The following is a 69,886-nucleotide window of genomic DNA, read 5'->3' as shown; positions in this document are numbered from 1 at the left end:
ACTTCTCGCGACAGGCTTCATAAAAGAAGTCTATCATCCAAAGTGCCTTGCCAGTCCTATCCTGGTGCGAAAGAAAACCAACAAGAAGTGGAGGATGTGTGTCAACTACACAGACCTCAACAAGCACTGTCCAAAGGATCCCTTTGAGCTCCCTAGGATCGATCAAGTCATTGACTCCACAGCTGGATGCACCCTCCTCTGTTTTCTTGATTGCTACTCGGGGTATCACCAGATAGCTCTCAAGGAGGAAGACCAGATCAAGACCATGTTCATCACCCCATACAGAGATTTCTGCTACACAACAATGTCTTTCGAGTTGAAGAACTTGGGCGCTACTTGTCAACGGACAATCCAGGAGTGCTTCAAGAAGCAGCTACACCGCAACGTGGAGGCGTACATGATCGACGTGGTTGTAAAGATCAGAAATCCCGACGACCTGATTGAGGATCTAGAAGAAACTTTCGCAAGTTTGCAAGAGTTTCAGTGGAAGCTTAACCCGACAAAGTGCGTCTTTGGCGTGCCCTCCGAGAAACTACTCGGGTTCATCATTAGTCATCGAGGTATTGAAGCTAACCCCGAGAAGATCTCCGCCATCACCGACATGCATGCCCCATCTAGCATCAAGGACGTCCAGAAGCTGATTGATGCATGGTGACCCTCAACAGATTCATCTCAAGGCTTGGAGAACGGGGCGTACCCTTCTTCAAACTACTCAAGCAGCAAGATAAGTTTCAGTGGAATGGTAGATCAAGCCCTACAACAATTAAAGGATTTCTTATCAAAGCCACTGGTCCTCACGGTGCCACACCCCAATGAAGACTTGCTACTCTACATCTCCACAACTACTCACGTTGTCAGCATGACGATTGTGATTGAAAGATCGGAACCAGACCATTTATTCAAAGTACAGAGGCCCGTCCACTTTGTAAGCGAGGTGCTGTCAGATTCCAAGACCAGATATCTACCGATCTAGAAGCTGTTGTATGCGATACTACTCACCTCACACAAGTTACGGCATTACTTTCAAGAGCGCAAGATCTCTGTTGTCACCGAATTCCCCCTAAGAGAAATTCTCCACAATCGAGATGCAACAAGAAGAATATCTAAGTGGGCAGTAAAACTCGAAGCATTGTCCCTAGAATTCAAATCAAGGACTGCAATCAAGTCTCAGGCCCTAGTCGATTTCATGGCAGAGTGGCGAGAGAATCAACTACCAACGCCTGTAGAGCGTCCAGAGCAATGGGTCATGTATTTTGATGGATCACTCAAGCTCGAGGGTGCCGATGCAGGCGTACTCTTGATATCTCCTAAGGGCGAACAACTCAAGTACGTCCTGCAAATCTTCTGGAAAGTGTCCAACAACAAAGCTGAATACAAGGCGCTTCTGCACGGGCTCCGCCTAGTAGTCTCGCTAGGAATAAAGTGATTGCTGGTCTACGCGACTCACTGGTGGTGATCAATCAAGTCAACGACGAGTGAAACCGCTATAAGAAAAACATGGATGCGTATTGCCTAGAAGTACGCAAGCTAGAGAACAAATTCTCTACTTTGGAGTTCCACTGTGTAGTTCGCGACAACAACGTTGCCGCGGACATCCTATCCAAGCTTGGCTCTACTTGTGCTCAAGTTCCAGCAGGGGTTTTCATCCATGAGCTACACAAGCCATCCATAACGGAGCTGCCACCATCAACAACCACTCATCGAGGTCCTACCACACCAGATCGGGAGGTCATGATGATCGACATAGGCTGGAGAATCCTATTCATCGACTACATCAAAGAGTACAAGTTACCCTCAGACAAGACAGAAGCAGAGCAAGTCTTACAACATAGCAATAACTATGTTCTCGTCGGAGACAAGCTTTACAGAAGAGGCTCATTGTCAGGCGTGCTCATGAAGTGTGTCTCACGGCAAGACGGCAAGGACATATTGGAAGAGATCCACAAAAGCATTTGCGGCAACCACGTGTCTTTCGGATTTAGTAGTCTGATAGTCTACCAGGGGGTTACCCAAGTGATTGATTTGTAGGTGGAGGGGATTGCAAGACCAAGACCTTGTAGGTGATCATGAGAACACAAAGGAGACGAGGGTTTTAGATAGTTTCGGATTTCCGGAGAGTAATACCCTACATCCTGTATTCTGGTGGCTTGTATTGCTTGAGAATTCATATGCCCTCGGGAGGCGCCCTTGGCCGCCTTATATAGGCTGATGACCTAGGGTTACAAGTCAGTTTGAATCTAATCTACTTGGTTGTTACATGGAAGGTGAACTGAGTCAGATTACAGTACGTATCATGCAATATCCGGGCTGATTTGAACCGCCCGGCCTCCTTGATGTGTACTCCAAGTATCTTCATATCCTTAGCCCGCTCGCCCTGGTCGGACGGGCCCTCTTGTCAAGACCGTCCAGTATCCTAGTCGGTGGGGACCCATGGGGTACCCATATGTCCCGAGCGATATGTAGGCGAACAGTAACTTGAGGTCATCACAGCGAAGCTTGGAATGTGGTCAGCTGAAGCTGCAATGGCATCATGGTGACGTAGAGGCTGCATAGTGCTCAAAAAAGAAGAAAATCCGAGCGAACGCAGAGATATACGCGCAGAGCAAAGTCGAGTACCGAGTTGATGGATGTTGGGCATCCAGCAGGTTGAAGAGAAGGACATGGAGGGTATCGCAAGACGCACTCCATAGGAGTAGCCCCAAGCATTGAAGCATTGGTCCAATGGTCAAAAAAGAAGAAAAAGTTTATCCGAATAGTAGGACTAAGTGCCTGAACACAAGGATGGGCGAAGCCACGGAGGCGTGCCGACCAAAAGTGGGCGCCCAGCCCCCAAGGACTGGTGGAGCCGCGGAGGCACGCCGACCTGAAATAAGCACCCAGCCCCCAAGGATGAGGACTGATGGAACCGCGGAGGCACGCTGACCTGAAATAGATGCCCAGCCCCTGAGGATGAGGATTGATGGAACCGCGGAGGCACGCCGACCTAAAATAGGCACCCAGTCCCCGAGGACGAGGACTGGCGGAGTCATGGAGGCACACCGACATGAAATAGGCACCCAGGCCCCAAGGACAAGGACTGGCAGAGCCACGGAGGCACGCTGATGAAAGCATAATGGAAAACTCGCAGACTCCGTCCGGCACATGCGCCGGAATAACGGAAAACCCGCAGATTCCGTCGCTAGGTTTACACCATCACGCCCTTCAAAAGCCCAAGGGGCACATATTTGTTTTCATTAACATCCGTTACACTCGCGTCGCCGCTGCCACAGTCCACAGAAAACATCACCGCCACGCCCGCGAACCCTAGGCCACGCCACCGCGATTTCCAATCTGCTCACACGCACTTCGCTGCCGCTGCCCAAGCCGCCACGTACTGGATACGGGCTAGTGACCATGCCTGAGTGGTTGAACCAGTCGACCTCACAGGAGCAGGTGTAGGTGAAGCAATTGCTGGAGAAGATCACCGACTTGGAGGTGTGTGGTCTCACAGGAGGAGCGGTCAGCATCAATTTCTATCGGAGACTGACGCAGCCGATCAAGAACAGAGTTCATCTGACTTATGAGTATACAGGGCCACTGGACCCGACCAGAGAGATCCTGCGAAAGGTGCCCAAGGAGAAAATCGTCAACCGGGTGTCCGAGTTTTCTGGGGGCCTTATCAAGAACAAGAGCTGCTCCAAAGATTATTCCTTGAAGAGGCCGGTCAACCCAGTATGATCTTAAATGTAGTGATTTATCATTTCCATTCTGCTGCTGTGTTGTCCTTGACTAATCTTGTTATCTGACCAGAGCGATGAATTTGAATTCTTTTGCTCGGTGCCGCTTCCTGGAGGGGCCGACCAATAGCGACACAAAGTCCGCCCGACCGATGAGTCCAACGAGCCGCTTGCCGGCCTTGAATGGGAGTCTGACGCCTCGATTGGGTCAGACGAGAGTGTGGCAGAAGAGGTCGGCCAGGCCGCAGATGCAGCACCGGTAAGACATCGGACACGTCATGCCGTGCAAAGGCAGCCCGCCTCCAAGTCGCATAAGCCAAGCTTCAAGAGGAAGAAGATGGCTGGCAAGAAGGGGAAGCAGAAGGAGAAGGCTACCCTGAGCGCAACCTCCACGGCCAGGTCAGCCAGCGAGGCAGACGAGGAATCATACACGCCGAGCCCGATCGCGAAGAAGAAGAAGTTTGAGCTCCTTGAGACCACCGTGGCCGACGCGGAGCGTGTCAAGGAGGCATTGAGGGCGAAGACCTGTGGGAGGTCTGGTGGGGATGCGTCGATGCCTCCACCGCCATTACGTCCTAAGTTTCCAGTGAATAATAAGAGCGCCATGTAAGTGCAATCTGGTGATACTACTTGTCTTGTTGTTATCATTGCCACCTGTCTTGCATAAATTAATGCTTGCATCGACAATGCAAGTCTGCTGTGCTGGATGGTGAGTCTGGTGCGCAGCTGACTGGTTGCTCAACCTAGACCGAGGGGGTGAGCAGCCACAGCGTTGAACAGCCACCACCTCCGGAGGCCGGGGCGGATCAAGATGGTCGCACTGGAGAAACTATGCCCAACCCAGTGCCGCAAGAAGGCGTAGTCGGCTCAAGGGCTGAAGATGCTACTGTGGTCATTCCGAGGTCGATCAGGTTCCTAGTGAGGGAGCCAGAATCAAGCCTCACCTAGAAGAGTTGCCCAGGGATGATCCGCCGCTAGAGAGGTCCGCTAGGGATGGAGGGGATGATGCTGACACCTCAGACTTTTTCGGGTCCAACCTTGCCAGGGATGGAGCGCAGGATAAGAAGGATCTTGGCAGGCTGCAGTAGTCGTCCTCAGTGGTTTTTGAGTTGCTATTTGTAGGTGTGCCGACCAACCTGGAGAACTTATACCTAAAATCCAGTTGCTTTCATAGTTCTGACTATTGTGATGTAAGCAAAATCTGGCCAAGCGCGCGCATAAGAGGGCAGACGCGATCCAGCAAGCCGAGCACTATCGCCTAAAGGCGGAGCGACTTGAGGCCAACCTCAAGAAGGCTAGAGAAGATGTCGTGCAGAAAGACCTAGATCATGCCTTGAAGGAAGAGGTTCTTAATGCACACTTGAAAGGTACGTTGTGCTGACCTATTGAATCGATTTTGACCTTGAAGTCTTGGTGCTGATGTATACTTGTGGAGTGAGTAGATGCTGAGGCGAGGGAGCAACGGTTAAAGCGACACCTCAAAGAGTGTGAGGATGCGAATGCTCTTCTCCAGCAAGGACACGACATGGCGATCCACCGTGAGTACGCTGTGTCGCGGAAGCTAGCTTACGAGGCTAGCGCGCGCAAAGATACTGAGTGCTGCTTAGAAGCTGCACTGCAAAGTGTTCAGTGTGACCACTCGGTGATTACAGGGTTGGATGTGGAGCTTTAGGATCTTCGTAAGGCAGCTGGCTATGTGATGGACATAGTCCCACCAGAGATCAACCCGACCGCGCCAACGCCGCTGCTCGATCATCTTGAGGCCGCACCTGGTCGGCTGATGGAGCTGCTGAAGGACACCGTGGTGAAGTGCGTCAAGAACATCTTGGCGGTGTTGGCGACACACTTCCCACGGATCCCCTTGGAGCATGCCGGAACAAGAGTCGCGGCCGACTTCAATGCGGATGCGCTTCCAGAACTGGCCGACCAGTATCATGATGTAGCAGAAAACATTGTCAACGATCTAGAACTGTAAGATAAAACTTTGTGGTGTATCAAACTATATGATAATACATGTGATGTAATTGACTTGACGTATGCAAGAAGAAAGGAGCTCCATCCCTCCCTTGGTGTGTATGACAGGACAACATGTAGCTGACGCCTGTAGCCGCTAAGCGCCTAGCCTTGCCTGACCAGCGTCCTGCTGAGAGCGGATCTTGAACTTGTAGGAGGGGTGAACACAAGGTTGTCTAGGTTTCGTGAGCTAGAGCGCCGACCACACGAGTTAGTCATATTACCTTGAGAGGGGGAGGAGAAGGATGCGAGACCCGGAGGCAGGCGCTTGGGGGAGCCCCCGAGCTCTGAAGCGAGTGGACTGTTGAACAAGTCGGACAGCCCCCCGGGCATCAGGAATAGCTCGGGCAAAGGAACAGGAAGGCAGTAGGTACGCAAAGAACCTTGGAGGTTTTATTCATTCAGTAAAAAGAGGAAAGTAGAATACATAGCTTTTAGTCCTTAAGGGTAGAAGCGCCGCAGGTGCTCGATGTTCCATGGATTGGGGACGTCTGAGCTGTCCGCCCATTGGAGTCGACAGGTGCCTGGCTGGATGACTTCTTTGACGATGAAGGGGTCCTCCCGGGGGGGCAGCTTGTGCATGTCCTTTGTGGATTAGATCCGGCGAAGCACCAAATCGCCGACATTGAAAGAGCGTTCTCTAATATTCTGATCGTGGTAGCGCCGTATCTGTTGCTCGTGGTGTGCATGCTGGATGAGAGCCACCACTCGGTGCTCTTCAAGGCTATCGATGTCAACCCACCGACTTGTTTCTACCTCGCCTTCCTCCTAGTACTGGATGCGTGGAGTGCCAAAGGCCACGTCGGATGGTAGGACGACCTCTGAGCTGTACACCATGAAGAAAGGGGTGTAGCCAGTAGCCCGGCTTTTCTAGGTCCGTAGGCCTCAGATGACATGGGGTAGCTCGCGTAGCCACTTGGTGGTGTACTTGGATGCGTCGTCGAAGATGCGAGACTTGAGGGACTGGAGGACCATCCCATTCTCACGTTCAACCTGTCCGTTGTAGCGCGGGTGCGATACTGAGGAGTAGTATACGTCGATGAGGTTATCTTGGCAAAATTCCCAAAACTCGGAGCCTATGAACTGTGCGCCAAGGTAGGTGATAATCCTGCTTAGGATTCCGAAGTGGTGTGTGATTTCCTCCATGAACTGAGTGGCTCTAGCCGACTTGATGCTGGTGACAGCCTTGACCTCAATCCACTTGGTGAATTTGTCAACTACCATCAAGATATGAGTGTAGCCGCCCGGAGCGATCTTGAAGGGTTCGATCATATCTAGCGTCTTGCATGTGAAGGGTCAGGGTGGTGGGATGGTGCGCAGGGCTTGGGTTGGTAGATGTTGCTGCTTGGAGAAGAAATGATACCCTTTGCACCTTTGGATGAGCTCCTTTACATCGGCTACCGCTGTTGGCCAGTAGAAACCAGAGCGAAACGCCTTGCCCACCAAAGTGCCCGAGGCGACGTGGTTCCTCCATGTGCCTGAGTGGATCTTGTGAAGGAGGTCAATGCCCTCGCTGCACAGAATGCACTTCATCAAGATGCCTGTAGACGAGACCTTTCGTAGAGTTCCTTTCTGATGACGGCGTAGTTTGCACTACGTCAAGCTAGGTTTTCATGTTCTATCTTATCTTCTGGCACCATCTGGTCAGTGATCAAGGCTAGGAACAGAGTATGCCAGTCTGCTTCTACCTCAATCATCATGACGTCAGAGGGAGCTGGGTTGGCCAAAGCCTGAGTGCTAGCGTCGTTCTGGTCAGAGTCCAGAATCTTGATGGAAGATTTCCGCAAATCTTGTACAAAGACGCCGACCGAGACTTGTGCATGCTTGGAGCTGAGCTTGGAGACGATGTCGACGGCGATGTTGTGTTCCCTGAGGACATGGTGGAACTCAAGACCATCAAAGTGGGCCTCAAGTTTGCGGATATCCGCGCAGTAAGCATCCATGGTCTCCTTGGTGCAGTACATATATCTATGAGCCTACCAGAAGGTTTGGATAGTCCTAAATATGGGGCTGGACACCGAGACGCGTCTGATATGGAGACCATGGTGTAGGACGGTGTAGTCTACATGGAAAGACAGGAACTAGTCGAGGATTAGGAAAGTACTTGTTGTAATAAGAGTAGAATTCATCTAGTCGTACTCGACTAATATTCTTGTAACCAACCAACCTGTAACCCTTCCCCCAGCAATATAATGTGAGGCAGGGACCCTCTCCAAAGTAAGTCAATCCAACCAACACATAGGACGTAGGGTATTACGCAATCTAACGGCCTGAACCTATTTAAATCGTGTGTCTTTATTTACCTTCGAGTTCCTAATCTTCGACAAACCCCACTAACCAAAACACTACCTCGGGCACCCCCCTCGGTAGGTTGCTAGGTTTAAACACCGATAGCTGCTGCACGCGACCATGGGGTGCGCGGTCGCCAGCAGTAGCTGCTGTGCGCGGCCATGGGGCGTGCGGTCACCGCTGCTTACTGTGCAAGATAAAGAAAGGTAGAGGGTGGTAATTCTACCTTTGCCCATGTGCAAAGTATCCATACCAACTAATCCAAGCTAACAATCACCCTCTTAGCCCATCCAGCACCATGGGCTACAGGTTTGCCAATCAACGTCTCTGCATCCCATAGGTCTGGCTGGGCTGGCTCGAGCTTGGCTCATGGACCTGGCTGAGGCACTGCAGGCTACCAAACGCACCCTTTTTAGCCATCAGTTTGTTTTGTCCACCTGAAGAGTAGGGGATGGTGCAGTCATTATCAACTTTGTTGTTGCATATTCAAGGGGGATGTAGTCAGAAAATTTGCATGAAAGGGCCATATAGTAACAGATGAATTATTAGGCACACCTACTAAATTTCAATAGTCTGAAATATAGGAAGGATGTCGGGCGATAGGGTTAGGAGAGGTGTTGTTTAGGTTCAGCAATGGGGGATGCGAGTGAAGTTGGAGGAAATGGGGGATGCGAGTGAAGTTGGAGGAAATGGGGGCAGCAAGCCGCCCTGGTGAAGGAGGTAGGCACTTGTGAGGTGAGGCAGCGAGACTGTCGCAGTCGGCAAGAGGGTGGGGGTCATTAGTGAAGACGATTTAGCATGACAAGAATGGTGCTTCTGGGCTCGATCGGCAACACCCCTGGGGGAGTCAAGTTTAAGGGTGTCCGATGGAAATGCTCCCACCGATCAATCTCTAACAGTTTTTGATTCCACGCCAGCTCAGCGTTAACTGCAGCACCCGAACCCATGTGTGGTACACCGCTGCTAAAAAAATTGGAGTATTTACTAAGTACAATTTTTTTTGATAATATTTCGATAATAGAAAATTTTGAAAACAAACTTTTCTATCAAAAATATCCGAAAAAAATTTGCGACAAAATTTTAAACAAAAATTCTGAAAAAAAATATTAGAAACATACGAAGGCAAAAATTTCAGAAACAAAAATTAGAAGAAAAGTTTGGAACAAAATTTTTAAAAAGTTTATAGGTAAAAAAGTTTTGAAAAAAATCGAAGAGCAAAATTTTTTGGAAAAAAATTGAAAGTGGGAAAAAGTCGTAAACAAACTTTTGGAAGAAAAATTACAAACAAACCAAAAAACAAAAAGGGTGGAGCAAAAAGTTCCAGAAGAAAAAAATTTGGAGAATAAAAAAAGTAAAATGTTTCATAGAGAGAAGAGAAAGGGGGGAGGCGAGCTCGCCGGGGCAAGCCGCTGCCCCCTGGGGCGTCACTCGACTGGGCGTGGCTCCCCCAGGGCAGCGCTCACTAGGATTCTCCACCTCTCCCCTCAGGGGCGGCGCTCACCGAGGCCCGTCTTGCGGTGCTCGACGGAGCCGCCGCCGCTTCTCCCGCGGGCGGTGCTTGCCGAGGCCGGCCGCCACTCCCTACGCTTGCGCTGCTGCAAGCTGTGAATCTCGTGAGGAAATGGGAAGGGGAAAAGGGAAGGAGAAAGGGGAGGAGGAAACGGAAATGGGGATCGGGAGGAGGAAACGGAAATGGGGATCGGGAGGAGGAAACGGCAGATAGAGAATGGCTGTGTGGACAGCTCTTGTGGGGTCAACCACAAGCGCTCGACGCGTCGACCGCTTCGACCGCTGCGTGCAAAATCAACTTTGTGGCCCCTGGGGATGGATGCATAAGGGCGGGAGGCGGGGACAAGTATGCCTTATATCGATTTATATCGATTTGTGGAAGAAGACGAAGAATGGAGGTAAAAGAACATAGGGAGTCTCTGGATTGAAGAACTAAGTCTGACGTGCATCGTATGTGAATATGAGATCTTATTATTTTCAGGCATCTGATTTTTAGCACCTCCCATTATTACGAGGATCGGACTTGAATTTTTGTGTTGATTTATATGGCCAAAATATATGTGCATTAATGGAGTACACCTAGCATAGGGGCCTGGGCCCCTCAACCCCTCCCTCGCAGGGCCGCCCGGCGGAACAAATTGGCTATGATGACGGAAGAAGAGCATTGCACAAAGATACTATTTCCTGATCAATTGCACAAAGATTGGTTGCTCGACCCGAAAGAAACTAGTGCGATCTAAATGATGATGGAGTACTTTCCATCATCAAATAGCTGCCGAAACGGGGCCTTGAGTTTTATGCTGTAGAAAAGGCGTACCTTATACTGTGTTGATTCGGTCCTGGGTCGTTGACATCGCGGTTGACTCCTGGTAGTTTTAGGATTTGAGGTGAAAATGAAACGTTGGACAGCAGAACATTCCTAGATTAATTTTGGTCATGAATCGGTTCTTTTGCGATGTAATATTATGAACTGATTAACTTTTTTAGACCAGTTTCCTTGTCTGTCGACCGAAAACAAGGCTCAATACAGAGCAGCGTAACCTGCACACAAGGAGAAGGCCAGAAGGGAGATCTTTACTTCTTAGGGAGAAGCCAGAGGAAGAATGTGAATGGAAGCCGTCCCTTTTCTGGATCAGACGGCTGTGATTCGTCAACCGGAACCATCTGTAGTTTCAGTTTACTGACCAATAGCTTGTCCCTTTCTTAACCTGAACATTTGGCGCCCAGCTTAATTCCTTACACTGAGTAGTGAATACACACACAAGCCAAGTTTCACTCGCATCGCATGCCATATATATAATTCAGCACAAAAGAGGAGTAACATCCACACACTAGCTACCACAGTAATAATCTCTTTTTTTTTCCTGCGGAGTACGACGGTGATAATCTAATCTACCTAGCACAGGCATCCACCGGCGCAGCAGGGGTTATTACCGCACGGCGGGCACCGGCACCCTCCTCTGCACCGGGGACAGGAGCACACGCAGCCGCATGAGCACTCCGGGCACGGCGCCGCCGCCGGGCCGCCGAGGCACGAGCCGCGGCAGCACGCCCCCTTGCCGCCACAGGACGTCCCCCCCTCGCAGCACGACGACTGGCACCTGCAGCAGGAAGGCCGCCGCAGGCCGCTGCAGCACGACGACAGGAACCGGCCGAGGGCGCCGAGGCAGCCGGCGCAGCCGCAGCACCCCGCGCAGGAGCAGCAGCCGCCGCTGCACCGCGGCCGGCAGTGGCCGCCGCAGCACGGCTTGCAGCTGCAGCTGGGAAGGGTGCAGGTGCAGCAGCTTGGGCTGCAGCAGCCGCTGCACGAAGGGGCCTTTGGGCAGCTGCAGCTCGGTGCACAGCACGGCGTGTCGCGGCAGGCGCAGCAAGAACAGCCGAAGCAGCAGCTTGCCGCCTTGGGCTTCGGCAGGCAGTGGCAACAGCAGCACAGGCACGAAAAGCACGTGCACAACTTTGATCTGCACAGTGTTAAGTTTTCTCTGAATGTTTTGACAGTTTGACTATATATCAATATATGCAAGAAATGCAGTAAGAAAAATGTTATATTATGAGCTTTGAGAGGACAACATAGGCTTCGGCAAGGCTGCAAAAAATGATTTAAAGCCACCACCGTAACAGACGTCAGACAGCTTTATTTTTCGGACATATCTGAGTCGTCGCTTTGCTGGTCACTGGTATGATGTACGTGCTTGATTGTCATACTGGATGTTCGAATGCTAATTAGGAGGACTAAATATGAGCTAATTACAAAATTAATTGCATAGATGGAGTCTAATTCGCGAGACGAATCTATTAAGGCTAATTAATCCATCATTAGCAAATAGTTATTGTAGCACCACATTGTCAAATCATGGACTAATTAGGCTTAATAGATTCGTCTCGCGAATTAGACTCCATCTGTGCAATTAGTTTTGTAATTAGACTATATTTAATACTCCTGATTAGTATCAAACATCCGATGTGACATGTGCTAAAGTTTAGCGGGTATCAAACACGCCAGCGCTACTCCAGTGCTATCAAATTCTAACAGAACAGATTTCGAGAATAATAATCCAGCCTTTTCAAACATAATAAAAAGAGGTGAAAATTCAGTTCTACGGCAACAGTGCTGCTGTAGATTAAGCCAGAACCTTGTAAAGGAAGATTCTTTCATGATAAAATACTATTGTATTGAAAGTAATGATGATTTACATGTGTTGAGTAGAACACATAGCCGGCAATCTAGACCTCTACCGTGTAATGGTTTTTCGTTGCTACCTCAATTGATGGACTGCTTACCTGATCAATGGTTTATCATATCTTCAAATCAGTGTCATTTATAGTAGTGTTACATGATTTGAAATTTGCAGTTGAAAGCTTGAATATTTCCTATCCATCAGTCCAAAATAGTTTTCAATGGAAGAACGAGGTACCTGATCCATCGAAAGAAGCTGCAAGATCCATGTTTCCTTTTGCTTCTGCAAGTAGCAGAGCCAGCAAAAAAGACACTGATAAGCAGCACCAACGCAAGACCCAGCTGACATGCGAGAATCAAGTTAAGAATTCATACACTGGTATCATGGGATCGGCCTTCGCGCTGACATACTCGTTGACACTGTCAGGAATCACTCGAAAACATTAGCAACTTGGCGAGTGGAACATTGGTAATTCAGGATGCACAGAGAGATAACACTGTTAATTCTTGATACAGTATGCTACTAGCAGCATTTGTCCTCCAGCCTCAGATAGGAATATAAATGGAATCCGAGCTATGTTTGAACAGTCCAAATGTGGAGAGCACTGGACCACCGGGACAAAATACAATTATTACGGAGCAAGCAAACGTTCAAGAATACCACAGTGTACATGTCGCGGTTCATGTGAGGCTGTTTCCTTTCGAGGGGGAATGTGTGGGGTCAAGGAATATCTAGCCACAAGGTGAAGATTTTTTTCCTTTTCTTTAATCAATTTTCTTCTCTTAACAAACACCTAAAGAGGTAGATAATGGGACTTCACCAGTCACCACTACTCCTATAACTCTGTAACTACTTATTTCTTAAACAAAATCAAGAAGTACATATCAAGAGCAACAATTCTAAAATAAAATGGAACTAACTGTTGTCTTTTTGTTAAAAAAAACAATGGCATGGAGCATGGAAATAGTATGAACAAGTTGGAGACTACTCTGGCAACTCGCCGATCGGAGGCAAACAACGAACAACCATAGCAAGAGCAGGTAGTGAATAGTGATAAAGATTCCAGTTCGAGACGAGGAAAGCGGAAAGGAAGAGTATACAAAGGGAGAGGGAGAGAGCGGTATTCTTACTCTTTGCAGCACCGCGAGACCGGCTGAATCCGCTCGAGCCCCTGTATCTCTTGCTGCAAAAGGCGAGTAGTCCCCGTCAGTCAGTCAGGCCGCACGACGCAGGCCGAGAGAGAGAGGAGAGGGAGGAGACATGGTTCGTGCAGCTCTGCTCCGTCCATGTGCCATGAACGGAAGCGGGCAGTAAAAGAGCGCAAGCAATGCGCTGCAGTACTGCAGGCAGCAGCAGAGCGTGTGGCCATTGATTGCCATGCCCGTGCCGATGCAAACGCCATGGCTGATGGCTCGTGGAGCAAGGCGCTGCAAAGATCTGAGAGCCTTTTTTTAGCGTTAGCAGCGGCAGGTACCCCGAGCTAGCTTCTTGCGAGATGCAGAGTGACAGCCCTACAAACAGAACAGGCACTGGAAACTAGGGAGAATGCGACTGACCGTGCTAGCCAAATGCATGACGAGCAAGCATCATGCCTAGTTATGCTCTGGAACAAAAGGAACGAGGCAACAAATAGGATTTAGCATTTGGCTCATGGTGTTCTTCACTTGTTCCCCTTCTCTTGGGAAACACTCCTTCCATCACAAAAGAGAGAATCTTGCAAAGAACACCTAGGCGAACATGCGCCATGCCCTTGCGCCACGGGTGACATGACATCGACAAAGCGCAGCCCGTGCGGCATGGACGTCCGAGCAGCCAGGGGATTCTGTCGCGCGCGCCTCGGGCCTCGCGAGTCGCGACGAACTCCCACTGCCCCGAGACCCGAAAACGATGAACTCGCAGGCAGGCAGGCAGCATGAACGTACCTCGAGGAAGCCGACCTCCCGGTTGAGGATCTGCACCTCGAGCTGCAGGCGGCGGCGGCCGCACAGGTCCGGGTACCTCGGCGGCGACCTGGGCCGCGGCGCCTCCTCCCCCATCGCGGCCGCCTGGCGCCAACTTATCGTCCAACGGCCAAACCAAACTAATCCTACGAGGCTACTAGCTAGCTACTATGGCTTGGCCGTGTAGCGCGGGTCCGCCCAGCCCAGCCAGGGGACTCGGTGTGGGCGTGCGCGACAGCGATAGGAAGAGGAAGATAGGCTGGGACGAAGTGTGGCGAGTCAGCGAGTGGCGGCCGGCGGCTGCTTATAAACCGGCTCGGGTTGCTGGGCGCGCGACGCGAAAATGCCTTGGGCGCGAGCAGGCAGGTGGGGGCGCGACCGGGAGCGTCTGCGCTAGCCGCAGCAGGCCACTGCCCCCTGCGGCCTGCGCTGCGGCCGGCCGCGCTAAGGTTAGCGGCGTCTGACCTCGGGGTCGGCGGGGACCCCCCGACCCCGTGCGCGCCGCGGCTCGGCACGGGCGGGCAATCATAGCTTGGAGTTGGCCGGGGCACGGGAGCGAGACAGCGAGCGGGGTTCGGCAGGGGCGCAGGGCGCCTTGGTTGGTTCGGTTCGCCTGGCCGCTTTGGGGTTGGGTTGGGTTGGCCAGTGGAGCCGAAGTAGTGTGTGGGGATCGGGATTGGGTGTGCGCACGTTGCGGAAGCAGAGCGGGTACGAGACAGTGTGTGTTCAGACGTGTCATCATCGCTCATCAGAAAGCCGCAGGCGCGCGGACCCCCGCGCGAGGGATGCACGGGAGGCGGGGATGGGGATGGATCACTGGACGAGGGTAAATGTGCTAGAGGGCACTCTTCAATGTGACTATTTGCTCTGCCGGAGGACATTACTCAAACTCACCTCTGCTGGTGGACATCACTCAATTGTGACTATTTGCTCTTGGACACCATGATTATTAGAATAATGATTTCCTATTCGAAAGGACAGAGAAAACGAGTGAACGGACAAAAAGCCCCTACAGCCGGCCACTTTAGAGGCCAATATATATTTGTTATGTTCCCTCCGGGCTCTGGCGTTCATCGATCTAAATACCGGAAAAAGAATAGACTTCCACCAAATAGTTTAGAGTAAGCATTTGCATGTAATGAGCCGACAAAGCATGGGTCAAAGAGGCCTTCCAGACTTCCACCAAATAGTTTCCTCTCCCATGAATTATCTCTCCCGAATGAACTCTCTTCACTATGTTTCTAATCATAATTCAATTTGGTTGGAGATTTAAATATATTTGAAATTTAAGTAAAATATGTTTACATACTTATCTACCTTGCTTTTTGTATAAAATAGACACAGCGATAAGTAAAGAGAAGAAAATCAAATATATAAAAGGTAATCAATCATCTCAAGAAAAAACAATTCTTTAAAAGAGTCAATAAACATTGTACTTCACAAAATTCGACATGTTGCATATAACTAAAATTCATATTACCAAGGGAGTGCACCTAATCTTCTAAGATAATATGATTTTGATATATGGTACAACATAACATGTCATAGCCAGAGTTTTAATTTTTTTCGGCAATTTTTCAGTCCACATCGGAATGACTAAACTCGTGAAATTTCAGACAAAATTTGAGTTGAAAAGGTAGATCTTTCTGTGAGTTGAGCGATATTTCGGAGAATAAAATCAAACATATAAAAGGTAATCAGTCATCTCAAGAAAAACAATTCTTTAAAAGAGTCAATAAACATTGTACTTCACAAAATTTGACATGTTGCATATAACTAAAATTCATATTACCAAGGGAGTGTACTTAATCTTCTAAGATAATATGATTTTGATATATGGTACAACATAACATGTCATAGACAGGGTTTTAAAAAAAATTCGGCAATTTTTCAGTCCACATCGAAATGACCGAAACTCGTGAAATTTTGGACGAAATTTGAGTTGAAAAGGTAGATCTTTCTGTGAGTTGAGCGATATTTCGGATGAACAGTGATTTCAGTCATTTGTGAAACTTTGATCCTTGGTTATAGCGTAGGCCCGCAACTTGAAGTTGGCAAGCACTCAATAAGGTACGCACTCATCTTACTCTTTCAATGCCATCCCACAATGGTGGCATAGGCTCTTTCGTCACGTGAGGTTTGTTTGAAGTGTGAAGAACGTGGGAACTCATGTGCATACGCAAGGTGAAATATGATCTTTATGATACATGGTGAGCATGCTTCACCCAAAAAAAAGTATTCATCATGTCTTATGTCCTTTTCTAGAAATTGATTTCAATATATGGTTCCTATTATTCTCTCAAACCTACCTTAGACGTTGGCGATCCGGTTGGAAGGCCATTGTGTTGCTCGGGCCGCCAATCACATTATTGGTGACATACCATGAGGTCGATCTCGTGGATTAGGCTATTGCCTACTGTGTCGCTAATTGAGACCTCCATTAGATGCCCTAGCCTCGCGAGCTAAGCTACTGGTTCCTTGTGGTGGAACCTGTCCACTATGGTCCGAGTCTTCGACTCGGCGCTGGCGGTCACATTTTCCTAACACTCTGCACGCTGTGCTAAACTACCAATGTTCACCTTCCATCTTCATCTCTACATGGGAGGAAAAAAGTGTGTCCTATACTCGAAGTGTTCCATTTGTTCTATTATTGACCTTCATTGAGGTGTACCGCTGCAAGAGCCCTCTTCTTAGGGTGTACCGCTGCAAGAGCCCTCTTCTTACAACTAATGGTGCTCCTTTTGACTATGTCGATTGTAGCAAAATAGTTGTAGATGCTATGAGTTCTTCTTCTTTTTCTAACTTAGTTTTGCACCAACATGACGTGACAATGTAACATTGTGTTTTTCCTTCTTCTTTGATATTGATGTTTATCTTTTTCTTGATTCTTATTCTTTATGGACTATATCACATATGCACCATTATTATACAAACATATAAAAACTAATTTTTTATCATGTATTTTAGCTAATTTTATTTCATATGGATTCCTTGTTTTGGAATTTTGGTTTACAACTCATATGGGAATCAAACTATTTTTTTTTAATTTTTAGTTCTTAATTTAGTTATTTTATGTGTTGTATCTAATATATATGGACTCCAATTTTCCATAATTCCGAAATTTGTTATTTATTCAACTTTTTCTAATTTTTTAAACTGCGCTGGGAGGGTATAGCTCTTGTTTTGTTTTTTCTTTGATTTGATGGTCGATGTTTGTTGGTGCCATATACTATATGGTTTTTATTTCCTAGCTGGTACTTGTAGTGCCCGGTTAGGTTTAGCTTAATTGTTCCCTCTTTCTATTTTTTGTTAGCTGTAGCGGTATTATACATGAATGATTATCTTTATTCTTCCATATATTTCGATAGATCTAGATTTGGGTTTAAACAATTATAGATCCAATTATTCCCTCTAAAGGTTTCTTCTTTAATCATATTTGACATGAAATTTTTAGTTAATTTAAACTGTTAGATTATCATAAAATCTAATAGTATATATTCTTTTTTTCTAATTAATGTGGGAATTTCTAAACCCTCTAGAACAGAAGTAAGATAATAGATAGATAGACTAGCTCTCTCTCAGGTGCTCCCCCCTCCCCCGCGGTGGCAGGCACGCCCCTCCCCTGTTCGCGCGCTGGATCTGCAGCGCAAATTGCGAAGATCTGCGGCCTCCGCGCGCAGGCGGCATCAACCGCCTCGGTCTGGCCCCCGAGCGGCCGAGCACTCCGTCATGGTCCTTCTCCGTTGTGCCGGCATCGAAGGAAGAGAAGGCGGAAGCGGAGAAAGAATCCTCCTCTGCCACCGTCGCGGCGACGGGGCACCTCCTGGCCGCTCCCAGCCGCGGTGACCGTCGGTGTGAGCTGCTTGAGGTGGAGATCACCGCCGGAGAAGATGCTCCGTGCCCAATTATGACGGGATCCGGAACCACCAGCGCGGCGACGCGCGCTGCGCCGCAGCTGATGCTCTGACTCCATCGACAGATGCCGACTTCCTGCTGCCAACGAATGTGCTGATGCTCCGCCGCTGGCTTCTCCAGACTCCAGAGACCATGGCCGCGCAAGACGGAGGAAGAAATCTCCCTGTAATCTGAGTATCTGACACATGGTTCCCAACTCAAGTAAGGGGCATTTTAGTCCATTCACCGTGTTTCACTCACCCCTGACATAAAAAATAATATTTTATTAGCACCCGCGTCCGTTAGCAAATTTTCACGGTGGAAGAGTGTCCACCAGCGAATACGTGTTTGAGTGTCCTCCAGCTAAAACCAACGTTAAAGAATGTCCAGGAGTAATTTTTTTTTGAGAAGCACAGGAGGAACCTCTACTGGTTATATATATTTAAAAAATTAAAGATTACAAAGGCGCCGCAAGAGGGACTTAGGAAACAAAGGAGACAAAATAAATAAAACTCAATAAGCTATCTAAACAAGATCTATTTATGATTTAATACTGGGGAAGAATTTCTTCTTGGTTCGGTGCAAAAGTAGTCTGAATTCCTTCTTGAATGTTTATTTGCATCGAGGCTGCTCTCCCGTGAAGATTCGATCATTTCGGGATGTCCAAATGCTGATTATAATTTCCATATAAAAGAGCACCCAAGCAGCTGGTTGAAGGTTGTAATGATGCCGAAGCAATCACCCTGCAGGTTAGAAGTGACGTTGATTATATCTCAGTAGTCTTGATCAAAGGTACAATGCAAGAAGAGGTGCTTTGTTATTTCTTCATGTGCTATTTGGCAGAGCACGCAGTCGTAACTTGGTAATAACATTCCTTTTCTTTTTAAAATGTTTCGCGTACTCGGTGTAACAATCAGAAAAAAAAAACTTTATGCTTACACAGGTAGGAAGACTTCCCATCACTGGACACTTATGGACGCATCCAGCTCTTCCAATTCCTGTACCAGCCGGGGCTTGGTGTCGTCGTCCACGGTACGCACGGCGAGTGTATTCCACTGCTGTGCGCACGACCACATGACCACTGGACTCACTCTTGCTTGGTCGTGTTATGCGCAGCCGTAAAACTGGGCCGTGTCCAACAGTCCACAGGTCCTGCCTGATGGGATCGAGTTGCCGACCGACCCCCAGAGATCGTTCGAGCATTCGATCTGAACTTTCGCCTAGGAAGATCCGAGTGCGTTTTCGCAGGGCAGGCGGCCACCGCAAGTAGCCTGTAGTACTAGTAGGCATCCAGCTCGCACGCCTCTCCCTCGAGCTAGCAGTAACAGTACCAGTACAGTGCATAGCAGGACCGAGGGGCATGGGCCTGGTCTCTATTTTTTTGTCTTCCAAAGTGACGTGCTTTCAAGATTCACCCCCCGAAAAAGAAGTGCTTTCGCTTCGGTAGCACAGTACTACGTGCCATCACTACACCTATGTCCTAGAGCCTCATCCTTCGATTGTTGGGAGCAACGCATCCACGGCCGCCGTACAAAGGTCGAAGCTGATTGCTTGCTGCAAACATCAAACAAAGATCAGACCATGGTCTGCTTATCCGGCAGCCGCCGGCTGAAAGCTTCCTGAGCTCCCAACCCGAAACGGCCTGGGATCCTTGGCTAGGAATAGCATAATCAGGCGTTTGAGGGACTGTTTGGCTCCTCGCCTAAAGTTCAGTACTCATCACATCGGATGTTTAAATACTAATTAGAAATATTAAATATAGACTATTTACAAAACTCATTGCACATATAGAGTCTAATTCGCGAGATGAATCTATTAAACCTAATTAGTCCATGATTTGATAATGTGCTAATTATGGATTAATTAGGCTCAATAAATTCGTCTCGCGAATTAGTATAGGAGTTCTGCAACTAGTTTTATAATTAGCTCATATTTAATCCTTCTAATATGTACCTTAACTTCTAATGTATCCGAACATTCGATGTGACACTTCTAAATTTGAACTTCGTGTCCAAACGGCAACGCCGGCTGCAGGCACCCGGCAGCAGCTTCACTTTTTTTCACCTTCACCTCACCTTTTTGGGCACGAGCACGAGCAGTCGGGCACGAGCAGCACCGGCTTTGGGGCTGCGGCCGCAAGGATTGGCCGGGTGGCCTCTGACGCCTGGCCCGGAGCGGAAAAGCAGCAGAGGGCCAGAGGCATGACCACGTGAGGGCTCTGCGCGCCTGCCCGCTGCCGCGAGGGCGTGGGGGCTCACCCCGTCATACGGGGTCTTCTTGTCTGATGACGGGTGACGCGTCGGGGATCCTCGTGGGTACGGGGGCGGGGCTCCGGGGCTCCGGCCTCCGGCGCTGGAGCTCCTCGGATGCCGCCCGTGCTCGTAAGGCGGCCGCGAGACGTGCGCAGCAGGCCGGCGGCGGAGGTGGCTGTGCGCCTGTGCCTGTGCGCGGACGGCGGACGTGCGACTTGCAGATCGGGCAGATCACAAACCTTATCTGACGGTGATGAGACTGACGGACACTGTTCGTGGGACCTTTGCCTGCGTCTGGCCGCATTGTTTTTCGGGTAGGGCTGGTTCGTTGGAAACGTTGGGTTTAGCTTTGAGAGAGAGATCTCATCTCAGTGGCGACGGCCCAACGTATCTTGAACCTGCCTCCTGGCATGTTGGGCCACGGACGGGAATAGCCCATGCAGTAAACTGAGAACATTTTTTTTGAGGGAGTAAACTGAGAACATTATCCATCAACAAAACGTTAAAGAGGCTTGAGCTAGCTAAACCTTTAATAATCATCGTAAGTTTATTAAAAAAATGTTTCAATTTAAATCATTATTATGGGCAACAGATTTGGTAGGGTATTTCATATTTGTGGCAACCTTTCTAGACTCAGTCGATGATTCAATCTGCCATGGATTTCGTGTTAGTCTTTCGATTCTTCTGTGTTATCTAGTTTTCGATTAATCCAGCTCTTGTTTTCAGTCATTTTTTTATGAATGGGTCTGTCATCTAAAAATCTAAAATCGACTGAAATTGCTTATCATGTGAATCAATTTTTCTTCACCTGGACTCCTACGTGGCATTGTTTCATTCGGCAAAAAATTGGCCGATACAGAAATGAAAACATAATTGACTATTTGCCACCTTAGTATTTTGGAGGTGCTCATAGTTGCCTGCGTGTGTTCATGGGAGTGACTATGTGTCCGTGTTGTGAGCGCCTATGTCTGTACTGCGTGATTTAAAAAAAATAAAAAGAACAAAACAATCGGAAGACATGTAGCCATTCCCAAGCGTGAAAGAGGCTTAAGCTAGCTAAACCTTAATATTCGTCGTAAGGTTATTCACGAACTGAGCGTAGTTGGTAAGGTTTCTTATGGTGGAACCTGCCCACCAGGTTCGAGTTCTCGACTAGGTACTAGAAGTCTAGAATCGGAGCCCTGCTTACGATGCACTCCATACATCACTGCTTAGCATGATATAATCCTAATGAGTTGGACTCAAGAGTATCAACATTTTGCCTCAAGAGTATCAACATTTTGCCTTTTTGCAGTTCGGACTTTGGACAAACGACGAAGCAACCGGTGACGAGCGGTATTTAGCTAGTAGTTATAAGGGAAAAGAAAACTTTAGCTGGATCAGTAGCGGACACCGGAAGAGTTCCTAGTCTCAATCTTCTGCCTCTCCCGGCCCGCTGCAAGTTCATACTCAGACCTTGAGCACATCTGCGAATCACATTTGCAAGCAAGTTTTGAAACTGTGATAGATGCAGCGGACTAGTGATATCTCATTACTCTCGGTACACCGTACACATATACTCCTACTAGTGTAATAACTGGTATACCTCTTGCCTACAACTCACGCACGGGGCCTTATTCTTTAGCAATAGCAACACACAACAGCCGTATCGTGAATTCGTGATGTCGACACCAATACGTGCCTCGATGTACCCTAATCACGCATAGAGTTCGGGAGCGAGCCTGGGCTTGACGACGACCTCGAGCGGGACCTTGCGGGTGGTGGACAGCCCGAACACCTCATCCATGCTCAGGTCCTCCTTCGCCATCCCCTCCGGCAAGCTCCACGTGAACCCATGGAGCAGGTTCGCCAAGCTCAGCTGCAACTCCCTCAGCCCAAGGTTGTATCCCGGGCACATCCGCCGCCCCGACCCGAACGGCAGCAGCTCGAAGTCCTGGCCCTTCACGTCGATCTTCCGGCCGACGAACCTCTCCGGCGAGAACTCCTCCGGCGCGTCCCACAGCGCCGGGTCCCTGCCGATGGTCCACATGTTGATGAGCACGAGCGTGCCCTTGGGGATGTCGTACCCGGCGACGGTCGCGTCCTCGCGGGTGACGCGCGGGGTGAGCAGCGGCACGATGGGGTGCACGCGCATCGTCTCCTTGATGATGGCGTCGAGGTAGGGGAGGTGCGCGATGTCCTTCTCCGTCACCCAGCGGCCGCGCCCGACCACGCGGTCGAGCTCCTCGGCGGCCGCGGCGAAGACGGAGGGCTTCCGAAGGAGCTCCGAGATGGCCCACTCCACGGTGGTCGCCGTGCTCTCCGTGCCGCCGACGATGAGGTCCTGCGTGAACGCCTTCACGCCGACGCGGCCGATCCGGATCTCGGAGGCCGGGTCGTCGGCGAGCTCCATCAGCACGTCCACCATGTCCCGCGCCACGAAGCCCCCGCCCTCGCGCCGCCGCCGCCCGGCGTGCTCGTCGAGGACGTGGTCGATGAACGCGCTGAACCGCTTCCCGATCCGCTTCATCCGCCCCACGTACCCCTGCAGGTCGAGACAGTCCAGCCACGGGATCCAGTCGCCGACGTTGAGCACGCCGTTGAGGAACATCAGCTCGTCCATCATCCACTTGAACTCGCCCAGCGACGACACGGGCCCCTCCGCCGCCGCCGCGCCCTCGCCGCCGTCGAAGAGCCGCTTGCCGAGCACCATCCGCGTGATCACGTTCATGCTGAGCGTGGACAGGTGGTCCCGGTTGAGGCGCACCGGCACGGCGGCGGCGCCCCCCGACGCCGCGGCGAAGAGACCGCGCACGAGCGAGCGCACCTCGTCAGCGCGGACGTGCTCGAACGACGCGATCCGACCGGGGCTGAACAGCTGGGTGGCGCAGATCCGGCGCGCGTGGCGCCAGTAGGCGCCGTAGGGGGACCACGTGATGTCGGCGTAGTTGTAGGTGGTGTGCTTGCCGGCGGCCGTCCTGGGGCGGTCGAGGAAGAGCAGGTCGTGGGTCTTGAGGAACAACCTGGCCATGTCGACCGACGAGCCGACGACGACGGAGTAGGAGCCGAAGCGGAGGTGCACGAGCTCGCCGTACTTCTTGGAGAGCTCGTGGATGGAGCGGTGCGGGAGCGCGCCGATGAGGTTGAAGTTGCCGATGACAGGCCACGGTCTCGGACCAGGGGGAAGGTTGTAAACACGGCGGCTGGACGTTGGTTTGAGCGTGCGGAGGATCACGGCGGCGAGCACCATGGCAAGGAAGGTGGCCAGCAGTGGCGGTAGCTCCATCGGCGCTGGACAAGGAACGGGAGATGGTATCAGTTAATCAGTGACTGGACTGGGGTTTATCGTGGACGGGCTGGGACGATGGACATTGTGCTACTTTATAGAGCACTAGGACTGTTACTTCTTTACTGTGAAAAAAAAATGGAGCGGTTGGAAAATATCGCGTACCCCTCCGAGACGGGAGGGGCGACTCCGCTTCCCGCCGCCAGGCCACCCCACGCGGGCCCTCCCTGGCCTTTGAATGAACAGGGTGTTTGGATACGAGGTGCTAAACTTTAACAGTGTCACATCGGATGTTCGAATGCTAATTAGGAGAACTAAACATGAGCTAATTATAAAACTAATTGCAGAACCCTGTGCTAATTCGCGAGACGAATCTATTAAGCCTAATTAATCTATCATTAGCAAATGGTTACTGTAGCACCACATTGTCAAATCATGAACTAATTAGGCTTAATAGATTCGTCTTGTGAATTACACTCCATCTGTGCAATTAGTTTTGTAATTAACCTATATTTAATACTCCTAATTAGCATCCAAACATCCGATGTGACGGGTGTTAAATTTTAACACCCGTTTACCAAACAGCCCCTAAGGTAGGCGTGCTCCGCCCCCGTTGCTCTTTCAAAAAAATGAAGCGGGTTGTGATGGGTTCTTGGTAAAAGAGACCTATCGTTATCAAACAAATAATGAAAGGAACAGTCACAGTCAGTCGGTGAACTTCGTCTAAAAGAAATGGATAGCGAGCACGTAGAACTCTTGTCCCGTAGGGGTGTAATATATATCAGTAACAGTGACATAAATTTTTTTTCTTGCATGCCTCCTTATATGTAAATGCCTGAAATCCTGGAGCGATTTTAGGCTCCATGAACAAAGCAACTTTGTGATCATATATGGATCGGAAGCTTGGTTAGGGTTTTAATATTGGGGAGAGGACACCTCCATGAATTTTGAGTTTAAAGTGCGCTTGGGAGGTAAGGCAGCTGGCGGAGGAAGCAGGCGACGGGCGGGCGAAGATTGTTTGAAACGGGCGATTTTTTTTTCTAAGTATACCGAACCGCGCGCTCGTGACGAGTATCACCTCGATTTTCTTCTTCCCATTTTGAATTCACATACCGCCTTGAGTTGTTAACTCGTAAACATCACAAGCACATGTCCGGCAGCTCTTTCCCGAGTAAACCCCTCTCGGAGATGCTGTCCATTTCATTGAGGGAACCGATAGCAGAGCTTGCACTGCGTATAATACGCGAAGACCCAGACACGCAGAGTCGTTTCTTAACTGTGGTGGTCAGGAGTCACGACGGCAAGGCAACACGTGGTGAATATATAATGATGGCTGTTAACAAGCTGGATTAGAAACGGACAGGGGGGCGCAGGTTATTTAACATCGGGGCCTTGTTTAGTTGCCCAACGCACTGCACGCAGTGGAGCCCCCGATGGCGCTCGGCAAGCGGTTTCTTCGGCGAGGGCGCCGACGCACGCAGTGGAGGGCCCGGTGGCGACGCTGGCCGAGCTCAAGTGGATCCTGGACGAGCTGATGCTGCTCAACGGCGTGCTCAACGTCGGCGACTTGATCCCGTGGCTGGACCGTCTGGACCTGCAGGGGTACGTGCGGCGGATCGGATGAAGAGGCTCGGCGCGATGTTCGACGCGTTCATGGAGCACGTACGTCCTCGACGAGCACACCGAGCGCCGCCGGCGCGACGGCAAGTCGGCAACGCCTTTGTCGCGGGCAACATGGTGAACGTGCTGACGCAGCTCGCCGATTCCGAGGGAGGAGCTGAGGCATGGACGAGGTGTTCGGGCTGTCGATCACGCGCAAGTTCCCGCTCCAGGCCGTCGTCGAGCCCAGGCTCGCTGCTGGACTCTACGCATGTGATGCATGATCATGGTGCTGCGCCGAGCACATACCGTTGCAGTTTAAGTTGCGACATGATTGGACCGATATAGTTGCGCGTGTACTCGTGTTGTTTTTCTCACGCAACGACAGGCCTGTAGCTAGCTGCAAGTAAGGTCTCGTTAATTGGTTCCATATTAGGTGTCTACTTCTACCTGTTGTTACTGGGTGTGCCAAGACTTTGAAGCTTCGAGGTATGGTCTTGAAAATCTCGTTTCAGATTGGTAACTCCCCCCTTCAAAGTCCCAAAAAAAAAATCCCAATTGAAACTTGAACTCAAAAGTTCACAGTTTTAGCTTGAGATTGAAAGGGTAGGTAGCACCACAATGCTGGTTAACAAGTGCAACTTAACAGTGGGAAGCCAACACATCTTGGCACACGATTCTGCTTCATTTTGCAGCCTCCTTCCCACTGCTTGGCACACGATTCTGCTTCATTTTGCAGCCTCCTTCCCACTGCTGGATAAGTCTCGGCTTCCTTGTGGGGTTGCTAGTTGCAGCACGCAGGCTGTTGGTCCTTGGCAGTTAAGGACAGTAGGTACTGCTGATCCTTGTTGACTGGAGGAGGACAGTGGGGCTGTAGGTACTGCTGGTCCTTGTTGACTGGAGGAGGACAGTGGGGCTGCAGCATATGCTTGCTGCAGCATCACTTTTGTTGACTACTTTTAGGGTATGATAGTCCTAGGCATCTTAGACTAGATAGGACAGCATCAAAAATGCATCTTAGACTGGCATATGCCTTGATGCTTGGCTGGTTGGCTGCTTAGCCAGCTATAAATATGTATCCCCAACCAACATGGTATTGTGGAAAGAAAACTCAGAAAATTGCCCCAACTCTTCCTAATGCCATCCTCTCGATGAGAGTTACAGTTCAGATCCTAACAACTGGTATCAGAGCCGTACTATCCTGTAGCTTGAACATCTCCTGCTCACAACCCTCCCCAGCCACCTTTTGTCCCCAGCCGGTAGCAGAAGCACCGGCTGTACCTGCTCACTCCTCTCCCTCTACGCAGACGAGCGGCAGCTCGTCGAAAGCAGCCTCTTCCCCACGCAGCCCCCCGGTGGCGCGCTATGTCCACAGGACAGTCTCAGCACTCGGTCGCCTCGAGCGCACGACGTCAGCAGGAGGCTGAGCTCGCTGCGGCAGAGGAGCGTACCCGAGTGGCGGCGGAGACCGCTGCGGCGGCGGCAAGGGCGTCGAGGCTGGCGGCGGCGGAGCTGGCTGCAGCAAGGGCGGAAGCGGAAGCGGCGGCGGCGGCAGATGCCGCACGTGTGGCGGCAGCGGAGCTCGAGACTCTACGTGGCGGTCATCAGCAGCGCTACCTCTGCCGATGGCGGTACCGACGTAGAGCTCGTGCAAGCAAGGGGGGCGGCGCAGTGGGCAGCCGAGCACCCTCGCGGGCGCGGCGGCGCTCCAGGCGGGGGTGCGCGCGACGACCGTGTTCCTAGTGGACATGGTGACCATGACTTCCAGGGCGACCCGCACATCGACGTCGCACTGGAGGTCCAGCGATTGCGGGAGAGGGCTGCCCAGCTGGAGGCGGAGATGGAGTTCGATCGGCGACACGGCGGCCGGGTTGACGGAGAGCGCGGCCCTTACAGGCACCGTGGCTCTCCCTCCCCGGACCGCCGTCATGGCCGCCACGGGGCCCATGCTGTTGTCAGGGAAGTTGGCCCCGGTGGTGGGTGGCCTACCCTCACCAAGACCAACTACGTTGAGTGGGCCGCGGTGATGAGGGTGAGGCTCCAGGTGCGGCACATGTAGGAGGCAGTCCGGTACGGCGACGTCGACTACGATGAGGATCGACGGGCACTGGACGCCCTCATCGCTGCAGTCCCACCCGAGATGCAGTTCTCGCTTTCCCAGAAGCGGACTGCCAAGGAGGCTTGGGACGCCGTCGCTGCGGCACGCATCGGTAGCGATCGCGCCCGCAAGTCCACACTGCAGGCACTTCGCAAGGAGTGGGAGAACCTGGCCTTCAAGCCAGGTGAGGATGTTGATGACTTTGCTCTCCGTCTCAACACTCTGTTGCAGAAGATGGTGCAGTACGGTGATGACACCTACGGCGAGGAGAGAGTTGTCGAGAAGCTCCTCCGCTACGTACCCAAGAAGTACAAGCAGATCGCTCGCTCGATCGAGTCTCTACTGGACCTCTCCAGGATGTCGATCGAGGAGGCGATAGGTCGCCTCAAGGTCGTCGACAGCGACGAGTCACAGCCTCCCTTAGGGCCTGTCATCATTGGCGGGAAGCTCCATTTCACTCAGGAGCAGTGGGAGGCCCGCCAGGGTGATCGAAAGAAGGGGGAGCCTTCTTCCTCGACAGGCGGCCGCAGGCGCGGCAAGCCACGCAAGGCACCCAAGGCTCGACGAGGTGCCGAGGGCGGCGCGCGAGGAGGCGCCCAGGGTGGTGCTGGTGGCGCGCGAGGAGGCGCCCAGGGTGGTGCCGCCGGCGAGCATAGGCCGCCACGAGACGACACGTGCCGCAACTGCGGCAGGCTTGGCCATTGGGCCAAGGACTGTCGACAGCCAAGACGCGGCCAGGCTCACGTCGCACTAGCGGAGGAGGAGGAGCCGGCTCTGCTCCTGGCACATGCAAGCATCGAGCTAACTCCAGCGGCATCGGCCGCAGCGGTTCTCCTCCACCTTGACGAGCCGAGGGCACACGCCTTCCTCGGCGACGGCTCCAGCAACGATAGAACTGAGGGGTGGTGCCTCGACACCGGCGCTACCCAGCACATGACCGGTCGGCGAGAGTTCTTCACCGAGCTTGACTCTAGCGTCCGAGGCACCGTCAAGTTTGGGGATGCCTCCGGCGTAGAGGTCAAGGGTGTCGGCTCCGTCATCTTCACCGCCGAGTCTGGAGAGCACAGGCTGCTCACCGAAGTGTACTACATCCCCGCGCTGAGGAACTCTATCATCAGCCTGGGACAGCTGGAAGAGAACGGTTCACGCGTGGTGATCGACGACGGAGTCATGAGGATTTGGGACCGCCGTCGTCGCCTTCTTGCCAAGGTAACCAGAGGCGCAAATCGCCTCTACATCCTTAATGTGCAGGTGACACAACCCTTCTGCCTCGCTGCTCGTCGGGACGACAAGGCGTGGCAGTGGCACGAGCGCTTCGGGCACCTTCATTTCGAGGCCCTGAAGCGGCTCAGTGCCAAGGAGATGGTACGAGGCCTACCATGTCTTGATCACGTGGAGCAGTTCTGCGATGTCTGTGTGTTGACAAAGCAGAGGCGGCTCCCCTTTCCCTAGCAGGCGAGCTTCCGAGCCAAGGAGCGGCTCGAGCTCGTGCACGGGGACTTGTGTGGCCCGGTGACACCGGCCACACCCGGAGGATGACGCTACTTCTTGCTGCTCGTCGACGACCTCTCCCGCTACATGTGGGTGATGGTCCTCGGCAGCAAGGGGGAGGTTGCGAACGCCATCAGGCGCACGCAGGCTGCTGCGGAGGCGGAGTGTGGCCGCAAGCTGCGCGTGCTGCGCACCGACAACGGCGGCGAATTCACGGCGGCTGAGTTCACGTCGTACTGCGCTGATGAGGGCATTCAGCGCCACTACTCCGCGCCGTACAGCCCGCAGCAGAACGGCGTTGTTGAGCGGCGCAACCAGACGGTTGTGGGATGACTCGGGCCCTCCTCAAGCAGAGGGGGATGCCGGCTGTTCTCTGGGGAGAGGCGGTGGTGACGGCTGTCTATATCCTCAACCGCTCGCCCACCAAGGCGCTCGACGGCAAGACGCCATATGAGGCTTGGCATGGGCGCAAGCCGGCGGTGTCCCACCTGCGGGTCTTCGGCTGCCTCGCGTTTGCCAAGGAGCTTGGCCACATCGGCAAGCTTGACAACAGGAGCACTCCAGGAGTGTTCATCGGCTACGCGGAGGGCTCGAAGGCCTACCGCATTCTCGACCCGGAGACACAGCGTGTGCGCACAGTGCGCGATGTTGTGTTCGACGAAGGGCGAGGATGGGCGTGGGACAAGGCGGTGGATGACGGTTCGACTCCGACGTACGCCGACTTCGCTGTCGAGTACGTCCACTTCGAGGGAGCTGGGGGAGTAGGCAGCTCTTCTTCGTCGAGCGTGCCTATCCTGTCCCCGAACCTCCACCGACTCCGATGCCTGCTACTCCGGCAGTGCCACGCTCTCCAGCCGCGACTTCGGCTGCGACGAGCTTCTCGCCGGCACCACCACAGCCGGCGACGCCACGTACTCCAGCACCGACGGCCACTCCTCCGGGCACGTCTACTCTGACACCAGCTCATGTCGAGCACAGCCCGGTGGAGTTCGCTACTCCACTCTCTCACGACGAGGAGCGCATCGACGCGTACCACGACGGCGAGCAGTTGCGGTACCGTACGATGGAAGACCTCCTCGGCGACCAGCCGGTGCCGGAACTGACTTGGAGGCACAGTTGCACCTTGCATGCGACGACGGCGAACCTCGGTCTTTCGCGGAGGCCGAGAGACACGCGGCATGGCGCGCTGCGATGCAGTCGGAGATGGATGCGGTTGAGAAGAACCACACTTGGGAGCTTGCTGACCTCCCTCGTGGTCACCGCGCGATCACCCTTAAGTGGGTGTTCAAGCTGAAGAGGGATGAAGCCGGTGCCATCGTCAAGCACAAGGCTCGCTTGGTGGCACGCGGGTTCGTGCAGCAAGAGGGGATCGATTTCGACGATGCTTTCGCCCCTGTGGCACGGATGGAGTCCGTGTGACTCCTCCTTGCGCTGGCCGCCCAGGAAGGCTGGCGCATTCATCACATGGACGTCAAGTTGGCGTTTCTTAACGGCGATTTGAAGGAGGAGGTCTACGTACACCAGCCGCCGGGTTTTGCGATCCCCGGCAAGGAGGGCAAGGTGTTGCGCTTGCGCAAGGCCCTCTATGGCCTGCGGCAGGCTCCGAGGGCGTGGAATGCCAAGTTGGATTCCACGCTCAAAGGGATGGGCTTCAAGCAAAGCCCACACGAGGCGGCCATCTATAGGCGGGGCAATGGAGAAAATGCCCTGCTGGTGGGTGTCTACGTCGACGACTTGGTGATCATCGGCACTAAGGACGCGGAGGTGGCGGCGTTCAAGGAAGAAATGAAGGCCACCTTCCAGATGAGTGACCTGGGGCCTCTCTCCTTGTACCTGGGGATCGAGGTGCACCAGGATGACTCCGGGATCACGCTTCGACAGACCGCCTACGCCAAGCGCGTCGTGGAGCTAGCCGGGCTCACCGACTGCAACCCAGCTCTCACTCCGATGGAGGAGAGGCTGAAGCTGAGCCGCGACAGCACGACGGAGGAGGTAGACGCTACGCAGTGCCGGCGTCTTGTGGGGAGCCTTCGCTACCTCGCCCACACACGACCGGACTTGGCTTTCTCCGTCGGCTATGTCAGTCGGTTCATGCAGCGACCGACGATGGAGCACCAGCAGGCCGTGAAGAGGATCGTCCGCTACGTTGCGGGGACTCTCGACCACGGTCTCTTCTACCCGAGGTGTCCTGGGGCGGCACACTTCGTCGGGTACAGCGACATCGACCACGCCGGCGACATCGACACCAGCAAGAGCATGAGCGGGATTCTCTTCTTCCTCGGCAAGTGCCTCGTTAGCTGGCAGTCGATCAAGCAGCAGGTGGTGGCGCTGTCCAGTTGCGAGGCCGAGTACATAGCGGCCTCCACTGCTTCGACTCAGGCGCTTTGGCTTGCCGACTGCTCGGTGATCTCCTTGGCAGAGACACTAGAGCGGTGGAGCTCAGGGTGGACAGCAAGTCCGCTCTAGCCCTAGCAAAGAATCCCGTTTTTCATGAGCAGAGCAAGCACATCCGGGTGAGGTACCACTTCATCCGAGGCTGCTTGGAGGAAGGAAGTATCAAGGCGAGCTACATCAACACCAAGGATCAGCTTGCGAACCTACTCACCAAGCCCCTTGGGAGGATCAAGTTCCTTGAGCTCTGTTCCCGGACCGGGATGGTCCAACGTTCCCACAAGACGACGCACAAGGCTTAGGGGGAGAATGCTGGATAAGTCTTGGCTTCCTTGTGGGGTTGCTGGTTGTAGCACGCAGGCTACTGGTCCTTGGCAGTTAAGGACAGTAGGTATTGCTGGTCCTTGTTAACTGGAGGAGGACAGTAGGGCTGTAGGTACTGCTGATCCTTGTTGACTGGAGGAGGACAGTGGGGCTGTAGGTACTGCTGGTCCTTGTTGACTGGAGGAGGACAGTGGGGCTGTAGGTACTGCTGGTCCTTGTTGACTGGAGGAGGACAGTGGGACTGCAGCATATGCTTGCTGCACCACCACTTTTGTTGACTACTTTTAGGGTAGGACAGTCCTAGGCATCTTAGACTAGATAGGACAGCATCAAAAAGGCATCTTAGACTGGCATATGCCTTGATGCTTGGCTGGTTGGCTGCTTGGCCAGCTATAAATATGTATCCCCAACCCTTGGTTGGACATGGTATTGTGGAAAGAAAACTCAGAAAATTACCCCAACTCTTCCTAGTGCCATCCTCTCGATGAGAGTTACAGTCCAGATCCTAACACCCACGCCCTTTGTCCAAGTGGAAGTTTATGTTTGTCATAGATAACTGTACAAGAGTTTAGTCTTTCCTCTAGAAGTTTGGCGCCATTGAACGCCTGGGATATTTCAATCTCTGATGACATGTAAAACTCGCAAGATCTTAAGAGACGCGTCCAGTATGTTTACGAACAATTACCCATTCTATTATGCATGACACAATTCATCGATCAAACTCAGTCAGGATTCTAAGATACACTAAAAGCCATCCATCGTTTCAACATGAGCTCAACTGTAACTGTTATACTGTTTCAGTGCACAAAATGCTGCAACTAGTACCAAGCGCATGGGTACAGTACATGGTTTACAAGATAGTGAAAGGGCAACCCTCATGGAATCACGCTAAAAATGCCGGGGTGGCTGAAACAACATCCAGCATCAACCTAGGTTGCCCCAGAGTTACTCGGTGCAAGGAATGAGGAACTTGAGGAAAGGTTCAGCCTTGGGAGCAAGGGATCTCACGTCCTCAAATGTGGCCATTTCAAAGTCCTCGTACTGGAAACCAGGGGCACAGGTGCAGCCAACCAGGGAGTAGTGCTGCTCAGGATCCCTCTTCCGAGACTTTACAAGAACACTGCCATCGGAAGCAAACGACTCAACATCCAGCGTAGGGAAGGAACCAAACCACACGTTCGGTGGCACGGTATACTGGGGGCGCTGGCCAGCTTCGAGGTGCGGGCCGATGACAGTGAGGTCAATGTGGCCATCATCATGCAGCTCAAAGACCTAAAACAAATACGGAGTACTCATATTAACCAATTAGCTGCCTAATTGCTTTAGTCATGGAACAGAAAGAAGAGACAGTCAATAGTGTCAAGCATGTAGATGTAGATGGTGCTAACCGTGAGAGGCTCTCCCTTGTAGAAGTGCCAGGTTTCAGCACAGGGAATGCGGTGGAGACGTGAAACACTCCCTGCAGGAAGCAAGAAGTAGATTGCAGTGCTCACAGCACGGTCGACCTTATCTGCAGCATATGTTCAGAGATATTAGACAGCAGCTTGATTTCATATCCAGTGTGCTTAGTGTCTGACACCACACTTAAAAACAGTGGGATAGATGCCAGTAGATATAGGAGTGGTATGCTGAGATATTATTCAGTCCCTCTAGCTAGAGAAGATCCACCCACACACCCTTAGCTAACAGTTAGTTACTCATAGAATAAAAAGGATGAGAAGTTACTAAGAGAAGTTTCCACAGCTATATACTCACATTCATACATGGATATACAAAGTTGAATTATGAAAGCAGCAGGTAAGTTCTTCAACCTTAGCGGATCATACAAGAACATCACTGTATGCATAAGACCTTAAGCAAGAAACTACAAGGAAATGACCTGAAAATCTGAAACGAATGCCGTTCATAACATTTAGGCCTGTTTGGAGGCCCCATGATTTTTAGGACTTTGAACACAAGTTTGGACTCCGCCTATGTTGTCTCAACATAGCAGGTCCCAAGCCCTGAAAGGAGGAGGGTTGTGATAGGCTTGGCGAGCCAACGTTGAACCTAGTCATTCTAATGGAGATGAAACCCACCGGCTGAGATGGTTTGGACATGTCCAACTGGAGACCTCCGGAGGCACCGGTGCGTAGTGGAACCCTAAGGCGTGACAGTAATGTGAAGAGAGGCAGAGGAAGACCAAAATTAACATGGGAAGAGGCAACAAAAGGAGATTTGAAGGGATGGAATATACCCAAAGATTTAGCCCTGGATATGAGTGCTTGGAAAACAGCTATTCATGTGGCTGAACCCTGATTTGTGGCTCTTATTGGGTTTCAACTCTAGCCTACCCCAACTTGCTTGGGACTGAAATGCTATGTTGTTGTTGTTGTTGTTGTTGAACACAAGTTTGAACTAAATCCGAAGCATTTGGATCCTGATCCACCCTTCCCTAACCAGCCTTTTCAGGGTTCTGATCGGAAACAGGGCACTTGAGAAACTAGTGATTCTGACCAGACTAAACCTAATTTGACTGATATAAATATCAGCCGTTACTGCATTTTTTATTGCAGGTCCTAGAAGAAAAGGAGGAAGCATGATGCTACAATCCTGAAACAGGAAAGAACATCAGGGATACCTATACCTTGTCGCAGAGTACATTACTTCGAGTCATATTATGTATGCAATAAAAAGAGCACCATTTGTCCATCACTGCTTAGCTGAACAACGATAAGAACCACAACCAAGCAAATTTATCATTCAATTCCCTGCATTCCCGATTAGCTGACTTTATGAATTACTATGATACATAGAGAAGTTGCATTCATTTTGTCATCAGACACAAAATTAGCACACGCTGCCAGACTTATCTGCCTGGAATTCCTAGTTTGCAGAAATACCCTACTGAACCTGACAAATTTAGTCAAACAGCAGTGAATCAAAGACTACCCGTACCTCCATCAATATCTAGCACCTAAGCTAAGGTCTGCACATGCCCGAGCCGAAGACGCAATAAATCTCACCTAAATCCGGGTCCGATCGCATCCTAGTCCGCGCAATAATCCGTTCCCACACCGCGAGAAAGTAAAACGAACACTAGTTCAGCGCCAATAATCAAACGATACGGAGGAATCGCGCGCGTACGTACACTGGGGCGGGAGCTGGGAGGTGGAGAGCGTGATGGAGCCGTCGCGGAAGGTCTCGTTGTAGAAGCCGCCCTCCGGGTGCGGCTTCAGATCCAGCAGCGCCGCCACCTCCGTCGCCGTCATCTCCTCCGAGGCCATCTCCTCCCCCCGCCTTCTCTTCGCGCCCGCCTGCGGGCTTCCTCGTCGCCGGAACCCTCGCCTAGATCCGGTCGGCCGGCGCCGTGCCCTGCTCGCCGCCGGGGCTCTCGGATTTTAAGGGGAGGATTTGGCTGATTGGTTCGTTGAATTCCGAGCAGGGCAGCAGGTTCCGCCGTGTTTGTTTACCCCGGCTGGAACGTTACGGCCTGACGGGGAGTGGTTGGTGGTGGCCAACATTTTCTTCCGCTGGTCAGGTCAATTTGGTGTTGAATCCGGGAAAGTTCTTCGGTAATCCTATGCAATTAGGCCGGGAATAATGCAATTTAACCGTCAATAAATTCTTTCCCCAAATAAATCTAATTTCTTGCTACCCAATTTTACGAGGATGTCTTATTGAACAACGGTTTTAAGATCAGCAAGCTCCATCAAAACTATAGTTCAGTATTTTCAAGGTAGGATGGTGAATTTATCATCTTCAGTTGCAGAGACTAGAGAGATGATGGGAAAATTTGTCAGCTTTGGTATTGGTATTGGTGGTGGTCACATGTCACCGATGACGAAGGCTAGTTGGATAGACATGTTGTAAGAGTAGTTAATCAAAGTGACAGTAGTGATGGATCTAGTGACTATGAAGTCGCCAAAGCTATATGAAGTGATACAAATTGCGCTGGAACTGAGTACGGTACAAGAGTCACGGGAGATGCAATCTAAGAGCCAAATTAAGGTGACAATCGAGGAGTTCAATGGTAGAGCATGCATCATATAGCAAGGAGGTGACGCGTATGATGTGAGCTACATCTAGGTGAGGAAGTTAGAGTGAAACCACCGAATACAACTAACCATGTGGTCATAAATCTATAAATTATTGAGCCTAAATCTATCTACATAATCTAGCATGAATTTTATGTTAAAGTATTAGTTTGGTGCAGTAGCTCTATGTGATTTTAGCTTAGGTTGTTATATGTATAGTTGATTTTACGGGCTATTCACGATACAAATTACATAGGAGCATAAATGATTTGTCTAGTGGCATTAAATAACAACTTTTAGGGTAGTATAATAATTCACGGAATCAGTTAATCACATCCAACTAAAATTGTCCCTGTATTTGAATGTTGCATGGCGCCAAAAGCAAAGCTTTGTCCAATAGTGTCCATCCACCTCACTGATGTTTGCTCAACGTTGTTGCGTAATGATCAAGACACTTCAAGATTTGCCACCCTTTGTCTCGATGAGTCGACCACCACTCTCTCATGTGTCATGTCTCACTATGATTTGGTCAAAGTATATCACTATGACTTGGTCAAAGTATATCACTATGACTTGGTCAAAGTACGTTTTTCTCATAGACCTTTCATTATAAACATCGGATTATTTCTAGAATAAAAAAGTTTTATGTGCCTATGATTTTCTTTGAGGGTTTTGTGTTTATCAGTAAGACGTGAACTTTTTTTCTAAGTTTGAAATTTAAAGAGGAGGTATGTAAGTTGAGTAGACATTTGTTTCATGTCCTTTAATTTTTTATTCAATATCCTGCAAAATAACTTCTTTCTTTATAAACTATAATACCCTCCAATGACGAATACAAATATAGTAGTCCATAAAACGCGACTTTTACTACTCTGTTTTGTGGAAGCCATTACATAAAGTAAAAAAAAAAGGAGCCATCTATAACGTATTGCAAAAGCATCCTATTCTGAAACAACTTTTATCGACAAATCTACTGGTACTATTTTTCAAGGAAAAAGTAATTTGTGATCCAAGTTTAAAATGTTTTACTAGATGCAGCCACAAGTCCACAGCAGCATATGAAACGACAACACGGGTGTCGTACGCATGGACGCCGGGCTGAACCCGTCGATGGCCGGAGAGCTGTTGCGACCTGACGCTGGTCCGAATCGTCCAGTGGGCATACGGCATGAATCCACATCCTGCTCCCCTCAATTATAACTTTCGAAGGGCCAGTGGGGCTAAAAAAAAAAAAGAAGAGCCACGAAAAGGCAAGCGAAAACAATCCATTTTTCTCACTCACGCGGGCATTGCAGATAAGTTCGGCAGAAAACAATCATTGAGCCGAGAAAGCAGAGCAACACGGCAACGGGCGCCGCATGATTAATAGCTCTGGAATGGTGAGCGTCACGTTCTTCCCTGATTAACACCAGTGTTATTTTCGGAGAATATCCCCCATTATCGGCGAATCATTCGGTGGTTACGCCTGATTGAGCTTATTCAAATGAACCATTGTAATTATGCACAGTCCACGTAAACGAGAAGAAAGGAAGAATAAACAGATACAGTATGCACGAACGGCTCACCAGCTGGAGAGTATCAGAGAGGCAGAGATTCAGAGCAGTCTGCATATATGCCACCGTACCAGCTTACTAAAAGGAGGCCTGAGCATCAACAGGATAGCTCAATAACAGGAACTCATATAACTAAAATTTTGCTTGGCCTGAGACAGTACAGCTCGTGCATTTCAATCTCAGCATATGCATAGCTCTATTTTGTGGGAAGACATGCGGAAAAAAAAAGTTGGATTGATACCAACTATTGCAATGCTAACATGTTATCACATAAAAATTATTGCCTATTCAGTGCCATATAATGTCTATGTGCAGAATTTATTTACAAAAAGCGGAAAGATTAAAAAAAATGTACTCATGATATGCGCCTGATGTCAGATCAAACTGCTGTCCCTGTGGAGAAGTGGGTACCATACTGATTGTAAGAACAAGGAATATCAAATTCTTTTCTTTTTCGAAAAATATGTACTCCCAACATTCTTTCTTTTCGTTTTCTGAAAAATAACAAAAAGGCCAAATGGTCTGCCCTCTCCAAGAAGGAATATTTAATTAGCAAAGACAAACCTGTCATTTAGTCATTTGCAAGGCAAATGGGTAAGGAGAGAAGAAGTACTGCAGATACTAAGCAATTGTCACACTACAGGACAGGATAGAAGCAGCTGCAACTGGAAGGGCTGGCTAGTTAGGAACTGAGATTATAGCATTGTCTCAATTTGCCAGTATTATACTTGCAAAAATTCAATATGCATAGAGAAGATGCCAAAGCACACCTGTAGCCTATAGTTACCATGGTCAATTCACTTCAAAATATATTATAACAATTTTTTCAGCTTACATTAGAGTATTCCTATCAAAAGAATTAAATAAAAAACATTATAGCTAGGAAGAAGCAATCAGCTGCTAGTGCACCAAATTTAAAGTTCCAAGTTTACATAAGTAGCACATGACACTTCATGTTCGATTTAAAGGTATGTATGTCATTACATCATAGGCAATGCTGGATCATCTGATGCCAGAACACATACAGCACCACTGCAGGCATATTATTTTCAGTTATACACGTTGATACGTCAATATTGTGCATTTGTCAGGAGAAAAGGAGGGTAAATATAACCAAAATAAAGATGGGGGTGTTAGCACTATTCACATACTTATACACATTTTAAATGCAGTTTTATTTATTTATTATTTTGGAACAAGTGCCTATTTGTTTAGAACAAGAACCATGACAAGCATGACATGATAGAGTTATTCTCACCTTTTCCATTTCTCCAGTTCCATCTATTTTCTCTCTCTCTCTGAAATGAGCACAGGTTTGACATCCATGATCCATCCCATGAGAAAAAGAGGGACAAAAGGAAGTGATAGAATTGCATCCATTTTATAATTTATTGCTAGTATGAGAAAATAGAAACAAAGCAATTATTGTGGAGGTATCAACAATGCTACTTAGCAGTTTAGCTTCTCATTGGTTTTGACACCTGAAAAGAACTGTGTTATAGCAAAGACTCGAAATTTTCTATCAAATTTGTAACACCATGATATTATCATATTACAAAATCATGTGGTACATGAGAGTCATGTAAATCTTTTTACATCTAATCCACAAAGCATAGACCCTTTGGATAATTGTTAACAATGAAAAGGGCAACAAAGGCTGATGCAAAACAGGGGCAGAAATGCCATGAGTTCCAACTATCAAACATTACTGAAAGAATTTCCTATATGGACATGCTACTTTGCAAAATTTATATAATAATAGTGTAACAAATGAACAAGTTCTCTTACAGAGCAGGAACCACTGGGGCGATTGACAGCTTCAACAAGATCCCAAAATGCATTCATATTTTGCCATCTCTGGTTGAAGATCAGCAATATAGTATCAGAACAGTTAAACAGAGCCCCAAATGCCAGCACCAGCTTCCGTGTGAAGAATAAAAGAATAAATAGCAACAGCAGTCCAGTTGAATGCCTGAGGTACAAGTTCTTCATCCATGTGATCTCCTCCTGTTATGCGGGGAAGGAGGAACACCTTCAAAGAAATCACCCACTGCTATCTCAAGGTCCTCAACAGAGTACTTGATGTAAAGTTCTGGATGCTTCCCATTCTCTATATGATGTCGAAACCTGCCAAGGAACGACCGGTATGCTGGCAGCAGCTTCTCTGCAATTGAGATCCTTAGCTCTTCCCTTAGCTGGTTGTCTGGCACACACCACCCAGACTGCACCCTATGCGCGTCCTCAAACGCAGCATTGAAGGACTTGAACCGCTCCCTCAGTGCCGATTTGGATATTCCTGACGAAAATCCACCACTTACATGGAGCCCCTCATCACGCAAACAATTCAAGATCTTCAACCACGAGGTCCGCTGGTAGTTTGTGGCTGCCATTGTGAACTTGCCGGTGAGACGTTTCAAGTAGTCATCACCAATCATGCCCCAGAGGTCTGGTGAATCTTTCACCTTGTGCACAATGTAGTGTACATTGTTCATCATGAACAAATGTGAAAGAGCCAGATCCTTGTAGAGTGCCGCCTTGCCCTCCAGGTTGTGTTCAAGAACAACAATGATCCAGACAATGTGGGAGGCAAGCGGCAACTGGTTCTCAAGCTCAGGAAGCTCAAGGTCCGCCAAGGACGGCACGAGCTCATTGCCCTCAGCAGCAAGACGCGCACTAGCCGATGGACGTGACACGATCAGCTCGGAGAGCGTGACCTTGTAGTCGCAAATGAGGCTGCTATAGTTCATCACATACCGGGTGAGCGGGTGGATGGTGCCGCCGGGCACCGCGGTCTTGGGCGGATCGCGGAGCACGGCGTTCTCGAACTCCGAGAGTATCCCTCTCACGGCGTCGGCGAGACGCGACCGGATCTCAACGGCCTGCACGTATATCGACTCCGCTGCCTTGGAGGCGGCGAAAATATCGGAGACGTCAGGGAGGAGGTCCGAGAGCGCGTCGTGGAGGTCTATGATCTTGAAGAGCTTCTCAGGGGAGCGGCGGCCGATGCTGATGGCCTCGGCGAAGCCGAACAGCTGCAGCGCGGCGCCCTTGACGGCCTCGGCGAAGGGGGTGTCGTGAGTGGCGGGCGCGGCGGCGGCGGAGATGGTGCTGCTGGAGATGGGGAGGTCGTGGAAGATGTGGAAGCAGAGGCGTCGCTCGCTGGCGAAGACGCCGCGGACGGCGGCGCGGGCGGCGCGGATCCAGCGTCGGATCTTGGCCTCGAGCGCGTCCCACTCGAGGCGCTGGACGTCGCCGATGCTGAGGCGCTCGACGCCGAGCCGGCGCAGGGAGGCGTCGACGGCGGGCTTGCGGACGGAGGCGTAGACCTGCGCGCACTCGCGGCCGTAGCCAGCGGCGGCCATTCGGGACGCGATGGCGCGGAGGTCGGCGACGGCGTCGTCGGGCAGGAGGTCGATCTCGCGGATGCTCCGTAGCGAGCGGTAGGCGCTGCTGCGGCGCCCGATGGAGGCGGAGACGGAGTCGTCCTCGTCGGCGGCGGGGAGGTCGGCGGAGGATGCCGAGTTGGAGCGGTCGCTGTTGATGGAGAGCGAGCTGAGGTCGGCGAGCGCCTCGATCTCGAGGTCGAGTGCGCGGGACGAGAGCACGTGGCGGAACTCGTCCTCGAGCCGCGCCATGGCGACTTGCACGGCGCCGCTCCCGGCGGCGGCGGAGGAGCCCGAGGACGACGAGAGGCGGCGCGGGCTCCCGACGGCCGCGGGCGACGGCGGCGCGAGGCGGCGCAGGTCGTCGACGGCGCGGAGGAAGCGGTCCGCCTCGGCCCGGTCCCCGGCGCCGTCGAACAGCATCGGCTCGTCGGCGCCGGCGCCCGCCGAGGCCGAGTCCCACCGCATCACCACCCGCTCCGCCGCCTCCAGCTCCGCGGCCGATCCGTCCATGGCTGGCAAGCTGGGTTGACTCCTCGCCTCCTCCTCCTCGTCTTCCTCTTGCCCTTCCTCTTCCTCGATCCGAAGCTGCTGGCCTGGCTTTGCCTGGCTGGCTCTGCCGCGGCGGCGCGAATCCGGGGAGCCGCACGTGTGGGCGCGCGCGCGCGTGGATGTGCGCGATGGCGCACGGGGCGGGGGCAGAGGGAAGTGATATAGAAGTGGAGGCGACTGAGGAGGGGAGGGGAGGCGAGGCGAGCTGGCTCCGCTCTGTGCTGCTTGCTCAGCTCAGCTGCCGGTCGCGCTTTGTTTTTGCGTCCTTGTGTTGTGAACTTCCTTTTTGTTTGGACTCGCCAGGACTAGGGAGCGAGAGCCACAAACTCTCTCTCTCTCTCCCTCTCTCTCTCTCTCTCCCTCTCTCCTCTTCTTTTTACTTGTTAGAGCAACTCCAAGAGGCTGCTAATCTTACCCCCAATACCTTTTTTAGGAAAAAAGAGAGAAAAAATGAACTCCAACAATCCACCTAAACCTTTCCCAATTTTTTAGCGACGCTAAAAAACAGCCTGCTACCGCGTATATTTTAGCGTTGGCGTTCCTCCCCCAATCCTGATTCCCGCACGCCCGCGCGTCCCTTCCGATGGGCCCACTACGATGATGTGGCCTGTGTTTGAAATATTGGGGGCTATTTATTAGCGATTTGCTGTGGACTAATATGTTTTTGGGGGAAATTTTTTTTAGGAGAACCCCCAATACATAGTTTTGGGGAAGAATTTTTTAGGATACTCTTGGAGTTGCTCTTAAGGAGCCATGAGCTTTGTTACTCTTAAGGTAGAAACGATATTCCCAATGTAAAAATATACTTGTGGGTAGAGTTGGACATCCATGGTTCATGGTAGGAGGGGGGGGGGGGTGGGGGTGCAGCAATGTGCATCGAAGGGGAATGGATGTATCAAGCAAGCTCAACACCCCACCCAAGAATGAAGACCAAAATCTTGAAAATTGATGAGGGAGGAAAATAAAATGGCACTAGATATAATTTGCCAATTGTGCCTCATCAATGCCATTGAAGCTCCATGATATATCTCCAAACACAAATTTAAATTTATTAACCCGTTACACCAAAACTAATGTGGAATAGCTCGACATGCTTGTTCACAATGATGGTTTTACAATAACAGTGAAGGTTAGTGAAAGTGAGGGGAAAAACAATTGGTAAGTTAGGGTTGATAACTATCCAAATGTTGTCCTTTGGTGATGATGATTGATGAGACATTGGAAACGAGGAAAGGTAAGAAAGATGGTGTGGAGAAAGAGAGGGTAAATGGTATGTTCATAAATGGCAATTGGAGGAGGGGGGCATGTGGCCCTGGATGAGTGCACACAATTAAATAGAATGGGGTTTAATCTATCATTGTAACACCCCAATCTTTAATTTTTGTTTACATGAAGGAATAATCAAAATGCCAACTGCACGGGGGCATATTCTCTTTACAAACAAGAAGTACTAGACCGACACAGCACGGATACAACAAACTAAAAGAATAAAAGGAATAAAGGAGTTTTTCAAGCATAAAATGGATTAGTGAACCTCCACACATGCTTCACGAAGATTTACATCACTGTTGAAGTGTTGATTCAAAAAAATTGGCACTTTATTTTAGTATGTGGCGGTCATCCTGTTGACGGCAGTTAGCATGCCAATTTGTGAACCGCAAGCGTATGGATCATCGTAGCTTTTCCCTTAGAGTATTCTATCCAAGGTTTATCAATCCGTGGATCGGCAGTGAACTGACTAGGGTTCTCTATCTAGCTAAACAGATCTAATCCTATCAAGAAGCACGAATCGCATATAAAGGTAAACCCAATCATGAGATAAGTATTATAGACAGGGTAAACAGATCACATCCATATATATGAGGTAACACAACCAAAGGTAGCATGAGCCTATTGTCTTCTTGTTGTAGTTCCAGCCAAAGTGGTAACTAATCTATGTAGCACCTTGATAAAGAGTCATCTCTCAGAAAAGGTGGCTCGCAAGCGGGCTACTTTCTTGTGATCACCATTGCGAGGTGCGTGTTAACGCCTCCGGTTTCCTAAAGCTTTACCTCAAACGACTCTTGCAATACTCATCATCGATCCTACTCAACATTACACAATCGTTCGGCCTTTTCCCTCCCACATGCTATCACCATGCAAAGGTAATCACACTGACTTCCTACGCACTACTAAGATGTATCTGCAAGATATAGACTAATTACCATGATTACATCTATTCCTACTAAGAACATATGCTAGTTAAACATATGAGAATAAGCATGCATCATAATATATCAAAGCAAGCATAAAATTAGATTGATATCACCATCGTGTGTACATAAGCCTTGATGATCACAAGGCTCGGCTCTAGAACTCCACCATAGCTTCACCGCGTAGGGACGACCATGGCGGCTAGGGTCTAGCCTAAGCCATCTCCTAGACAACCTTGAAAACTTGCAGCGGCCCTTAGCTCCCTCTAGTGTGTGTCCCTCTATTCGTTGACTTCTGGTGGATGGATCTTGGGGCTTGGTAAATTTTCGAGGTATTTATAGTCTGGAGAGTGCGTGACAAAAATTGGAAGGCGAGGGGAGCAAGGAAAGCCTCAGGCCGATCGGCCTAGCCCTTCCTTTTATCCCCTTGTGCCCAACTTCGTCGCAAGTCTCCTCTGATGTTCTGGAAGCTTATTTTTTATGCATGTGGGCCTGGCACGTCGATAGCTTTGGGATGAGATTGATCTTTGATAACTTTTCAAATCTCCGCTTGATCTTCTTCGATTCCTCTTTGATCGCGAAGTGATACCTGCCATATCTTCACAATCTTAGCCCTTAAGTAATCTTGGAGGAGTGTTTGCCAAAAATGAGTGTCGAAGGGCGCCAGAAGACCCTGGCTGATCGGCCTGGGCTTTTTCTGAGCCTCCTGGCCTTCGTTTTTGACAGGTTCATTGCTTGTTCAGGGATTTATCGAAAAATATGCTTTTAGGTTCAATTTCCTGCAAAAATAGAATGTCCTCCAAAGTACAATGCATATGCGAAAACAGGGTTATTTCAGGTGTCAAGTGGTGGGTTAGTATAAGAATATGTATGAAAACACCACTTAAATGGTATTAAAAGTGTGTTAATAACGAGCATCAACACATCCTCATTTTCCAGCTATGATCAAAAGGGGATCTAGTGAGCACTCTAGAAAATAGTATATATTGAAGAACTAATTGATGCTTTATCAAAGACCATAACATTTTCACTAAGGCAATTTGCCCAACAAAAAAGCCCTAGCTCTAGCCAAAATTTGGTACTTTAGGTTTTTGTCTACCCTCCTTAATCAAGCTTCAAATTATTTGAGACACTTGCTGGAGGATTGAGTCCATAAGCAATGTGTACCATTCACCAAATGAATTTACAGCTCGACGGTCAAAGAAAAGGATTCATGCATATTAAAAAAACAACATTTACGACTACCTTTCCATTGCCTTCTATCTAATCCATTTACATAAGTAGCATAGGAATATTTTAAAGTTTAAAAGGATCTTTTACTTTATAAATGTAGCTATTATTTTGGCTCATGGGATCATTTAGGAGAGCTCTATAAATAGATTGGATTGAAAATCGTCCAATTTTGCATAGAGCCCATTGAAAAGTTTGCTGCTCATTAAGTTGCACATTATCTATTTAGCAATCAGATCATGCCAAATACCTAATTTTTCGCCCACCAAAGATGTATGAAAGGAACATTCTAAAAGAATAGAACTAAAAACATCAGGTATGCATTCTTATTCCTAAGAATAAATATTATAAGGAACATGTTATTGTTGTTTAAAAGATGTATGGCCAAACCAGGTTCGAGACTCAAGAAATCCTTTATAGCCTTCATAAAGGTAGACCATGATCGTGAGTCTCCCAATTCTTTTTGCACTTGAGTACATAATTATTTCTAAGCTATTAATTAAACAACCATTTGCCAATGAGATTTTTGTTTCACCCAACTAAATTCTTTTTGCCTATGCCTCCTTGATCCTAAGGTAAGCACGGTATCTTCCATCTAGCAAATCTATATTTCATTTTGTGATCATCACTTTGCCAAAAAAGAAAAAAATAACATGTAATAATCTAGCTTTTTAAGTATGACTTTAGGCACCTCAAAGATTGGTAAAGCAAATATAGCTAGAATTCCAAGGAGGGAATTAATTAATGAGAACTAATCTTCACCTATGGATAGGTGCTTGTCTTTCCATCTACTTAGCTTTATTTAGAACGCTTCTTCTATTTCCTTCCGGTGGAAATGAGTTGTTAGATAAAAAGGCTCAACCTTTTATGTTTTTTAATTCTAATTCATGTTATTTTTAAAAATATTAAATAAAAAAGTTTTAGACATAAAAATTACTCAGTCTTATGTCTTCTTTTCACGATTTGTTACCATTTTCTTCTCCATTTCCCTTAATGTTCTCTTAACTCAATAATACTATTTCCTTTTTCTTATTTTAGAAACATTTAGACAATACAGACTAAAATGTGTCACCATTCTACCTCAAAACTAAGAGGTAGACAGGTAATCCTCCGTCCCAAAATACTATTCGTTTTGACTTTTCTAGGTATATATATTTTGCTATATATCTAGACATAAAATACATCTAAGTGTATAGAAAAAGCTATGCATCTAGAAAAACTAAAATAAATAGTAATTTGGGACTGAGGTAGTTCGTGTGCCTTTTTACCTCATCACTGATTATAAAATCGAGTAGGATTGTACCAGATACCGTCTGCCACATACATCACCATGCATGCCTTTGGTTGACAGGGAGCAGACATGTTCCATGGATCTCGCACGTCAGTCCGATTGCCAGCCATGGATTAGAGGCGGGGCCGGGTGCGATGAACCGACGAGGGTTTCGCCGCCGCCCAAGTCAGGTTCGCGGCATACTTTATTGCCGCGAGACAGTGAGATCGGCGCAACGCCTGTGCTGTCCTCGCTGTACTCGTGCATGGCTCCATCGCCCAGGCAGAGCATGCTGATGACGGCGACGGAATCCTCCTCCGCTTCTCGAGCACTGGTCCTCTTCTGCGCCCGTGCACAGAACCTACGCATGGATATGATGGGATCATCAGTTGTTAATTGCCGATTTACAGGGGGTAATTATCCGGCCGTCAGTTGTTTACGACTGGTTCTTGTCTCGGAGATCGTTTAGTTTATCTGCATCGGCATGTGAGGTGACAACTCATCGATCGAGCTTCAGAGTAAAGCCGGCATTTTTCCAAAGCCTTTTTTCAGATTCGTGTCATTGTGGGAGCCGGTAAAAACTCGGCTGTTCATCTTTTTTTATCGGCTAGCTGGTGAAAATGGATGTTCGGTGCCGTTTTGTCGTTGGTTGATTAGGGTTTACGCCGAAAGGCATATATGGCTGTTGGGTGTTGGCTGGTGCGGCTCCTCTCCAGGCTCCACTTATTTTCATTTGTGGATCTTGCTTTCTCTCTCTCTTTCTTTCTTTTTGGAGAGAGAGTGGATCTTGCTCTTTTAACCTAATGAGCATCTGTACTGCATGAACAATGGAATGTGAGAGTTCAGGGATCATCACTCCAGCAGGGACGGACGAGGCCCTACCAGGATCATGGGCCACTGTACTACTGTGCTCTGTAAAGGAACTGCCCACTGAATGCAAATCTGATCCCTCCTCACGGCCTTAATCCGTTTGCCTTGGAGCGAGTTATGGCCTACCAAGGTACAATGCATGCTACTGTTCCTCTCGAAAAAGAAAATCAAAAATTTTTTTTTGGAAAGGGATGCTTTCGGCGAGCTTACCATTCCTGTTCTGTACCTCTGCACTAGCCATTGCTTGCTCCCAAACCGGCCATCAACAACCTGTGTCCCAATCCCCACGATCGAGCACTTGGCGTTGTCCCGCCGCAACTCTAAGGCCTAGGGCTTTTTAAAAACACCGGTACTGGCCGGCTACGGGCTACCACGACCTCTCTGATCTGAACATTGTGTTTTCTTTTCTTCTTCTCCTCCTAATCAGTGATTCTCAGGCATCCACGTCCGGTAACAATGACAACCTGTGGTCTCTAAACTCCTAATCAATGCAAATGGTCTCCATAGAAAACGCCTGCAGGATTATTCGTTGCTCAAGCATGTCCAGGACACGACGCCAACGCCTGCCTTTTCTTCGTTTGACAAGAGGCATCTCTCCAACATTATGTGTCTTCTCTTGCGTGGTGTGAACAAACGCAGCAGGGAGCAGGAGCAGGTAGCAGAGTAGCGTAGCAACATGCTAATGCTCCATGCTGTAGGCTGTAGGGTCACAGGCATTTTATTTTATTTTAGTTTTCCTCTTTCTTAGAGCACAGCACAATAGCACATACCATTTCATTCTTTTCAGGGCAGAGGCACAACGGACGGTTCACCAATCATAATTAGAGAAAACAAGAAATGGTTCACCAATCATTAAGCTGACAGCTCCTGGTGTCTAGAAAGTGCTTAATTTTTCAGCGATCTGACTTGAGCAGCATTCATTACCGTAGTATTTGTGTTCTTATTTTCCAAGTGTTCATGTTCGTGTAGGATCTTTCATATCAGGAGACACGTGTGATCCTTCAGAGAGCTTATTGTACCGGATCATTTAATTGAACACTAGAATTTATATTTTGGATGGGCCTTCACATCAGGAGCTGTCGGCGATCCTGAAAATCTTCTTCTTCTTCTTCTTTGTACACAATTGTCAATATTACGTGCTTTATTCGATTTTTCTATCACCTGCATGCCATGGATGGCAATATGAAAAAAGGAAACTGATATGGCTCTCCGTGTTTCATGCCTCATCACTAGGCATCATCAAGTGCTAAAAATATGTTTCGATGAGAGAATATATACCAAAGGAAAGATATTAATTATGGGAGACATTTTTAGTTTTTAAGAATTGATCGAGACAAGTGGATGCCCAAGGCGTGGGTGGCGAGGGCGGCACCAGCATTGTGATCTTGCATGCTCTTCAGTGTGAAATGCAACGATATCTTTCAGACTGTCACGCCAAAAGTTGCAAATCTCTAGACTGCACGGGCGACAATTTTAAACAAATTCATGATGTCAACTTGTACTGTTTATAATAGAGCTCAGTTTTGTTATCTTGCGTTTCGTTTGCATTACTGGATAAAGTTGTCATCCAAGTTGGATCAAGGTTTTGGTAGGCATGGGCAGGTGTATATCTGGAACAAAAAGATATGCAAGAGTAATGGGTTGACCTTTTTTCTCAAAGGTTGATTTTTTTTTTAATACTACGCATGTGTACACCGCACATGATGTTTGTTTAAACAGCATGAGAGAATCTTCTTCCTGAGATTTGTATTCCGCTTTTGAATTATATGCTGCCACTACTTTCCTTGGGGGAAGGAATAGCCATATAGAGTGGTAAATGACTATTTTTTTTCCTGAAAAGACAGCAATTTTTTTGCCGTATGCGATACATGTCTAATGAGCAATCAGATTCCAAATTTTTGAATTGAAATCACGAAATAAGCTGATATTTTGTTAATATGGGGCGCATTCGTTCTGATGCGGAAAAGGGCTCTTTTTTGTGAACATCAACGTCCTTGTTGAAATGGCAGTATCACGGGCACTGCTGAATATTCAGATAAATCGCACGACATGACATCACCTCATCTTGTAAACATCTTAAGGCCCATGATTAGAACCGTCCAATAGGTAGCCATCAGCACTTAATATCTTGTTACCCTCCTATGGATCTCATCACACAGATGAACTTACACGAAAATTAGCTGCCAGGTTGGAGCTCACTTTTTTTTTTTGGAAAAGGAATGATTCTGCTTAGGAATGCTTGATTGGAAGCACCTTTCGCATTATTTTTCCTGTGAAAATTTTATCTGCAGGCATCTTAAGGCTGCTAATCGATATCCATCATCCTCAGATCCTGCAGGTGCTCAAGTTTGAAGTACTGAGAGATTTATTCTTGAAAATAATTTGAAGAAGGTACCCAAATGCTTGTTCTTTATGAGCAATAGTACACCTAACAGCTGCGAAAAGTTTCAGAAAATGGTGATATCTTGGAAGATCTCAAATGATACGCTCCGAAATTCAGATTTTATGGTTCTGAAAATGGCTGTGAATTAGTGGTTGGTGTACTTAGACAATTATTAACAGTTCTCCCATCTGGACTATATGTGCAAATTCTCGACGAGAGCAGTCGCCAAAAGTCATCTGTCTGAAATGCTGAGAAGTTCAAGTTGACAGATGCAACTTTTAAGAGAAATTTCTGCCAAAGTGGAAAGAGCAAACTGAATTTTCATATTTGTATAGAAATCCTGTTTAAACTGATGCCTTTGCAGACTCACTGTTGCATTCATTGATTTGCTAAAAGATGGAAAATCTTGCTTTCTGGTCTGTCCTATGCTCTTTAGAAGACATGTTTCTGTCTTTTGCATATATAGCTGCTTCTGAACTGAACTTTTAGATGGCATTTCGCTCCTCGCATGAATACGATCATAAGGTGAAAGCAGTTCAGAAACTATATCCCATCTTTTATATATACACGTATTGAATCAGGTACAAGCAAAAGATTCAGAAGAAACCGCGGACTGAGCCGACAGCTCTCGGCAGCAAAACTGCGAAAGGAAACACCTGCAGTCCTGCACAGGCACATCTCCTTGCAATTCTGAACAAAGCCTCTAATGAACATCTCCCGTGTGTGTCCCGGCCGTCGTCGTCACTCCGTTTGCGCCTTGCCCCTGTACGGCTTGAGGATCTGGAAGGAGCAGAGCAGGCTGGCGTCGACGTTCATGAGCGCGCCGGCGTTGTTGAACTCGCCGCAGTAGTTGGGCGCCGAGAAGATGGTGACGAGCTGCCGGTCGGCGAAGAACTCGTACCCGTCCTCCACGACCTGTCGATCGTTGCAAGCAATGGACATTTGGCTTTTGGCAAAACAGATCTTGAAATCATAGCCATGGCCTCATCCGCTAGAGGAAGAATTACCTGGTGCGCGCGGCAGATGAGGTCGAGGTCGTGCTTGTTGAGGAACTCGGCGACCTTGTCGGCGCCGAAGGTGAAGGAGACGCCGCGGTCGTTGTCACCCCACCCCGAGTTGTCGCGGTCGGGGTCGGACCAGAGGAGGTCGCAGAGGAGGCCCTGGTCGGGGACGTCGACGGGGCGCTGGATCTCCCTGATCCGGGCGAGGCTGTCGAGGTCCGGCGACAGCCCGCCGTGCATGCAGAGGATCTTGTCGTCGATGACGGCGGCGACGGGGAGGCAGTTGAAGCAGTCGGTGAAGAGCTTCCATAGGCGGACGCTGAAGCGGCGCTTGCACTCGTCGTAGAAGCCGTAGATGCGGTTGATGGAGGCGCACTCGTGGTTGCCACGGAGGAGGAAGAAGTTGTCCGGGTACCGGACCTTGTACGCCAGCAGCAGGCAGATGGTCTCGATGCTCTGCTTGCCCCGGTCCACGTAGTCGCCGAGGAACAGGTAGTTCGCCGCCGGCGGGAGCCCGCCGTACTCGAACAGCCGGAGGAGGTCCGAGAACTGCCCGTGGATGTCGCCGCAGACGTTGATGGGGGCCTCGAGCTCCAGGAGGTTGGGCTGGGAGAGGAAGGTCTCCTTGGCGGCGGCGCAGAGGTGCCGGATCTCGGCCTCCGTCAGCTGGACCTTCGTCTTCCCCGCCGCCTTGCCGTGCTTCTTCCCCTCCAGCAGCCGCCGTATCAGCTCCTCCACCGCGGCCCCGTCCATCACGCACGCGTGTATCAGTATCACCGGCGACGGCGGCGAGCCTCTCGTACGTCGTCCTTGGTCCGGCCGGACAGGCGGGGCGGCCTTGCCCTTGTTGGGACGGGCGGGAGGGGGAAGACGAGAGGGGCCCCCGCGTGTCGTGCGAGCTGGTTGCCTCGGTTCCCCGTGCTATGCCGCGCAAACGCTTGGCCCGCGGCGACTTGCCAAATCGGGGACGGGTGGCGACGTGGCGGCGGGAAGAGCGGCTCGCCGGACGGGTCCATGTGAATCGCCGCCGGGGGCTACGAAAGCCCATTCCGCAGCACAGCCCAGCAACCAAGCAACCATGCGTATGACTACTAAAAGCTCATTTGATGATGGTTCACTAAAATTGAATAAAAATATTGTCCAACATTTTTTTAAAAAAAGTTAGACCAACATTTTTTTTCAAAAAGTTGAAAAAAAGTTTCTTAAAAAAATTGAACCAACATTTTATTCGACAGGGAATTCGATCGCCAGCCGCCCGGGGGACGAGAGTGATCGGCCCAGTGGGGGAAGAAGTCTGATCCATCTTTTGGCTGGGCTGATCTCTTTGCCCGATGAGTTTGCAATTCAAGCTTTAGCCCAAGATAGGGTCCGGCCTGGGAACATTTTCGGGTCGAGCGCCGTTGTTCTGATCGGCCCAGTTGGAAACACACGCTCGACACTCCAAAAGATCGATCTCTCGGGAAGGAAACATTTTCGGGTGCAGGCCACGCGACGGCATGTTGCTTGCAGTACAAACTAGGCCGGCCCAACTCCGTCAGGCCTGGAAGATAGCAAGTGAGGGAACAAGCCAACGTACTGACGGAGATGGATTTGGGCCCAATTTGTAGGCCTGCACAAGATGGCCTGCACCAAGACATAATCATTCAAGCCAATGTATCTTTCGTACTCCAAGCTTAGTGCTCTAGGAGATGGATAGCAAGTGAGAACAAGCCAACCAACCATGTGCAGGACATGTGGCATAATTTGTAGAGGGGATGAATAAGTGATTAATTGGTTTGAATTTAAGATTTAAAATACATTCTCTCTCAAATCGTGAGTCTAATCTTAATTCTGTTTGAACCAACATGTTGTTTATATAATTGCAATTAATTGAGATCTAATATGTGTATATTTTACATGTTTTATCTTACTTTTTTTAATCAACATTTAGAATGTACTACTTCAACATTATATTTTTAAATATACATGTTCAATTTTAGATATATTTTTCAACATTTCGCATAAATGTTAGAATAATTTATTAGAAATATGGACTTTGATTTCACATATGGTTGAATCAAGATTAAGAAAATGCTGAAACCTACAAATACACAAAATCATAGTCCAATAAACATGATTCATTACGTTGCCCCAGTCCCAGAAGGTCATCTCATGCATGTCCTTATGCACTCGCATTTACGCTACAAGGGTATAATAATCTCTACTCGATACTACTACAAAAATCAGTAGGGATAGTAGTGTTGATTAGCTTAGGATTCATTACATGTACTCCCTCCATCCCAAATTATATGTTGTTTTAGCATTTTCAGGTTCATAATTTTTGCTATGCACCCAGATATACACTATGTCTAGATACATAGTAAAAGTTATGAATCTAGAAATACCAAAAATGACCTACAATTTGGAACAGAGTAAGTACTTTAATTTGAAGTGAAAGGTAACATGGTAGGGCTGAATACATCTCTAAGAATATATAGTCGACCACTAAATATAAATGCCATCTATAGGTGCCATATTAGAGCATCCAATGAGATGGAGTCAACCACCATCTGTAAGAAAGATCCAGAAATATGCACATCATCCAAGTACGTATAGCATAATAGACAATATGTCAAAGGCATCAAATACAACGCATTCTTCAAAGTTAATATGGGTCCGTCCACATGTCATCAACTTTATGTCATGTAAGAGCAAGTATACGAAGGTCATATAGTTAAGCGGGCTGTAGAAGTTGCAACATCGGATTGGCGCTAGGGTGGAGGAGAGAGATTAAAAGCGGGATGCAAACTACAGCCAGCTGAGACACGCCTCTAAGAAATTTTATGAGACTGTGGGCCATTTATTAGTGGTGTAGTATACATTAGTAGCCAATTGTTATATGGGTGGGCTATTATTAGATTGACTATACGCGACATGCATGTTACTGCTCCCTCCATTCTAATTTGAAGTGAAAGGTATTTCCAAATTATATGTTGTTTTAGCATTTTCAGGTTCATAATTTTTGCTATGCACCCAGATATACACTGTGTCTAGATACATAGTAAAAGTTATGAATCTAGAAATACCAAAAATGACCTACAATTTGGAACAGAGTAAACAGAGTAAGTACTTTAATTTGAAGTGAAAGGTAACATGGTAGGGCTGAATACATCTCTAAGAATATATAGTCGACCACTAAATATAAATGCCATCTATAGGTGCCATATTAGAGCATCCAATGAGATGGAGTCAACCACCATCTGTAAGAAAGATCCAGAAATATGCACATCATCCAAGTACGTATAGCATAATAGACAATATGTCAAAGGCATCAAATACAACGCATTCTTCAAAGTTAATATGGGTCCGTCCACATGTCATCAACTTTATGTCATGTAAGAGCAAGTATACGAAGGTCATATAGTTAAGCGGGCTGTAGAAGTTGCAACATCAGATTGGCGCTAGGGTGGAGGAGAGAGATTAAAAGCGGGATGCAAACTACAGCCAGCTGAGACACGCCTCTAAGAAATTTTATGAGACTGTGGGCCATTTATTAGTGGTGTAGTATACATTAGTAGCCAATTGTTATATGGGTGGGCTATTATTAGATTGACTATACGCGACATGCATGTTACTGCTCCCTCCATTCTAATTTGAAGTGAAAGGTATTTCCAAATTATATGTTGTTTTAGCATTTTCAGGTTCATAATTTTTGCTATGCACCCAGATATACACTGTGTCTAGATACATAGTAAAAGTTATGAATCTAGAAATACCAAAAATGACCTACAATTTGGAACAGAGTAAACAGAGTAAGTACTTTAATTTGAAGTGAAAGGTAACATGGTAGGGCTGAATACATCTCTAAGAATATATAGTCGACCACTAAATATAAATGCCATCTATAGGTGCCATATTAGAGCATCCAATGAGATGGAGTCAACCACCATCTGTAAGAAAGATCCAGAAATATGCACATCATCCAAGTACGTATAGCATAATAGACAATATGTCAAAGGCATCAAATACAACGCATTCTTCAAAGTTAATATGGGTCCGTCCACATGTCATCAACTTTATGTCATGTAAGAGCAAGTATACGAAGGTCATATAGTTAAGCGGGCTGTAGAAGTTGCAACATCGGATTGGCGCTAGGGTGGAGGAGAGAGATTAAAAGCGGGATGCAAACTACAGCCAGCTGAGACACGCCTCTAAGAAATTTTATGAGACTGTGGGCCATTTATTAGTGGTGTAGTATACATTAGTAGCCAATTGTTATATGGGTGGGCTATTATTAGATTGACTATACGCGACATGCATGTTACTGCTCCCTCCATTCTCCTTTGATAGACCTATTTCATCTTAGCACATTGACCAAGGAGAATGAACCCTACTTATCATCTAGTAATGAATCATGTCATTATGTACTCCTCGTTATCATATACATGCACCTTGGTATCAATGTCATCATATACATATGCACCAATTATTTTTCTAGAGAAGTTACTGTGCACTGGGATTGAACAACCATCTATGTCAAACTTGAGACAACAACTCAAATAGAACTATCAAAAGAGAAAAAAAAATCAATTTTGCAAATAGGAATGGAGGAAGTAGTATAAAGCCAACAGCTGGCTAAATTATTAGTCGTGCTACTAAGCAAAATGCTGATGTAAGCAAGCTTATAGCAGCCGAGCTGGCACATATATAGATTTCATTCATAATAAATGAAGTGCCGCATAAAATTGGTGGTATGGCAATAAAATTTTGGGTGGAGATAGATAGAGAGGGGGGGGGGGGTTTGTCTATATAAAATTAGGTATACATTATTTAATTGCCCTAATCCCGTGCATCACAAGTAAATACTATGGACAGTTTATAAAACTACAACATATTGGAGGAGATTGTTTCATGTCAACTCAAAGCTCTAGATGATACCTATTGGTGGACCGAATGTCATGTCCTCCGAATTGAACACGCGTCAACATGTAATAGGGGCACTAAATGATTCGTGCATCTTGGATTAAAGGAGTAGTTGTCATGGATATTCTCTCCTCAATGTATATACCATGGAAGTTAGGTGACCGCTCCCTTCATCCTGAAATATCTCCCTCTGTCCTAAAAGAAATAAATCATTCTCTGTGATTTAAAATTTATTCCATAATTCCTACCTTATTAACTTAAAATAGTTTGATTGGGACAAAATTAGAATCTCTTATATTCTAGGACAGAGGGACTATACCTTATTAATCATTATTAATAAGAGGCATCCTAATGGAGTGTTTGGCTTGAGAAATCAAACAAACTGATAATTTTGGTACGTCACACGATGGCATCATGATGATGATGGAGGTATAACACAATATTATTCATCACCATTTCTTTATTTCCTCGAGCGGACTAAGAGAGTGTTTGGTCCCTATCACATTGAATGTTTAGATGCTAATTAGGAGTATTAAATATAGGTTAATTACAAAACCAATTGCATAAAATGAAGGCTAATTCGCGAGACGAATCTATTAAGCCTAATTAGTTCTTGATTTGACCATGTGATACTACAGTAAATATGTGCTAATTATGGATTAATTAGGCTTAATAGATTGGTCTCACGAATTAGCCACGGCTTATACAATTAGTTTTATAATTAGTTCACATTTAGTCCTTCTAATTGGTATCCAAACATCCGATGTGATCCGAACTAAAAATTAGTCCATGGATCAAAACATCCTCTAAACAAATGGAGTAAGTTCAACAGAATCAGGAATTATTCAGCCTCGCCTCCCTTCCTTCCTCCTCCGTCCCTCGAACCAACATGGATGTACGGCACGGCACATGCCTTTTCTCTCACTTTCCGCTAGATTCTGGCCTTGCTTCTGTGATGGAGAGCATATTGTATATTTAATTTCCACACACCAGCCATCAGTTCCTCATGCGATATAGGGTCATATCCGCTTTGCATATAGGGATTTATATTGATCTGGGGCATGGTCCGGCGGCGTGCACTGTTTCGTTATAGTTTATCATATGCAAGATCCATTATGAACCAAGCACTTGGCGCCTTTTGCATTAACAAAACCTAATCTCCCTGATCGAAGCAGTCCGTTAAATTTTTGCAGGCTTGCTGGCCCTAGCATGCGTGCTCTTCTAGTGCAGCTTTGCATATCCCTTTATTTTGGCCTTTCATCTTTGGAGTACAATACTGCATCAGCCACTGACATCGTGGGCGCAATAATCGATCTGTTGATCAACGCGCAGGCTAGTAGGTCAGGCTCAAGGCATGGTGATGTATCGGTTAATGCATGGATTAAACTACTAACGGTACGTCAGTACTAGCTTAGACTAGTAGTACAGGCCATGTGTCGCCATGATGTGTGCTTTAGCAAACAATTTGAAGACACCAAAAGAGCACGCTTTGCACGCCAGGTTTGCGATTATAAAACTGCAGATTTCATTACCAGTAATAAACAAGAGAATAGGACGGACAGGTCTCTTGAAACTTAAGATATACGAAGATGCTAGTCCCAAATAAAAAGCGAGTGATGGCACATGCATCGCCTCATTTGGACAGAGGCGCGTCACTTGCTTGAGTATTAATTACTTTCCTCGAACAATTCCATGCACCTGATGATAAGCTTTGTCCATTACCGAGAGTACACAACAAAGGGTACGCAACTTCAAATATTCCCGTCACCGCCTTACACACACATGATATGACTATAAAATCCCTTCTCAATTTATGCTAGCTAACCACCCTCTCATGGTCTCTCGCCATCATCCTCTCTATGCCTCACAAGTCACAACGCAGCCATAATATAAGCCCATGAGAGACTACTACTGCGCTAAGGATTGACAGCTTGAATTCCAGTCCTCCACAACATCTTTCTTGGACTCTACAATCAGCCCTGTGCCCTTGACCACCTCTAGATAGTCTAAATTTTGCCAGTTACGACAAGGTTACCGCAGATCTTCTTGGTGGACAAAATTTGATCAATTTTTATTTTTTTTCCCTAAATTTCAGCTGTTAATCAAATTTGTTGGCCAATAAATAAAATTTTGTGCTAACCACGCCCTCTCAGGGTCTCTCTCATCCTCTCCGGTGCCTCACAGGTCGCAACGCAACCATGACTATATTGCGCTAAGGAATGACTGCTTGGATAACCCACCCCCACCCCCTCTAACATCTCCTTGGACTCTACAGATCAATCTGCCATGAGTGTGGATGATTCTTTTTGTCAACATTTGGCAAGTTACTAGTTACCACTGTGGCACATATCTTCTTCTTGGTATGTTCAATTAGAGTAAATTGGACAAACTTTGATCTACTTGTATTTTTCTTTTCTAAATGTCAGTCATGTTTCATAAAAAAAACAAACTTGTTGCTTGCCAATAAAATTGTATTGGCTCCCTCTGTTTTTTTTTAACTTCAACGACTAAAAACATTACAACACACACACATATTAACACGATTAACCTAGTTTCACCGATTCACACTAACTTAAGCCACCGCCATCAAAATGCGATGATGATCCTGCATCCATGAATGATGCGAGAACAATCTTCAAGGAAATTAAATAAATCAAAATTTTGGAAATTCTCGATTTCTTAAAAGACTTCAGCTCGAGCATCTTACCTCAGTGCTTGCAACAATGAAGTCTAATAATAATCCAGATGTGTATATATCCATGTTTGTGTACTCCATGTATACATGTATAGTGCATATACTAAAAATAGTAACTATTTTAATTTAAGGAACTACCTCTTGGTGTGGGACATGGTAGAGTCATCATAAAGTCGATTGAACTCCATCCACCAGGGCAAAACCTTCTCAATTCTCATAGGCCTTTGTTACCGCCGTCAGAATCTCCAAAGATCATCTGAGATGAATGTATGATCATCATCGCCGTCGATCATCATATCCTGTGACGGCTCTCCACTCGGCGGCATCACTGGGTGCGGGGAACCGTACATGAAATCATCCAAGGCCGGAACAATATGATGAGCATTAGTCCCCGCCGCCGGCATTGACGGCAATGTATCCATGAAAGACCAATCAAGCGCGTCGTCACCGCCGGCGAGGGAAGCTCCACTACCGTAAGTGGATGGCTGTGACAAGGCCGTCCTGTCAGTGCTTGCTCCTCCCCCGGGGGTGGTAGCTTGCTGCGACGGCGACGACGCGAGCGGGCTCGCCGGCTGGTTGGCGTGCCTGACGGCTTCGGCCTGGATCTGCTCAGGCGTCAGCAGCGCGCCGGGGACGTGCCGGACGTTGGGTGGGGACTCCGGGAAGTTGAGCGACCCGGCGCGGGAGCCCCGGAGGCAAACGGCGGCGGCGTCGAAGGCGCGCGCCGCCTTCTCGGCGGACTCGTAGGAGCCCAGCCAGATCCTCTCGCGGCTGTTGGGCATCCGGATCTCCGACACCCACCGGCCCCATTTCCGCAGGCGCACGCCCTTGTAGCGCCGCTCCGCCGCTGGCCGCGGCGAGCCCTCGCCGTCGCTGCGGCTTGCTCCACCGGCGCCATCATCCATGCTCTCCCTCGTGGTGTGTGTGCGTGGAACACTGGAACGGCTCGCCAATTAAGCTTGATTTAGAGCTAGTGATCGATCGAGTGGAAGAAGCTTGGACCAACCGAGAGGGATTTATACTACATGGAAGACGCGGGGGCGATGACTTAATCCTCCGTGTGTGCGACCAATGGATAACACGACGAAGTTGATGGTCAACCTCGCCATGGGGGAGAGGGGAGGGGAAGAGGAAGGAGGTTGATGGGTGCATCAGGTAGTTTTTTTTTTTGAAACACGCATCAGGTAGTTTGGTACGGAGAATTAGAATATTCTACATCTCTATCAATGTGACTCCATTTTGACGAGCACGTTGCGAAAATGCAAGTGGGTGGCTGATGCAATAGTATATATTCCATCCATTCCAAATTATAAGTCATTCCAACTTTCGTGGAGAGTCAAATCATTTTATGTTTGATCAAAATTATAGAGAGGATCACAAATGTTTATTGCACCGAATAGATATACTATGAAAATATATTTAATGAAGAAACTAATGGTACTTATTTGGTATCATGAATGTTAGTACTTTATTATATAAATTTGGTCAAACTTGAGATGCTTTGACTCTCCAAAAAGTTAGAATGATTTATAATTTGGAATGGAGGGAGCAGCAGGTATGTGCCTTTTGTTGTTTTGTCCCAGCTGAGTGAAGCCACGGTGATCTTTCAGATCTAAAATAAAGTCAGATCTGTGGATAATGATATTCTAGGATACACATGCGCTACTTGGGCTTCATTTCTTTATGATCTGCAAGTATAGCCAGAAGTGCTATTGGAAAAAGAAAAAAAGTGCAAGCAGTTACTGAATAATTTTGTGCATATTGTGCATGTGAGCAACCTGAGCTAGATCTGGAACTTGCAAAGAAACTCATGTAAAGGTACATTTACTACGCTAAAAAAAATACTAATAGGAAGTAGGATATTGTGATGAACCCATGTGTGTGTGTGTCCAGTAACCAGTAATATTAGAATAAGTTTGGAGTGCACATGGAGATTCATTTCATGTGGCAACTTCATCAGGGCTCAGGGGGTAGAATCAGTCAAACTCTGATATCCCAATTACTTCTCCCTGATGGCAGCAAGTCTAAATGAGCTTATTTTCTTTGGCACTGGATGCCGTGCAGAATCTAGGAATATATCATCTGATGAGCTTTTTGCAGTAATAAAGTCTGTAAGAATCTTTGGTGAGATCATTTAAACGTGGTCTGACAGACAAGGGATCGAGAGGCGGCCTGGAGCGAGTGTGGGACGCCGGCCATGCTCAAACAGTTGGCTGGATTCGAAGAACACACCCTCCATCCTCCTAGTCCTAGATGCCACGACAAGAACATTTCTGTCTGTCAAGTCTTTAATTAGTTTCCAAAACGGGATCTAGATGAGTTTTTGGGAATATAGTTGGTTAGTAAACGTTCCTTTAAGCAAGTGATGAGCAATAATATCCGGTTCTATTGTTCGTAGGAGACATGATACAGTAGCCGAAAGTGATGAGCACACAAGTCCTTGTTTGTGTACAGTAATCAATAACGTTGTAATAATGAAGTTTGGAGTGCATATAGCAACTTCATCAGGGAAAGAGACAGTCAAACTCTGAGATCAGTTGCTTCCCGCTGATGGCACCAAGTCCAATGAGTTTATTTGTCTTTGGCAGTGCACTGGGTGCTGTGCAAAATCTAGGAACATCATCTGGTGAGCTCGTTTCCAGTAATAAAGTTTGCAAGAGTTTTTGGAGATCATCGCCATGGATAGCTTTGTCAGGAATGGATGGAGAAGCAAAAATAGACTTTATTTTTGATTTCTTCGTATTGTTTGCATGCTATTTCTTTAACTTGTGTGATTAGCTGATGTGCTGAGAACACGCAGAGGCTGGATATTTAGCCATTTTCTAAAAAAAGCCGATCAAGTTAAACGTGGTCTGACAGAGGAGGGAGAGGCTTGGATCGGCCACGGGACGCCATGCCAAAACAGTTGGCTGGATTCAAAGAACACATCCTGATCAGCCCTCCCAGATTCCACACAAGAACATTTCTCGATCTGTCACTTTGTCAAGTCTTTAATTTGGTGTAGTCGCTTAGCACTGCGGGGATAATTGCTGGCTGTGTGGTGGTTTTGTGGCCATTTTAATAGACTGTGTTCCATGCTCGGGGCCCGGGCTTGCATTGGGTAGGATTGTGCAGGCTCATGGCCATTTGTCCCACATGGCCATTTTCCCAGCATACGGTCGAACAAAGAATTTTTGTAAAAACTCGGTTTCCTAGGACTTTTTTTAAAGATACAGTAAATGTTGCCTAATATATTATGAGGAATAAAATTATCTGCATCATAAGATACACATAGCAAAATTATGTATATTATGTAAACACAGAGGAAATAAAATCAGCATTTCGTTAAATTCCTAATGAGGAAATATCACTTTCCTTCACTATCTGGAGACTTCATGATGGAAGTGTTTCTAAATGGGCCAGTGGAGTTGGTCATGTTCTAGCAAGGGCAATCAAAATGAAAAAAAAAAAAGCGTCTTTGTCCTACCGTAGGTTACGTTGGATTGTTTGGCTTCTGCTTGTGGTTTGATTACTTTTGAAACATTATGCCGGCCGGTATCACACATGCCAAACCAAAATAAAACATACTGGAATAATCAATCGTGCACTTTTCTATTGCTCACATTGACATTGTGCGTGTCCTGATCAAAGCACTCAGCATCTTTGTTCCCATAGGCTGGCTAGGTTAAAAATAATGAGTATATACCCTAGGTAAATTGACTGCATGCGACAGTGTGACACCACCGGCAAAGTGCGCTTATCTGGAAAGTAAATCACCATCTCAGACATGTTTCATACTACCTAATTAAGGAAAGTACGACGACCACCAACAGGCTAGACTTTCTAAGAGTTACTTCTTTTCAAATTGTAGGTCCTTTTTCGTTTTTCTAGGTTCATAGATATTATTATGCATCTAGACATACACTATATCTAGATGCATAATAATATCTATGTACCTAGAAAAGTCAAAACGATCTACAATTTGGAACGGAGGGAGTAAGTCGCTTTCCTGCTGTAATCAAAGAATCCAGTCCTCTGCTGGTCTTGTGTGTCGTGAAATGGAGTGGGTGTCACCAGGGAGCTCCTCCATGTGGTTCTTAGCCTAACGTTTCATAGTTAAGTAAACTTTAGTTTAAATGTCTATAGTGCCATGCATATATGACTTTAACCTAAAGGAGGATGCATGCCGCAGGCCCCGGGCTACAATCCCAAGCTCAAACCACACCAAGGTGGAAGATTGGCCTACCGCTAGTCTCTTAATTATATGCACCTATAAGGCCATGTATTTTGGGGCCTTGCCGCGGTGGTTTCGTTCTTTGCCACTTTGTTAGACATTTTTTTTTCTTGCTGGTGGTGTTTGTGTAGCTTCTTGTAGTTATAGTTGTTGATGTGTCGTTGCAGTCCTATTTGTGATTTTTTTTGTTTGTTTGAACAGTCTTATTTGTGAATATAATAGAGCGAGAGTTGTTAGAAAAATAAGGGTAGGTGAAGAAGTTGTCCTTTAACTGATTTTCATAAAACATAGAGAACGAAGTCTAGAAGGAAAGAAAGAGCTGTATCTCCAAATTTGAATTCATAAAATTTTCCAAAACTTTCTTGGAAGTGCATACCCAAATCATATGAAAAAAGAATGCCTAAAAAATCAGATGTAAAGAGCTAACCTATTTAACCTGCTATAAGTCTAGTTGATGGCTTCATGAAGACAGGATGTTGCTGGCCTAATAGTTAAATGGAGGATGAATTCTTAGTGGGGGCAGTTTTTGTTGTTGTACGAACTTAAATCTAGCTGCACACATATGCAGGGTGCAAAGATAATTCAGTCAATGCTGAGACCAGTGACCGGCTAGCTGCCTCTGCACCAGCATGCACGGTTCATGCGCGACAGCAAAAAAGCTTCTGTCTCCCACTTTGGCCTTAAGTACTAGTTAACTCACGAGCACACACTACACACTTACACAAGTATATATGTTCATTCCCTGTCACATACCAAATCGTGTCGGATAAATCAAAGATATCACAGTAACAGAAAGACGTTGTTTGGTGCAACACCTTTTCTTACAGTGCATTGTTTAGAAAGAAAAGTTCAGGTCCGTATCATGCCTACTGTAGTTGCCTGAAAAAACAAAAATTCAAAAGCCACCATGCAACAATCATGCGCAAAAGGATTTGTATTCCACCTTCGCTTCTCAGTTGCCACCATAATTTTGACAACCTTATGTTGTCATGCATAAAAGAAATTATAGTTCTGTAATGGAAAGATTATTAGGATTGAGTAAAATGTGCTCTAGGTTAACTTGTTTTGGATTCTTGTTTAGGACCATAAATTCTGCAAGTGAGCATCCGGGACCTTTTCAAGTGACTCACTACTGGATCTGGATTCTCACTTAAGTGGAACCTCTTAAAAGTTTGAATGACCTAGATGTTCACTTTGCATTAAGAGTTTATAAATTAAACCTAGAGAATGTAGAAAAAGTTAAAAAAAAACCCAGCGCACTTTACTCTTAGGACGTACAACTTTTTTGCTGGTGTTTTAATAATGTTCACACAATGGTATCAATGTTAGGAACTATATAGTATAACATCAGGTTTTTTGAGCCGAACCTTCGAAAAGTGGATCTTGAGATTGACAAAACCATTTATATAGGTGTACCGTTATCAATAAGCATGTCCCTGCCACTGAAAGATAGTGCTATTCCTAGAATAAATTAAAAAAAATTACCGTTGTCAATAAGCGTGTCTCCTGCCACTGAAAGATAGTGCTATTCCTAGAATAAATTTAAAAAATTACGAACATTCATACTGAGCCGAGTAGTAGATAAAATCCATCGTAAGGAACCTAACCAGCCCAGCTCATTAGTGGAACATTTACTTTGTTGAAGCTTGTGTGTGGGTGACGGAGTTTATCTTTCTCGATTGCATTGCTATGCATAAAGAATATTATTTAGAAGTAGTCCATCCGTTTAAAAATATTAGATATTTTAGTCTAAGTCAACTATTCCAACTTTGATAAAAAAATGATCAAGCAACTACAACATCGAATTAGTTTTATTAAATATACTATAAAATATATCTTAACAGTTTTTTTTCTGAAGTTAGCCGAGGAAGCCTGTATTCCAGACCTATTTAATTTGTTCCCACGGGGAGTCGAATCCAGACCTTCTAGGTGCTACTCAGGTGCTCTAACCACTAGGCTAGAGACTATTTCGCATATATCTTAACAATTAATGGTGTATTTATTTGGTATGGTAGATTTTGTATATTTTTCTATAACGATACTATTCTTTCAGTAGTAGCTAGGCAACGTGTCCGTCGACACGCTAGCAGTGACTTCTCGAGATGGCCAATCTTGAGATTTGCTGGTTCAACCTCTCGGAGATAGTTGTGGAGGCGAGTGTATTTATAGAGGTGAGTGTGTGTATATACTAGGGTCTATTTTTTTTTTAAAGTCGAGACTTAAAATCAGCCGTTATAATACGCAAAGCTACAAGTGTTTCGCGGGCCTTACGTGGGGTGTGCCTCGTGGGCCGTGGGCCGCGCGCTCGCGAAGCTGCAAATAAAAAGGCACTAATTTGATTCACAGTGCAGTTAGCTTTCTCTTTGGTAAAAGCTGTAATTTTCTTTTTCCATTTTTAGAGTGCGCGGCCGGTACTGTCTTGCTTTTACCAAAGAAGGGACACTAAATTGATTCACACTTCAGTTAGCAACATACGAATGTTATTAAATCGTCCAATTAATCGCAATCAATCGCCTTTATCGGTTCCCTACCACCGATAATGCTCACCGATTCGATTTGGTCGACTAGCCTGCTGGTCGTCCAACTAATTGTCGACTAATCATGATGATTAGTCGTCCGATGAGGGAGGGGACGACTAGGTTGAACCAACTCTGAGCTTGGTGTTTTGGGCTGACGACTTAACCCATTAGATTTTAGATCCATCTCATAGATCCATCTCAGTCCCCTACCTGACTACCGAGTCCGAGCGAACCACCTCCTGCTCGTGTGTGAGCTCGCTCCCGAATCTGCCACCGCCGAATCCCGTCTCTGTCGTGGCCATGCGCTGGTCTGCTACCGGATCCCATCCCTCCGAGTTCTGCACCTATCTGCCCGCGCCTGTCCCTACCTTGGGTGCCCATGAGACTGGAGGCGTAGCCGGCTGACATCAAGGCCTATGTGGAGGGTCGTTTCGGTGTTGAGCCGGGGTCCTTCCTCGTTCACCCACACCACATGGAGGATTTCCTCATAGTCTTCAGGGACGCCGATGCCATGCTCCGTGTGCTTCATGCCCCGCTCCCGGAGGAAGCATTCAAGGTCGTGTTCCAGCGTTGGCGCCGTGAGGCATAGGCCAGCGTGGCCTCCATGGAATACAGGCTCCAGGTCGGCATTGTGGTGGTGCCAGTTCACCATTGATTGTAGAGCACAGTGCAAGAGATTCTAGGATCTTCTTGCAACATCATTGCTTTGGCTCTAGAGATTGAGTCTAAAGCAAATATGAAGGAATTCAAGGTAACAATGGGCTACATCCACCCTGATCTTCTTCCCTTGGAGAAGGTCATGATTGCACCAATCCCGGCAATCCACCCCTCGTACCAGCCTTGCCTACGCTATTGTGCCATCATCAACATCCTGGACGTGCAGGAGGCACGGGCGCCACCGGCCGATTCCTTGACTTTCGCTGGTGGTGCTTCAACCCAGGGTGCTGCCCATGGAGGTGGTGGGGGTGGCCATAGGGGCGCCGACCCGCCACCACCTCTACAACCGCCGAGCAACGCACCGGGTCGGTTCATGGGGGCCACTTCTTCCACGAGTGGCCATGGCTACAGTGGCGGGCGCTAGTTGATGGGCACACCGGTGGTGCCAGCCCAGCCCCTGCTGCCCCTAGACTGGGTTCCTTCCCGCTCTGGGGCCTACAGGGGATTCATGCACCAGCACCTACGGCCAAGCGACTCCGTCAAGCCAACCTCTCCGCCTCAGCACCTCTGTTCCACCCACTAGCCTCTGCTGCTTCGTGCCCATCCTCCGTGTTCGTGTCGCGCCCCTCTACCGGGTCTTTACTCCTCGAATCTTCGACCCACGCGCAGGCTGCTTCTGTTGGGGGGAGCACACCCACGTCTGCACCCTCCTCCGGCAGGCTGCTCGATGTCCATGACCTAGACCTTGGGGCAAAGACCGCGCAGGTCCTAGAGCGGGGTCCCGACCCAATGCTCTGGGAGGCCAACCTCCCCCACCACAAGGCGCACGGTTGGGATGCTGGTGCCTCGCCTAGGGCACCCAGCTGGGTGTGGTTTGCGTCAAGAGACATCTCCGTTCGGTTGGTGTTCAATCGCCTTGAACTTTTGAAGGAGCTACGCCCGGGGCACACTGCTCTCCCGGTCGCGGAGCAACTGTAAATGGGCAGCCCAGCCCTCGAGACTGTACGCGTCCCGGATATCGCCTTCCTGGAAGGGGCTCTATCAGAAGATCCGTCATCGCCCACTAGGTGACTTTTGGTCGGGTCTCCATTGGGTGAGGGGTTTCCGGCGGCCACACAGGAGCTTGGATCACTGGAGACATTGGTGACTGTGGCTCCAGCTACCATGGCTACCCCTTCAACGCCAGTGGTGGACCTAACCAATGTCACCACAACAAGGGGCTCCTCTCCCGGTAGCTTATATGCCCTGGCCACTGACTTCTGTGCCTCAGTGTGTACGAGTGCCTAGCCGCCTGTCATCCCCGCAAAGCTGAGGGTACACCGCGTGAAGATCCTACCCCGAGGATGACGCTCCGCCGCAGTAGTCGCACTGCTGTGCTTTCCAAAGGGCGTGGCATTAACCCGGCGGCTGTAGGACAGAATGTAATCATGCATCGGTTGGGGCTGGTTAGACGGGATGAGGCTCCAGATACAACCTCGTTCAAGGAGTATATTCGCTTGTTTGCTTTTGGTCTTTTGGATGCACACTGTCTCGCTATCCGGGAGCTGTTTGGGCACATGGTCAACACGTCTGGACAGGCGTGTGCTTTGGAGGATGAGGACTTCATGGAGGCTGCGAAGGAGCTGTTCCAGGATGAGTTTGCGAGCGCGGCTGCCCGACAGGCCTAATCCGACCGATTCTACTTGGTCGCTTTTCTTTTAATTTTCAGCCATGAATGAAAATCTTGTAAATTGGAATGTACGTGGGTTAAACCGGCGTGCTAGGTGCAAAACAATTAAAGAGCTAGTCAGCTCAAAAAAAGTTTCTATCCTATACCTTCAAGAGACTAAGCTTGATGATGTAAATAAGACCTTCATGCTGGATATGTTAGGATTGAATTTTGATTACGTGGCCCTTTCGGCTGTTCACACTCAGGGTGGAATTTTGGTCGCTTGGGATGTGAATGTTTGGGACATCTCTAACCCTGTGCTGGGGTCGCACTCTATCATAGTCTCAGTCGTTCTGCGATACGCTCCAAGGCAATCCTGGCGGCTCACAACGAGTTACGACCCCCAGGAGGATGAACACAAGGTACCCTTCCTTCAGGAACTAAAAATCCATTAGAACATCAATCACTCACCCATGGATCTTATGCGGCGACTTTAACCTAATCTACTAGGCAGTGGACAAAAACAATAATAGGTTGTCAAGGACGATGATGGGTCGCTTCCGGAGGTTCCTTGATGACCTTGAACGAAAAGAGCTACACCTCCACGGTTGACTCTTCACTTGGAGTAATGAGAATTTGCACCATACCTTGGAATGTATTGACAGAATCTTTGTCTCAATAGACTGGGAGGCCCTTTTCCCATGCTGCTCCCTGCAGGCTCTTGCAACACGATGCTCTGACCACGCCCCTTTGCTACTACGGTTTGATGACGGCTTCCACCCGAAATGTCGCTTTCGGTTGGAAGCCATTTGGCCGCAATTCGAGGGGTTCCTGGACACGGTCAAGGAGGCTTGGGACGGACCACGGTCGGTTATAGACCCCCCGCGCACCATCGACCACTTACTAAGGGAGACTGCAAAATGCCTTAAGAGATGGAGTGCGAAAGCGGTCGAGAGCATTTGCACACCAATTCAGGTCACCAAAGAGGTCATATTTCAACTCGAGTCGGCATAGGACCACCGGTCGCTTTCTCAGGCAGAGCAGTCGTTGAGGCGCTTCCTGAAGATACGATACCTAGGCCTCACCTTCGTGGAGTGCACTATAGCGCGACAGTGCTCAGTATGCGATGGTTGCACGAGAGGGACGCTAACACCAAGTTTTTCCACTTACACATAAACCATCATCGCCGCCTGAACCACATTGTCTCGCTGGAGGTCGACGGTCACACTGGGGTCGACGAAAATGAAAAGGCCGACGCGGCATTTAGTTACTTTGATAAAATTCTGGGGTCGAGTCATGATAGATCATGTGTGTTGGACTTTCAGGCGCTGGGCATGCCACAGCTGGACCTATCTCTCTTGGGTCACCCTTTTACTGAAACCAAAATATGGGATGTCATCAGAGAATTGCCGATGGATAAAGCCCCGGGTCCTGATGGATTCACAGGTCATTTCTACCAGTCGGCCTGGCCTATCATTAAGAGCGACTTGGTTAGAGCTTTCAACGCTCTATCTTCGATGGATAGCAGGAGCTTCCATCACTTGAATGATGCACTGCTAGCTCTCCTGCCCAATAAAATCGACCCAACTACCCTATGAGACTATCGCCCCATCAGCCTCATTCATAGCTTTAGCAAAATGTTGTCTAAAGCCTTGGCAAACCGCTTCGCCCCATACGTACACATGCTCATCTCGCCTAACCAAAGCGCTTTCATCAAGGGTCACCACATACAAAATAACTTTCGCTATGTCCATGGTACGACAAAGGCCTTGGCAGTAAAGAAAATCCCAAGGGTCTTATTTAAGATAGACCTAGCCAAAGCTTTTGACTCCGTTGACTGGATTTTTCTGCTAGAGCTTCTCTCGGCCGTAGGTTGTCCGAGGACTTGGACAGATTGGATCTTGGTCATACTCTCTACGGCCAGCACCAAATACTTATGAATGGTGTTCCCGGAAGAAGAATTTGCCACGGTCGGGGTCTAAGGCAAGGGGACCCGCTCTCACCAATGTTATTTGTTCTCATCATGGAATGCTTCAACGCAATGATCAACCTAGCTAACAATCGTGGTTTGTTTCAATCCTTGGGTCGCTCTGGGATCAAGCACCGCGCCTCCATTTACGTGGATGATGTGGTCATTTTTCTATCGCTGGTCGAGCAGGATTTGGTTTTGATAAGGGAGATCTTGGCATGCTTCGTAAAGGCTTCGGAGCTCTTGGCAAACTACACCAAGAGCAACATTTTTCTGATCAGATGTTCCGAGGAGCACATTGCGTTATCTAAAGATGTGCTATGCTGCCAGATCTTAGAGTTTTCGCGCACTTACCTAGGAGTGCCTCTTTCAATTCGCAAGCTACCTAAGGCAGCTATGCATCCTTTGGTCAACAAGGTCGCTGGTCGCATTCTAGCTTGGAAGGGGAGACTTCTTAATAGGAGTGGTCGCTTAGTGCTTGCAAAATCTACATTAAGTGCCATTCCAGTGCACATTTCCATGGCAATCACGATGTCTCCATGGGCTATCAAAGCCATCAACACCTTAATCAGAGGGTTCCTCTAGTGTGGCACGGAGGTCGCTTTGGGTGGAAAATGTGCGGTCGCTTGGATCAATGTCTGCTGCCAAAGGAGCTCGGGAGGCTTGGCATACCCAATTTCCAACTTATGGGGATGGCCCTGCGTATGCGCTGGCTTTGGCTTGAATGGGTCGATATGTCGCGAAACTGGATTGGTCTTCCTCTCACAACTAACAAGCTAACGAAGGCCTTCTTTGATGCTTCCATCTTGGTACATATGGGAAATGGAGAGGTTGTGCTCTTCTGGATGGACAACCGGATCAACGGATGCTCCATTCGCTCGCTGGCCCCAAATCTATGGGCGGCAGTTCTAGCGCGCACTAGCCGATCGAGATCTGTAAGGGACGGCCTCACAAACCGAGCATGGGTGCGTGACATCACACATGCTTTTACTATCCAGGTGGTTTTGCAATACCTCAGGATATGGGACCTCCTTCTTAGATGGTCCTTGAGTCAGGTTCCGGATAGGTTCATATGGCGCTGGTCGAGTATGGGGGAGTTCACGACGGCCTCCACGTACCGTGCTATTTTTCAGGGTCGCATCAAAATGCTAGGCGCCACTGAACTTTGGAAGGTTCAAGCGCTAGGAAAATGCTATTCTTTTGGTTGGCTGGTGCTACACGGTCGCTGCTGGACCTCCCACAGGTTGCAACGGCACGGTATGCGAGATAGAGATGATTGTGCCCTATGTGCCCAAGAGGTCGAAAACCATGGACCATTTGCTCACAGGTTGTGCTCATAGTAGAGAAACGTGGTTCAAGGTCCTTCGCTATGTT

The 69,886-nt window shown here is 48.2% G+C and overlaps 6 protein-coding genes across 9 annotated transcripts; all 6 read right to left on the bottom strand.

Annotated features, from left to right (window-relative positions):
• Window positions 1-10,673: 10,673 nt before the first annotated feature.
• LOC117862203 (uncharacterized) lies at window positions 10,674-14,565 on the bottom strand. The gene is made up of 5 exons (XM_034745735.2): window positions 14,128-14,565; window positions 13,336-13,388; window positions 12,580-12,624; window positions 12,443-12,487; window positions 10,674-11,488 (listed from the first exon to the last, which is right to left on the bottom strand). The coding sequence occupies exons 1-5, from the start codon at window positions 14,239-14,241 to the stop codon at window positions 10,924-10,926; spliced, it is 822 nt and encodes a 273-aa protein (XP_034601626.1). The 5' UTR covers window positions 14,242-14,565; the 3' UTR covers window positions 10,674-10,923.
• Window positions 14,566-21,764: 7,199 nt separating this feature from the next.
• Window positions 21,765-23,757, bottom strand: LOC117861322 (trimethyltridecatetraene synthase). The gene has a single exon (XM_034744853.2). It carries the CDS (start codon window positions 23,554-23,556, stop codon window positions 21,988-21,990), a length of 1,569 nt encoding a protein of 522 aa, XP_034600744.1. The 5' UTR covers window positions 23,557-23,757; the 3' UTR covers window positions 21,765-21,987.
• An 8,442-nt stretch (window positions 23,758-32,199) lies between these two features.
• Window positions 32,200-34,944, bottom strand: LOC117860674 (uncharacterized). Its single transcript, XM_034744052.2, has 3 exons — window positions 34,590-34,944; window positions 32,848-32,969; window positions 32,200-32,731 (listed from the first exon to the last, which is right to left on the bottom strand). Exons 1-3 carry the CDS (start codon window positions 34,723-34,725, stop codon window positions 32,405-32,407), a joined length of 585 nt encoding a protein of 194 aa, XP_034599943.1. The 5' UTR covers window positions 34,726-34,944; the 3' UTR covers window positions 32,200-32,404.
• Window positions 34,945-37,058: 2,114 nt separating this feature from the next.
• LOC117860673 (exocyst complex component EXO70B1) lies at window positions 37,059-41,218 on the bottom strand. 4 transcript variants are annotated; one of them, XM_034744050.2, is made up of 4 exons: window positions 38,817-41,218; window positions 38,287-38,326; window positions 37,593-37,693; window positions 37,135-37,421 (listed from the first exon to the last, which is right to left on the bottom strand). In XM_034744050.2, exon 1 carries the CDS (start codon window positions 40,922-40,924, stop codon window positions 39,017-39,019), a length of 1,908 nt encoding a protein of 635 aa, XP_034599941.1. In that variant the 5' UTR covers window positions 40,925-41,218; the 3' UTR covers window positions 37,135-37,421; window positions 37,593-37,693; window positions 38,287-38,326; window positions 38,817-39,016. The 4 variants fall into 4 exon arrangements, with proteins under 4 accessions (XP_034599940.1, XP_034599939.1, XP_034599941.1 ...); XM_034744049.2 differs by having other exon boundaries at window positions 37,059-38,060; XM_034744051.2 differs by lacking the exon at window positions 37,593-37,693.
• An 8,211-nt stretch (window positions 41,219-49,429) lies between these two features.
• On the bottom strand, window positions 49,430-50,917 carry LOC117861314 (serine/threonine-protein phosphatase PP1). The gene is made up of 2 exons (XM_034744846.2): window positions 49,916-50,917; window positions 49,430-49,823 (listed from the first exon to the last, which is right to left on the bottom strand). Exons 1-2 carry the CDS (start codon window positions 50,660-50,662, stop codon window positions 49,650-49,652), a joined length of 921 nt encoding a protein of 306 aa, XP_034600737.1. The 5' UTR covers window positions 50,663-50,917; the 3' UTR covers window positions 49,430-49,649.
• A 6,625-nt stretch (window positions 50,918-57,542) lies between these two features.
• On the bottom strand, window positions 57,543-58,581 carry LOC117861897 (ethylene-responsive transcription factor ERF018). Its single transcript, XM_034745420.2, has one exon. It carries the CDS (start codon window positions 58,409-58,411, stop codon window positions 57,743-57,745), a length of 669 nt encoding a protein of 222 aa, XP_034601311.1. The 5' UTR covers window positions 58,412-58,581; the 3' UTR covers window positions 57,543-57,742.
• Between the last annotated feature and the right edge of the window lie 11,305 nt (window positions 58,582-69,886).

The sequence above is a fragment of the Setaria viridis genome, chromosome 6 (genome assembly GCF_005286985.2).
Source record: "Setaria viridis chromosome 6, Setaria_viridis_v4.0, whole genome shotgun sequence".
Taxonomy (NCBI): domain Eukaryota; kingdom Viridiplantae; phylum Streptophyta; class Magnoliopsida; order Poales; family Poaceae; genus Setaria; species Setaria viridis.
The sequence above is the reverse complement of the archived record's forward strand: the minus strand, read 5'-3'. Positions and strand labels throughout refer to the sequence as shown.

What these genes read in the sequence shown, in the direction of transcription:
- LOC117860673 (XM_034744048.2), bottom strand. Translation starts at nt 40,924, where the DNA reads ATGGACGGATCGGCCGCGGAGCTGGAGGCGGCGGAGCGGGTGGTGATG.
- LOC117861322 (XM_034744853.2), bottom strand. Translation starts at nt 23,556, where the DNA reads ATGGAGCTACCGCCACTGCTGGCCACCTTCCTTGCCATGGTGCTCGCC.
- LOC117862203 (XM_034745735.2), bottom strand. Translation starts at nt 14,241, where the DNA reads ATGGGGGAGGAGGCGCCGCGGCCCAGGTCGCCGCCGAGGTACCCGGAC. An exon ending in GCCGATCCCATGATACCAGT is followed by an intron (nt 12,488 to 12,579) that starts GTATGAATTCTT and finishes TGCTACTTGCAG; the next exon opens with AAGCAAAAGGAAACATGGAT. An exon ending in AGCTTCTTTCGATGGATCAG is followed by an intron (nt 11,489 to 12,442) that starts GTACCTCGTTCT and finishes AACACTGTGCAG; the next exon opens with ATCAAAGTTGTGCACGTGCT.
- LOC117861897 (XM_034745420.2), bottom strand. Translation starts at nt 58,411, where the DNA reads ATGGATGATGGCGCCGGTGGAGCAAGCCGCAGCGACGGCGAGGGCTCG.
- LOC117860674 (XM_034744052.2), bottom strand. Translation starts at nt 34,725, where the DNA reads ATGGCCTCGGAGGAGATGACGGCGACGGAGGTGGCGGCGCTGCTGGAT. An exon ending in CTCCCAGCTCCCGCCCCAGT is followed by an intron (nt 32,970 to 34,589) that starts GTACGTACGCGC and finishes CATATGCTGCAG; the next exon opens with ATAAGGTCGACCGTGCTGTG. An exon ending in ACAAGGGAGAGCCTCTCACG is followed by an intron (nt 32,732 to 32,847) that starts GTTAGCACCATC and finishes TATTTGTTTTAG; the next exon opens with GTCTTTGAGCTGCATGATGA.
- LOC117861314 (XM_034744846.2), bottom strand. Translation starts at nt 50,662, where the DNA reads ATGGACGGGGCCGCGGTGGAGGAGCTGATACGGCGGCTGCTGGAGGGG. An exon ending in TCATCTGCCGCGCGCACCAG is followed by an intron (nt 49,824 to 49,915) that starts GTAATTCTTCCT and finishes AACGATCGACAG; the next exon opens with GTCGTGGAGGACGGGTACGA.